The sequence below is a fragment of the Thamnophis elegans genome, chromosome 3 (assembly GCF_009769535.1).
Source record: "Thamnophis elegans isolate rThaEle1 chromosome 3, rThaEle1.pri, whole genome shotgun sequence".
In the NCBI taxonomy this organism is placed as follows: Eukaryota; Metazoa; Chordata; class Lepidosauria; order Squamata; family Colubridae; genus Thamnophis; species Thamnophis elegans.
In genome coordinates, this window is record NC_045543.1 from 84,663,593 (window position 1) to 84,719,186 (window position 55,594).

Genomic DNA, 55,594 nt, shown 5'->3' on the forward strand with positions numbered 1-55,594 from the left:
TTTTTTGGGGGGGAGCCTACACATATTAAATAAATCTGTTGCACGTGTATAAACTGTAGATGTACATAAAATAAGAACAACATGAATCATTTGGAAACCTTCCATGGAATAAGATAGTTGTTCTAGATATGGTTACATGATTCTCCAGCAATAGGGTCATACCAAGGATCAAAACAAAGCTATTCACTTTCTATTCCAAGCTGAATAGAAACTAAACTTTAATTAAGTACTGGACTCTTGCTCTGGAACTCTCTAAAATTTTGTCACGGTACCAGAATCATGTCGCCATATAGGCACAACAATCAATTCTTTATATGGGGTGGGGGGGACAAATCTGGGGAGCTTTAAAGGTATATAAGTTATTTGTGTTAGTTGGCTGAAGGCAAAATCAACTTTTAAAAGTTAGGTATGCAAGATATATGTAAAAAACAAAAGAAGAAACAAATCATGAAAAACCATTTTAATCTATACAGATTAAAGGCCAGTCTGGCAATATAAAATTGCCAACAGTGTGGACGTAACATTTGGGGGGGGGAGAACATTTTTAGTGTTTTGATCAAGTCTAAATGGAAAGATTAAAGCCATTGCCTTACTGGTCACAAGACTGGACAATGTGTGATTTTATTATTTAGCTGACTTTATGCTAGACATGAGGAGTAAATTTCCCATGCAAAACGTGTCTGAGAAAATGAGGTATTCAAAAAGATCCTTGTTGTTTCTTTTTAAAAAATGATCTTGATATTTTTATTTAAATGAAGATTTTCTTTTTTTAAAAAAAAGGGAGGAGAAAACAATGCCTTTCTTATTATAATAATCAGATTGGACATTTCTTTGACTTTGTGGCTTCATATTTTTCCAGAGCATAGAGCAAAAGCAAATAGAGGCGGCACTTTAGAGGGCCATTAGCTGCTTTTCTGGTGTTTCTGTACAAATGCAAGATATTCTTGAACATCTTCAGGAGAACCAACAACAAAAGGGACTCTCTGATGAATAGACTCTGGCTTTATATCCAGCACCGCCTCTTTGCCTGTGGTAGCTATTCCTCCAGCCTGTTCAATGATAAAAGCCATGGGGTTGCATTCGTACAAGAGCCGCAGCTAGAATATAAGAGGGAAAACCCATTATTCTCACTTTAATCTCTTTTGTTGAAACTATTTAAGAAGCAATTGAAGAATTTATATGTAATCACAACATTTTTGCCAATTATAAACACTCGTACATATACAGTATCATCTGACAGCTTTGAAATCCTTGCATTGCTGTTTTTTTTTAAAAAAAAACCACAACACTAATAAATGCAGGGTATCCAATAGGAACACAAATTGCATTTTCCCCAACAAAGAGCAAGCATGATCAGGAAGAACAATAGTTTTGTAACAGTCCTACATGCAGAAAGTAGAACCTTATTATTCCTCAGTAATAAATTCTACCTAAGGTTTTGAAGAGTCTTGCTACCCTCCAGGCAGGAAAATGCTGAGGTAGATGAACATAGAGTTTTAAGCCACACTTCATTTGAAGCTACAATGTGCTTTTGGTTTAGCATGACATGTCAATCATGCATTACTGCTTGGCATTACAGAAGAACATGGCCACATCTGGAATAGTTGAACTGTAATCTTTTCATCTATCCATTTCCAATCAATATAGAGAGCATTTTGGAAACTGAATTTCAAACAATCATAAGCCAAAATGTGATGTTTTTATAAGCATATATGACTCCAGCTATGTCTTGGTTTATTGAAAAGTAATTTATGATTTCCAACAAGATTCCAGTCAATGTGCTTTGACAACAAACTATATTTAATAAATCATGACTTAGCATATTATAATAAGTCAATTTAAAGTAAACACATACCTTTCCTTTGGGACTTTTCTGATTAGCTGGATATAAAAATATCCCGCCATACACCAAGGTACGATGAACATCAGCCACCATGGAGCCTACGTATCTGGCTCCATAAGGAGATGTACCTTCCTGTAAAACAGAAACACAGATTATATCAGAATGGAATTGTTTGTACTCATAACCTAGTGCAAATCTGAACCTAATCTGAGGCATAATTCAGAGGGTTAATAAAATAAACCCTAAATTCTAAAAATTCTAAATTCTAAAATTTCAGAAAAATAATAAAATACCTAGTCTACAATTTCCAACAATTATGTTTCCATGGAATTCTGGCCAAGAAGCTCCATGTCAATCAATTTTTTGGTTGGCAGAAATCCAAATGTGCCAGAATATCACACCCTAATCTCTCTGTTCCAGTGCAATATTATATCCCTGGCAAAACAAACTATAATATTAAATGTGTTCAAGCCTTGAAAAAACATTAAATTATTGCATGTATGGAGCTTGCAGATTTATTTAAAGTATCCTGTTTTCCTGAAAATAAGACCTCCCTGGATAGCCCAATTGGACTTTTGAGTGCATGTGCTAAAATAAGCCCTCCCCCAAAAATGAGCCCTCCCCAAAAATATTGCAACACAGCAGCAGCCATAAGGTGATCACGCTCGTCGCTTCTTGCACCTCAAAAATAATAAGACCTCACCGAAAATAAGGCCAAGTGCTTATTTGGAGGTCAAAAGAAAATAAGACCTGTCTTATTTCCAGGGAAACACTGTAGAATGTGACAGAGCATAAGAGAACAAATGGAGAAGTACCAGCCTATTGCCTTTCTGAATTTCCACTGCAACCCCCTGTTCTAATTTTGTTATATCCCAAGACACTTTCACTGCTCCAAGTGAACAACTCATAGATTTTCCTTTCAGATGACAAAAGAAACTGACTGATGATTTAGAATGATTCATTTTTCCTTTCTGGAAATAGCTAATGGTACTCCACTTGGACACTTGGGAAGATAGAATTCTACCATTTGATTGTCCAAGTGCTCTCAAACCAAAGTCACAGCTGATGGAGTTCTGAGTAAGCCTCTTGGTTTCATTCCACTCTGCTCATTTTTAAAGGGTAACTTCTCATCATGCAGACATTTCAGAGTGTTTACATTAATTGTCAGGCTTGGAAGTCATCTTTGTATAGGGCCTCACGCCTGCCACATATTCAGATATATTCTACTGTGGGAAACTGGGAGGGGGGATTTTATGGAGCATGGAAGATATGTAGCCAAAATAACATTCCTTCTCAGAAAGTCACAGCCGCCTGGTCTCTGCACCTGGACGGATATGGATGGGAGGAATCTTCCTTCGTGGCAATGACTGATTGGGCCATGTGATAGACTTGTGCATGTTGGGGCAAGGTTTTGAACTTTCAGCTGGGTGGGAAAACCTGGAAGCTTTAAGATTCAGGTTTTCCCAGGTGTGCCAAGATGACATCTCTAATAAAATGGAACTTTGAGGAAACTCAAGCCTCAGAGTCTTCTTTCATTAGGGGTGTTACTTGGAACCCTGACATTAATGTTCACTTATGTCTTGCGGTCGTGCAACTGTATTCAAGGAAGTTCCCACCACATCACTCAAAACAGATGATTCTACAATGAGCAGATAAACAGAGATATATTTCATTTCCTTTTCCATCTTCACATACATATCCAAACAAATTTTAAAGCTCATTCTATGCCCAAAGAAGCAACATAACAACAATCAATCTCGTATAACATAATACAGGGAGTCCTCAACTTACAACAATTTATTGACCATTCAAAGTTACAATGGCACTGAAAAAAAAGTGACGTATGATCATTTTTCACACAACCGTTTCAACATCCCTGTGGTCACATGATCAAAATGCAGCTGTTTAGCAACTGACTCATATTTATGACAATTGCAGTGTCCTGAGATCATATGATTACCTTTTGCAACTTTCTGACAAGCAAAGTCAATGAGGAAGCCAGATTCGCTTAACAACTGTGTCATTAAGTTAATAACTGGAGGGATTCACTTAACAACTGTGGCAAGAAAGGTCATAAAATGGGGAAAAACTCATTTAACAAATGTTTCATTTTGCAGCAGAAATTTTGGGCTCAATTGTGGTCATACGTCAAGGACTACATGTATTAGCAACACTCAATCTCATATAACACAATATCATTCAAGGCACCTGTTGAAAATGGCCCTAGTTGTTTGGGATGAGAACTAGGATCTACTGGGAAAAAAACTCAATTCCTTCTATAATATCAACAAAAATTCATTTTTATGGCTCACAGTTTCTTTCAGCAACTGAAATAAAAGGGATATCTATTTTTTTCCCCAAAGGTATGCTTTGAAAATCAATTTGTCAGCTTTCAAGTTATTTCTTGATTCAACTATATTTCTTTGAAACAACTTGATGGCTTTGATTTCGGAGCAGTGGCTTTAAGCTTAAGTGTCTTTTTCCTTGAAACAATTTCACACAGGAAGGATGCAGTAAGCAACCCCTGGGGCATTTTGCATGGGGTGGAACTTTCAAAAACTCCAACCATCTAATATCTAGAGCTGGCTCAGGAATTCTGGGATTTGAATTCCACAGGTTGTAAAGTTGTCATAATTGCCCGAGTCTGATCTAGGAGATTTCAGTTCACCCTTCCTAAGAACTTAATAGCAATGTGTTTCTGGTCATTTCCGTTGACAGTGATGTACAGTGAAGTCAAAAATTATAGAGTAAATAAGATTATAATCTCATTTCCTACAATCTTTTACAATAGTATTTACAACAGAGCAATGAGAAGTTCTACCTACATGCTTTTTATCCAATGCACAGTGAGTTTTCTGGAGAGATAACACTGTAATTCTTAATTCCCTACAGAGCAAGTGCAGTGGTTTTAGTGGTTTTTAACATATATAGAAGATTTCAAGCCTTAGAAACTCCTACTATGCCCATTGTTTTCTATCTTAGTTAGCTAATTGCATGATCAGAGAAGAAAAATACAGCATATTCTTACACAAAATCAGCCTTGTCTGATCTGATTCTCTCTGCATTCCACACCTCAAAAATTCTCATCAATGCCCATGCTGACTGAAATTTTAGGTGTAACAACGGGTGCAAAAGCTGAGAAAGAATGAACTAAGGAAGTCTGATGCCAGCCATAGCAGATCATGTAGTACCTATTCAATAAATCCAGTGAAACAAACCACAACTAACTGCAATATGCTGTATAATCATCACTATGATTAGGATCACAGCCACCTTTGCTGTGGCTATCTAGATTTACAGATTTACCTCTTCAATTTTGTAAAAATAAATAATAATAATAATAATTGTACAGTTGTGTAAAAGAAAGTAAGTAAACCAGATGACTCAGTCTAAATTGGATTCGCTGAGCAAAAGGCACAATAAGGTTAAATCCCCTTCTGTTTCTATTTCCCCATTTTCCTGGCTTCAGCCGAACATATGTGTTTGTGGAAATGTGAAATAATGCCATTTTGAACTACAGTAAGTTGATAAAGTCACATCTGCTGATTTGATGGAATTCCTGCAATGAACGGCACTAAATGGTGATTATGAAACAGGTATAAACAAAGGTAAAGTCACCCAAATCCAGATTCTATATAATATAGTGAAGTCATTTCCTGGTTTTTGTTTCTGATTCTTTTGTGATAACTTTGACAAACAGTATCATTGCAAAATTTGAGTTCATAGGTCAAGTTCTGAATCAGACATATATTCCTCAGCAACTAAAGCAAGGCTTTTTGTTTGGCTGAAAATTTCATCATGAGGTGAGTTGCTGGATTTTGAATAGGAAATATCAAAAGACAGGTTCATATGTAAATAAATCATTTTACATAACACCACATTTGTGTTCTTCCTGCAACGCAGGTTAGAAGGACCTCATGCCCCAGGGCACATGCATTCCTTAAACTCTTTTTTGTGTTTGTTGCCTTAGTATGCATTTCTAATTACCTAGCAGAACTATTTTCTGATATTTTGAAATGGGAAATAGGTACCTATTGTGTAAGTCATAAAAATGAGACTAAATTAATTTATGAAACACTTGGTCTATTAGGGGGAAAGGGCAGACATCTATCATTCCTGGTTGATAGATCCAGTTTGGATCTATTATAACTCTTCTCCCCAAATAGTAATTGTAGCCCCAACTGAGTTTTAGAGCTTGTGAGGTGTAAGAAGTTAGCATCACCCCTCCTAGAAAAATGAAATATTCTAGGAACTATTAAAAAGGCAGAATATTATATTTCCCTGGATGAGTAATGGAGAAACATTTTTTTACGCAGGAAACAGACACACTCTTAATAGCACCCACCCTCCCCAATAGCCCACAGCAATTGTCCGCACTTAAGAGATAAAGAGATAGCTAGGTCTATTCATAGGCAAATGCTCTCACCCAAGATCCAACAAAGGTAGGATTAGTCCTCTACCAATCTCACCACATGGCACCTGGAAACATTACATCACCCAGCAAGGCTCAACCAAACCTAGGACTCAGGACAGCCTACAGAGTTGCCCCTGCATGGCCCCATGGGAGTCTGACAACCAATCAGAATACAAACTCAAATTCAAAAGCTCAGACGGTATAAAACTCAGGCACTCTCAGCATCTCTGCCCGTTTTTTTCTTCTTCACCCACATCTTCAAGGCATGTGATCCTGTCCACCATTAAAACCATCTTTCCAAACAGCCTCCATGTTTCTGTAGGAAATATATTTTATTCAATTTTCACATTCCATTTGCAATCATTTATATACAGGGTATTTACTATAAGAAAAGAAAAAAAAAAAAAAAGGAAAAAGGGAATAAAACGAACAAGTAAAAAAGAAACACAACTCATCATTCACAACCCCACCTAACCCTTGCGTCCTCCATACACCCCATCTACCCCCTCCAACTTTCCTTTCTCCCTCTAACACTCCCCTCCTACTTCCCTTTCCCCTCAAGCCTTCCTTCTCCCCTTACTCCCCAGACACCCTCCTTACATTCCCCTTACTCCTTACATTCCCCTTACTCCTTCCTTACTCCTCCCTCTTCCTTCCCTCTACCTCCCTCCTTGGTGTATGCCTTTATTCGAGTGTTGTTTGATCTAATAAAAGTAAAGTAAACCAAGGAAAATAATAATAATAATAATAATAATAAGAAAAAAAAAAGAACCACCGTATATAAATACATTCTTGTTCTTATTAAAACTATATTAACACCCCCCACCCCACCCCCCACAATCCCCATCCCTAATCCTCCCGACTTCCCAGGGTCCACACCTGGCACTACCTTCTATCTAAGATATCTTGTATACATATGGATTAAAAAATAAAAGTAATATATAAAAAAAAAAAAAAAAGAAAAGCAGAGAAAGAAAAAAAAAAGGAAAAAAAGAAACCACTCTTTGTGTTGATCTCAGCCCCCCATCTTTATCTATGCTTAAATAGTATAAATCATTCTATCTATATTTTATTCTCATCTCTTACTTCTTTGCTATTTACCCCAACCTTCTGTAGACTCTCCCGTTCCCTTCCTAAACCTCATGATCCCTTCCAGTAAGATTTAAGCAGCGTAGTTTATGCCATATATTCAAATATAACTTTACAGACAAGTAATCAAACTTTCCCATCTAGTAAAATTTAAACAACGTAAATGATCTTTCTTTACCCCTTTTTCAAACAGTAATTCAAAATAATCTAACCCGATTTCCCCTTCTTAGTAAAGTTAAGCAGCGTAGATCAGATATTACTTTACACAGGAATCAATTTCTGTAATTCCAACCGACTTCCCCTTCTAATAGAATTTAAATAACTTAGTTCATTCCACATGTATTTTACCCTCATCCCCCACTTGTCTGATATTTACCACTATCAAATTTATACTACCATTTGTTTAAAATATAACTCAGAGCGATTTGTAGCATGAATCCTTCCACATATTCCAATAATACTTTCAGCAAAATTCAGTTAACCTTCTATTTTAAGGTAGTCGCTTCTAACAAAATTTAAACAACATAAATCATTCCACATTCTTTTTACAGTTATCTTAAGATAATCCCAAGCGGCTTCCTGTTCTAATAAGCTTTAAACAACGTAAATTTTGCCCTCATCCCTTGCTTGTCTAATATTTATCACAAATAACGTAGTACTACCATTTGTTTAAAATATAACTCAGAGCGATTTGTAGCATGAATCATTCCACATATTCCAATAATACTTTCAGCAAGATTCAGTTAACCTTCTATTTTAAGGTAGTCGCTTCTAACAAAGTTTAAACAACATAAATCATTCCACATTCTTTTTACAGTTATCTTAAGATAATCCCAAGCGGCTTCCTGTTCTAATAAGCTTTAAACAACGTAAATTTTGCCCTCATCCCTTGCTTGTCTGATATTTACCACAAATAACGTAGTTCATTCCACATGCATTTTACCCTCATCTCTTGCTTGTCTAATATTTACCACTATCAAATTTATACTAGCGTTTATTTGAAAAATAACTCAGAACTATTACAACCAACTTTCCCTTCAAATAAAAGTTAAATAGCATGGATCATATTCAAATAATGCTTTCAGCAAGAGTCAGTTAACCTTCTATTTTAAAATAGTCCCATCTAACAAAGTTTAAACAACATAAATCATTCCGCATTCTTTTAACCACTATCAGATTTATGCTAACGTTACTTTAGAATCTAGCTCAAAGTAGTTTCACCCAGCTTTCCCTTCTGATAAAAATTAGTCCACTTTTTCTACCGGAGAGAGGTCTCAAACCCCCATTCAGTCCTCAACTTTAGGAAGTCTTTTGAAGTATCTAAATTCTCAATCTGCGTTCTTCTGCTTCTCCGAGGGAGGAGGGGCTACCCCCTCCATCTTGCAGCCGCATGGCCAGCCGTTTGCTTTCTCCTTCCGCTTGTCTCTCCTCTCTTCCAAGCGCGTCAGGAAGTCCCGCCTTCAGAATCCTACAATAGAAATCTTGAGCCTCCGAAACAGAGTTAAGACGAAATCTTTGATTCTCAAATGTAACCGTGATGCCGGCAGGGGCCTCCCATCTGTATCGAATCTGTTGACTCCTAAGCTCTTTAGTTAAAAAGGCGTAGTCCCTTCTTGCTCTCAACATTTGGAAAGGTATATCTTTGAAGACAATCACGTCCTGGTCATCAACTCGGAGACTGTTATTATGAAACTTTTGCACAATCGCGTTTCTAGATTCTTTTGTAGAGAAATGTATAATTATGTCCCTCGGGAGCTGTCGCTGTTCCGCTATCAATGAGTTCTGGCGATAGATTTTCCGAATCTGCCAATCAAGGTTAAGTCCCGGGCTTCCCAGCGCATGGCTGAAGGCTTCAGCAAATGTCTGTTTCAAATTCTCTTGCTCCTTTTCACGGAATCCTCTGACTCTTATTGAAAATGCCTTCCTATCAAAATTTAGCGTCATAAGCTGTTCTTCGTTATTTCTAATTTTTTCTTGTAAAATTTGAATATTGGTAGTCAAATCAAAATTAGCCTTCTCCAGACTTTCCAATCTGTTCTCTATTTCAGCAGAGTAATCTGACAGGGCAGACACGGCTGCAAACGTATTCGCCTTCATTTGATTAACTTTAGATTTTAGATCCTCATAAAGTTGCAATACAAATTCCTTAAGTTCTTGCTTAAGGGCATTAAATATTTTAAAGAGATATTCCTGTGTTAAAACTTCTCCAGTAGAGGGCGTAGGAGACAAAGGCTGTGTTTCCAAAAAAGATTGTTTAAATTCTTTAGACACATTTGTAGCAAGACGTTTCTTTGATCTGGGTGCCATAATAGATAAACAAGTAAGCAGTGCTTCGCTCCCCTCTATTTCCAAAGAAAAAGAGTTTATTTTGTTAAGGAGCGGTCTGCAGGAAGATAAGCCCGGCTAAGTACATCCAGTAATCATCCACGGAGAGAAATCGCCATTTTAAAGTCTATTTAAACAAAGAAGTCTTTAAGGCAAATGGTGCTGGTATTTAAGATAGTAATAAAAGCATAAATCTCACAGGGGTGGTACCCTCCCGTATCAACTCTAGCTTGAAAAAAACTTTGTTTTGTCCTGGGGGGGGCTAGCCTGTCTGGGGCTGCCAAAAAAAAAAAAAAGGCAGCTGAGAAGGAACTGGCCGGAGATAAAGGCTCCGCTTCGGCTGGATCTAATCTCTTCCACAGCCAAAAAAAAAAAAAAAAAGGCTGTGGCTTACGAATAGACCCTAACCTACGGAGCTACCCTCCCTGCCCCTTTCTTAGCCAAAAAGGGGTGCTATCTATGATCTTATTTAGATATACAGACCAGATCTCTGAGGAGCTCGGTGGAGCCCTCCTCGGCAACAGGCCACGCCCACAGGAAGACCAGCCTCCATGTTTCTAATGTCTTTATCCCCACTTGGAACTGAACCCAGATGGACATTTCTTTTAACAGAGTGAAAGAGAGCAAGATTGCCTCTCTCCTCTCAGTTTTAAATTAATCCAAGTTATTGATTGCACCTGCTTTTGCTACAGTTTTCTGGATTCGATACAGCAGGGAGCTCTGCTCATTTATCTTAAAAGCAGAAACTTCTGATATCTTCCTCTATCACATGAAAAAGGAGGAGACCTACAAGCCCAAGTTGTTTAATGTGTGTGAGAAGATTGCACCTGCCTGACAATTAGAAGCAACTGTGAGTGCAAAAATTATGGGCGTTATACTGAGTGCCTGAAATGGTGCTTGGAAAATTTTGCTTGAAAGGTTACAAGAGGTGAGCAGGAACAGTCTGAAGGTGGAGTATGGCTTTTGGCCAAGTAGGGGATGTTATAAAGCAGATTTCTGTTTTTAGCCTATGATTAAGAAATGCTGGTCCTTGAGAAAGGGCATTAATATAAGATTATTTAGAGAGACTGTATGCCTGCATTATGAATGTTTGTGCAAGTATTGAATTGAAGGTAAAGTATACTCAAGAACAGGTAGTCCTCAGCTTATGACCGCAACTCAGCCCAATATTTCTGTTCCTAAGTGAGACATTTGTTGTCAATTTTGCCCCATTTTAGACTTTTCTTGCAGCAGTTGTTAAGTTAGGAACATGGTTGTTAAGTGAAACTGTTTGTCAGAAGATTGGAAAATGTGACCCCGGGACACTGCAACCCTCATAAATATGAGCCACTTGCTAACATCTGAATTTGATCACGTGACCATGAGGATGCTGCAACAGCTGTATGTATGAGATAGGGTCAAAAGTGACTTTTTTCAGTATCGTGGTAACTTTGAAAGGTCACTAAATGAATTGTTGTAAGTCTACGGCTGCCTGTATAAGTACGCCATAAAAGTATGAAGGCAAAGAAATACATTGCTTAGTAAAAATGAGCATAGAGCAAGACACAGTGAATGATGTCCCGTTGATTGTTTAATACTGTATACTTTTGGGGAAATGTTTAAGGAATGTTTGTGGAGTTGTTGGAAATGAATTGGGTAAGGAAGTGGATGGGTGCTGCATGTTCTTTGACCTGCAGATGGTTTTTGTGGTTAGTTGAGAATCCAAATAATTTTCAAGGAATATTAGATACACATTTGATATAGCAAGGAGTTATCTGGAAATAAATGTAGCAAAGACCAAAATGGAATTGACATGGGAAAAGCACAACTTTAACAACTACAATTATAAATAGTGGAAACTTAGATCCAGTGAATTTGTACTCCTTCATAAAATATTCATGAAAAAAATGGGAAAATCAAAGAAATGCAAAGGTTGGCAGTAATGTTTGTTAAAAAAATAAAAAAAAGTAAAAATGCCCTATATACCGAGGTGTTTCTACCATTTTGTTATATAGAACTAAGAAAATTATGGATAGTAGAACAAATAAGCTCCTGGAAAAAAGAGAAGCAAGTTTAAAAGAACAAAATGAAATGAAGCAATAAATGGCAATGATAGAAGCAAAAATAGATTACTGGCATAGAAATGTATAAAGATGCATGGTGAATAATGTTAGTGTAAATTAGTTTTAGGAGAATCAGTCTGGTATAGTAGTTAGAGCACTGGGCTGAGATTGGGACAGAGGTGGGTTCTTATCATTTCAGACCAGTTCAACCGAATAGGTAGTAACTTAGCCGGTCACGTGCCTGAACAAGTTCTATCGCAGCGCCATGGGCACCACCATCTTGTTTTTTGCTTCTGCACATGCGCAGAAGCAAGTTTGTTACTTCTGTGCATGCACGCATAGCGCGCATCAAACGTGCACACACACAAAAGCACGCACACACCCGAAGTGCATCTCTGAGCGAACCGGCAGTAATGGAAGCCAGAACCCACCCCTGGATTGGGAGATTATAACTACTCTCCTGCCTTAAGCACAAACCTTGGAACAGTCACTTTCTATCAGCCCTAGGAAAGAGGCAATGGCCAATCATTTCTTAAATTTTGCCAAGAAAGCTCCAGCAACTTGTCCTTGTAATTGCCAGGAATAAGACTGACTCAAAGGCATGAGGAAAAAAAACAACCAGTTTTATCAAAGCATTATTTTCTTCAAAATTCTCATCTGCTTAATTCCTTTGGTTCACTATTCCTTATTCCTAGCTCATTTTCTGTGCTTTATACTGTACAAAGTTTCTTACCCCCCAAAAGAATAGCAGATTGATATGAATCTATTTAGTATGTTATAGGTGTTCTCACAAAATGGCTGCCATGAAAACGCTCCATCATAGTTGAAACAATGAGCATAGCCAATCACCCATAACCTAGACCAGAGGTATCAAACACAAGGCCTGTGGGCCGAATACAGCCTGTGGGGTGCTTAGATCTGACCCGCATGGCTACCCTGGAAACAGGGAGGGACCAGCACGTGATGCATCTGCCAGCGAAAACGGAGTTCCATTTTCACTGGCAAAGTCTTGCAGGAGGCCATCACACCTGAAAATGGAGCTCATGCACCTGGCAGAGCACCCAGGTCATCACAGGCACTCCTGACACAAGTAATGTCATGCTGTCCATGCCCCCTCCAAGGTCAAACACAACCCTGATCCAGGCCTCAATCAAATCGAGTTTGAGCTAGACCATTCTAGTAAATTTATCCTTGTCAGCCCTAAGCTTCCAAGATATTTCGACCACCTCAACCATAACCTCATTTCATTTTTGAAGAGTGTCTGTGATATTATGTAAGTTCAGAAGCCAGCCTGGAAATAAACATATAAGATGACGCTTTCTTTGATTTTAGGCTGGCTTCCTTTTAAAAATGTTAACATACTTTGTAAAAAAAAATTAAATGGGTATGAGCTCAGTCTTTAGATGGTCTCAAAGAAATAAGTCCCATTGTCCTGAAAAAATGTATCCGTGTAAGACTGCAACTACACTATCAACAAACAGTTCAATGTATTGTGGCAATTTGAATCATGGAATTTACCCAGTGCCCCAATATTTTTCACTATTTTTTGCTATATATTTCACAAATTCTATACTGAATATACTTGGGAGGCTACCTTCTTATATTTTGTTCTTGAGCTAAAGCAATGTAAACGCCTACGTTTTTGCTAAATAGTATGAGTTGCTGGGGACTTACTTAAGATTTAGATTTTCCAGTGCTTTTGGACAACAAATTTTCTCCTTCAATGCATTAATTCAACTGTAATCAAAATTCTCTGTGGGAGCTATGGAACTAAACTATATTAAATACTACTAGTAATTAATGGCAGCCAAATGGTAAATTACCTCAGGAAATTTCTTCTTCTGTAAATATTCAGTCACAGCAGGATCAAAATACTTTGCATAACCTTCATTAAGACTATAGATTTTTCCTTTCTTCTTAATCTTCACATCTTTTTCCACCAAAATGAATTCACCAAGACCCTACAAACAGAAAAAATAAATAAAGGAGCTTAGTCATATACTATTAATTTGCATGCCATCTTAATGGTTTATTACTGTAAATATTTCCCATTCCTTCAAGGAATCAGGTAAAACTCAATTTAATCCACTTTTAAAGGAATAAAAAGAATTGAAGTTACTGATAACCAATTGTAAAAAAAAAATCTGCAGTTTTAAGTGTCTTTGTAAAGAGTCATAAGCATCTTAGATATTTTGTGAAAAGATTTCAGGTCTGCACCATCTACTTTGTTCTGTAGTAGAAGAGCCTATAGTCCATCAGCTGGAATCCAGGATTCAATATTAGATGGACATTAAACTAAGAATTATGGAAAAGGATATCCATAGGCACATTCATTTAAAAACCTAATGCTGGAGTTGTTCTCCTCCAAGCATTATTTTTCAATTAGATAATAATTAGAAGGCTTTTGAAATATTGATAGTTCTGGGATTTAGAAACCTTTACAAATCTTCTGCAGGGCTCGCAGAAGCTGACCAATAGATCTCCACCTATGTATGTATGTTTGTTTGTTTTATTTAGTTTGTCAAACATGTACAAGATAACATGTTGCCGGTAACATGTTGTTGTGGCTACTGATAACGGTAGGCACGCTGGTGCGTTTATACACGCCCCCTTTATGGACCTCTTAGGAATGGAATGAGGTCCACAGTAGACAGTTGAAGGTTGAAGCTGTGGGGGTTTGAGGATGTAACAACAGAGTCAGGTAGAGCATTCCAGGCGTTGACCACTCTGTTGCTGATGTCATATTTTCTGCAATTGAGTTTGGAGCAGTTTACCTTGAGTCTGTATCTATTGCTTGCCCGTGTATTATTGAAGTTGACGTTCCTGAGAACATTCAAATAATGATGTCCACATAGAGAGATCACCATTAGAAATGAAAGTGACTAAAGCAATACAGACTCAAGCTAAAGTACAGGTAGTCCTCAACTTACAACCACAATTGTAAGCCTAAAATTTACGTTGTTAAATAAGAAATTTGTTAAGTGAGTTTTGCTCTATTTTACAACTTTTCTTGCCACTGTTGTTAAGTGAATCTGGTTTTCCCATTGACTTTGTTTGTCAAAAGGTTGTAAAAAGTGATCACATGAGCCCCTCCCCCGACACCGCAACCATCATAAATGTGAGCCAGTTGTCAAGCATCTGAATGTAAATCACGTGACCATGGGAATGCTGCAATGGTAATAAGTGTAAAAAATGCTTATAAGTCACTTTTTTCAGTGCTGTTTGACTTTGAATGGTCATTAAGTGAACTGTTGTAAGTCAAGGACTACCTATGGTCAATAAAGCTTTTTAAAGTTAAGTTAAACTAATGTGCTTCCAGTTTAGCATGAGCAGGAAGCACTATAGTAGCAAGAATTCTGCGGGTTTTTCCTAGCAAAATTGTGAGCAATTTAGAGAATAATTCAGTTTTTAACACAATCTGGTTAACAGTTAAAATCTGGCCATGTTTTTAATGCATGGATAAAACAGGTTTCACATCCTAAATCTCCAGTTCTGTTTTCCCTTGCTTGTTGAAATATGTTTGATACCCTTTATCAGCTGCTATTTCGATCCAATGTTTTCCAAACTCTTTTAATGTCCGCTACAAAATAGTGTTGTTCATTTGTTTGATGAAACTTCTCTTGGTTTCACTGATTTAAATGCTAAAGTAGCTTGCAGTCACTCTACTGTTCTGACTTTGGAGGGGTCTTGTAAAAGTCACATTAGCTATTATGTAGTTTTGAAGACCAGATCTAGAAAAGCATTTCATGCCTCAACCAAATGATTTGTACATGCCAATTCATAAGCAATCATTTTGCCACCATAGCATTACAATGGTGTTATATAGCCAAATACCAGCCCAAGAAGCATTGATCTCATTTTGAATGCCCTCTATATTATAAACACTTTATCTCCCAAGCACCACCACAGTTCCTGGAAAGGGAGATGGTTTTCATATAGAATATGAAACAGCCACCAAAACAGAACTACGCTTAGTATTGGACTCATACAGGATCCAACATAAAGCAGTCCACTCCTTGGCCTGTTGAAAGGGCGACCAGTGTTGCGCTGCCATACAGAGCATAGCCTGCAGCCACAATGTTGCGTCCAGGTTGTAAGGCGTCCTTTTCAGAAGGCTCATCTTCAGTGGTCTAAAAGAAAACATTATTGCATTATAAGCAAATATGATGTGATATATGATATGATATTACAACATAACACAACATAAAACACACACACATTTATATATGTGTGTGTGTTTTATGTTATGTTGTGTTGTGTATACATACACACACAGAGGACATTCTCTTAATCATGGAACTACAGTGTGTCTGATATACTGAGAGGCTTTTCTATAAAAGAATATTAAATATAATTGAACTGCAGATACTGCCAAATTACAAATAAGAACTTTAACAATAAAAATGTACCAGCTGCAGGTCAAGTCATAAACTGAAATAACTTGTCTGTGTTAATAATCAATCTTCAACAGCAAGATTCATCAATTGAAACACTGAGTACTTCAACATTGTCCCTTTACTTGTTTCAAATGTCACTGTGAAACTCAACTCCTGTGTTAAGTCTATTTGCAAATGGCTAATAATTACTATTAGTTCATCATTCTTAGGTAGTAATAGCTAGCCATCAAGAAAATGGCATGTGAAACTAATCTTCAAAGGTGCACAGCCTGGGAATTAGAGTGTTATGCAGCCTACCAAAATGGGGATACACTGGAGTTATCCCTAGCATTTTAAGATTGGTATCATAATAAAGTGTAGATAATCATATGCACAGATAATTCATATTCCACATTCATTCTGGAAAATTTCAGGCATTCAAAACAACCTGAAGAATACAACTGTAAAAGATTAAAGAATAAGTGATCCTGGATGGTTATTTAATTATTATTCCAGAGAAATAGTTCAAAAGGCTTAACAAATCAGGACTCCATCCTAAAATGATCAGATAACATTTAGGTGTGATCCAGTGGTGGGTTTCCATTTTTTTTTATTACCAGTTCATTCGCACACATGTGCAACGCTTCAGATCGAACTGGCATAAATCCACCTCTGGGTGACCTGATCATTTATTAGAAATGTTGGGCTACATCTTTCCTCCAAAAGATTAGTATGTATTTCTGGGATTTAAGATTAAACCATATAATATGTAAAATATTACTGTATATAATATGGATGGATAAAGAAAGAGCAATCTGGATTTAATATAAACAGTTGGAGCACCCCCAAGTTTTCCATTCCAGAATCTGTTTCCCAAATTAGCATTGCTTATTTCAATACCAATCAATCATCTATAGCCGGGATGGCAAACCTATGGCATGCGTGCCACAGGTGGCATGTGGAGCCATGTCAGGGCATGTGAGGTGTTTCCCTGTCAGCTGGCCAGCTGAGTTCAGCCTTTTTTAAAGCCACAGGCTCCTGTAAAGCCCCAGAGGCTTTACAGGAGCCTGGGGAGGGCGAAAAGATCCTCCCCATCTCTCCACCCCCCCCCCCCCCGGAGGCCATCCGGAGGTTTCAGGAGCTTCGGGAACGGACTTCTGGTTTGCTCGTAGGGTTTGGGAACGGACTTCTGGTTTGCTTGTAGGGTTGGTTTAAGCCCTCCAGAGGCTTCAGGGACCTTCAGGAGGCTTCCTTGAAGCCTCCAGAGGACTAAAAATAACCCTATGAGCTCATGAAGCCTCCGGGGGGGGGGAGGTTGTTTTGGCTGTCCCCAGGCTCCTATAAAGCGTCTGAAGCCTGGGGAGGGTGAAAAAAGCATGCAAAAAAGGGGGAGTGCATGCACACTGGAAGGGTGTCGCACATTGCATTATGGGCATGGCATGCCCACGCATGACCCCCCCCCTGCACTCCCCCGCCTTATGGCACGCGAGCCAAAAAGGATTCACTATTGCTGATCTATAGCCAGGCAATATGTGTAGGAAATTAGCACCAACCCCTCCTCTAGGAAAATGAAATATTCTAGGAAATATTAAAATGGCAGAATATTAAATTTTCCCTAAAGGAGAAAGTCCTTTATAGATTACTGCCTTGTTGTGGCGGAGGGGTTTGCATAGCTCAATGAAGCTATGAGCTATGCCGTGCAGGGCCACCCAAGACAGATAGGTCATAGCAGAGGGTTCTGACAAAACATGATCCACTGGAGAAGGAGATGGCAACCCACTCCAGTATCTTTGCCATGCCAACGTTGTCCATGGGGTTGTGATGGGTTGGAAATGACTCCATAACTAATAACAACAACAAAGGAGAAACATGTTTCTAAAAGACATAAACTCAGAGCCTCAGCTCTCTGTTTCCCCAGCAGATATTTTGGTGCCAGCCTATCTACAAGACAAAGGCTGGACCAACATATCTACAAAACAAAAGACATGGCCCTCAGGACATGATAGGATTAGCCTTCACTCAAGATCCAAACTAGGAAAAAGCCATTAAGCCATAATAGGAATTGCCCAAAGCCCCTTCATTACATCATCACCCAGCAAGATCCAGCCAGGCCTGGGACTCAAGGCAACCTACAAAGTTACCTCTGCATGGCCTCATGGGAGTCTGACAACCAATCAGAGTACATTTCTTTCACAGGAACAGGAAACTCCAAGGCAGGGCCCAAGAGAGGGTATAAATCTCTCTCTCACTCTCATGTGCTCTTTTTTTGCCCAGGACCTCAAACCATGTGGTCCTGTCCATTATTAAACCATCTTTCCAAGCAGTCTCCATGTTTCCAGTGTCTTTATTCCCACTTGGAACTGAACCCAGATGGACATTTCTTCCAACATACACTATACTGTTATTTCATTTATTCTGACCCACTCAGCTCAATTGATTGATTGAATATCTGATGGCAGTAAGCAGACTGACCATCCATCCAAAAACTTCCACATACAAATCAAGTTCCAGGAAGGATTACAACAAAAATCACCACTGTTTGTCATTTAAAGCTCATAGTTCAACACACTCAAATCAATTATTAATAAACAGCAGCCCATACTGGTCACATCAGGATACACAATAAAGACAAAACAATATCAGAGCAAATTGGCTCTAGTGGTTAACGCATCAGACTAGTAGAGACCAGGAGTTCTAGCCAGCTAGGTGACTGAGCCAATCATTGAGCCAATGAGTCACTGAACTCAAACATTGCGTTCATTTATCCAATCATTGTCAGCCTTAGGAAACAGGCAAATAACAAACTACTTTTTAAATCTTGCCAAGAAAACTGTGGGGACATGTCCAGGCAATAATGACAAACCAATACTAACTCAGAGGTGTGCCCATACACACATACACACACAATCAAAACAATTCGACATCCTAAGACATTCCATTAAATGTCTCAAACAGATATTTGGAAAGGGAAACTTGACTAGTACAATTAAGTGGGAGGCTCCTGAAGTTATGTACATCAAAAGATTTGAGGCGATCTCAGAATGTCCCAAGCAAAAATGGATTTTTACTTGCACTACTTTTAATTGATGAGGTACGTATAATCTCTTTCTCATGTAACTTGAATTTATATGACTACTCTACAAAAGTGACGCCTTTTGCAGATACTATTAAAAGCATGAAAGCATGGAAGGCCCTGACTGTCATTTCCAGTGTGCTATTTTAGCTGATTCAAGGTCATAGTATATTTAAGGTCAACTGAGTTCAATGTAACTCAATGATGAAAATATATGATGTCTGGTTCACCTCTTTAAGAATGTGAAAATCTAATGCCTGGTACATTAGATTTTATAGAGTTGGTTGAACATATATTTGGATCTGACCTAGAGTTGTTCCCTAGGCTTGTTGCTTCACTAAATATTTCTTCAACCTGGTATTGACACCCAAATTCAATAACTTTGATAACTATCAACCTGAGGAGAAATTCCATAAAATGAATGCTATTTTTGGAAATCTATAAATGACATTGATAAAATGAGATGTTGCAAGATATTTGTTCTGCGTTTTTGGGTAGTACTATTAACTATTCCACTTTTCTTTTTAACGGCTTACCTTCTTGTAAATTGCAAATATTGTTCCTATTGAGGCTAAACAATCTATGTTGGAAGAGCCATCTAGTGGATCAAAGCACACCACATATTTACCCTGAAAAAAAGAAACAAAAGCAGCCTTAAAACAGATATTAGCAGGTACAATATTCATTCACGGTTTAGCAAAAGCTAATTTAGAAAGTTAGCTGTCCTAAAGATACATTTTTATATCAGAGGGATGATGAAAAGTAGACTATTATATGGTACAATACCAACTGCCTAAAACTGGGTATTGTACTATATAATACTCTACGTTTATATACTACAACTTTTACTGTATTCGCCCCCCACTCCCAAACAAATGGAAATGTTATGATATGGAAGTTCTTCTCTGGCTCAGCAGTGTGATTCACTTACCTTCCCTACCGGTTCGCAAATGTGAGTGCATGTACTGCTTCTGCGCATGTGCACCGCCTTCTGCCAGTGGTGGGTTGCCAACTTTGTTACTACTGGGTGTGCTCCCACAAAACTTCTGTGCAGAAGCATCAAGGCAGGTGGGCAGAGCCTCCCGCCACCACTACTACTGGTTTGGCCAATCCAGGCCAAACCGGAAGCAACCCACCTCTGCCTTCTGCGCATGCGCAGTGCTCGCACATTACATCGGGGTGGGTGGGCAGAAACTCCCGCGGCTGCTGCTACCGATTCACCGGAACTGGAGAGGATGGGCTGAATACCACCTCTGGTCTGGCTGCTTTTGGTAAATTGCAAGTCTGCTAAAGCTATCTTTTTTACCTGCAGTTCTTTAACTGTTATAAAATATTATTTCAAGAAGCTTGGCAGCTTCCTGATCCATTTTTTTCAGACAAACTGGGAACAGTAATAGGGTATCAATGAAATCAGGTACCTGGCTTTCCTCAGTGAGATTATGTAAGTACTGGTAATGCAAAGCCACCCTTGAATACAAGGTAATGAATTTACTTCTCTCCATGATTCATTTTGGAAATTAAGTCAGGTCTCTTTTAAGGCTGAACTAATGTCTCTGGGAAAAGATTCTATGTTTTCATTTATATTTATTGAGAACTTTCATATAAGATAAGTGAAAAGACAAACAAAAAGAAACAACCTCTCCAAAACCAGAAAAGTACAAGAAAAGGAAACTAAAATTAAGAAACACAAATTACCTCTGGCCTAATTTTGAACACAATTACATTCTTATTCACCTCCACATTTAATCCACACCTTTTTAAATCCTTAACTCATAAATCAATTCATTTTTCTCCTTTCGACAAAAAGTCTGAGATTTCATATTTTCAAATCTCCTGCTCCTCCTCCAAGCAAATTGTGCACAAAATATGTGCAAAAGTAAATTAAACTGTCAGGTGGTTAGCCTATCCTGCAAGGGAGGTGGTTTCAACCAGTCCTCATTCAATTGATCAAACCTTATTTTATTTCTCAACATCTTTCCAAGTAAAATAATAGTTCACTGCATACTCGTTGGTAAAATATGGTGTTCATTTAATTGTAGGGTGGCCCAGTGCAAATATCCTATCATAGTACAGTAAGTCCCAGAATAAGGCTCAGGCATTTCCTGACAGGAACTTAAATCCAGCAATCTTTGTTATTCTGTCCTCACAATGCCATTTTCCCTAGTTAGCAATAGAGGCAGCCTCCAGTTATTCTTAGCTGGTCTGTTTTTAAAAGGAGTGTTTTTCCTCTTTGGTGCTGTCACCAAGAAGAATATTCTCCAAGCACCTGAGGACAAGACAAGAAGAAGCTGTGTGGAAGATCATTAAAGAGAGAGAACAATCAGTGGAATGGCTTGCCTCCGGAAGTTGTGGGTGTTTTAGCACTGGAGGTTTTCCAGAAGAGATTGGACAGCCATGTGCCTGAAATAGTATAGGATCTCCTGCTTGACCAGGTGGCTGGGCTAGAAGACCTCCAAGGTTCCTTCCAACCCTATTATGATCTATGTTCTTACTTGACATTGTTTTTGTCACGGATTCAATCTGGAGTGCTTCTCTGACCATCCAGTTGCTGACATGGTCAGGTGACTCCAAGAGGTTGGGATCAGCTCAGATCATATTGACAATTTAGCTTTGTGTTAGCATCCCTGCTCCCCCTGATGTTTGGAAGCTGTCCTCCATTCTATTTCAACGAGAAAGTTTTTCTTCCCGACTAAATTCTCCCTCAGATTAAGCAGTTCAGTCTTAATTCAATGTTGGAACCTTGGGGGCAGTATGATTTGTTGCATGTGGAAGCAACATTCAGTTCTGGAATGGTGGATTGTCTCTGCCCTCAGGCATTTTCAACTATAGAGTTTGCAGTTTCCTTTGGAACCCCTTGGAAAAATCTTTCTTCTCCTTCTGCAACTCAATTGCGCCCTCTGCTGCTAAATAACGGACCATTCTCTTCCCACTTAATTAGACCGCATACTGACCCTCTTTTCTTTTGGAGTGATTATTGCTTCTTTATTCTCTTCAGAGACCAGGACGCAAGTGCTGTAGGAGGATTGGAGCATGTTTATAACCAGAGAATTGGATAACACATCCAGTTTTTTCTGCTCGTCCCCAGTCACATTCACGCTCCCTGCAATTCCATACCTATGGAGGGAGAAAAGCCCACGAGGTTATTACTAATATGAATAAAAGAGTTAAGTCATGGAAAAGCAAATAGATGTCCTTCATATTTTTGGACTGAACCCCTCACAGTCTTTTACCATTGACCATGTTGAAGGACTGTTTGGAAGGCCTTTTGGAAACACTGAGGGCCTGGGTGTGCTCCCGGACATTTGCAGAGGTTAATTGGAGACCTTATTCCGTTTATTGAATCTTTTTACCCCAGCAATCATGAAATAATGAATATATAAGAGGAATGTGCTTTAAAGTGTTGCAAACTGCTTCGTTAATACATGAGTCTACCTTTATATCCTCCATGGTTTTTTTTTAATATAATCTTATTGACATCTTCAGTGTCCATCATTGTAATGCTGTGATAGGGTCTGTTTCCCGGCCCTATGGAACGATCTACCCCCTGAGATCCGGACCTTCCCTACTCTCTCGGCCTTCCAAAAGTCTGTTAAGACCTGGCTGTTCCGGCAGGCCTGGGGCTGCTGATCTCTGATTGAGCTCCAGCCCCATTAACATCGAGTGTATGTTGTGTCCTTTTTTAATCCTCTGTTTTGTATTTTAACTTTTTTAGTATTTGTTTTTAAACTGTTTTTATGTAAGCCGCCCGGAGTCCTTCGGGATTGGGCGGCACACATATCTATTAAAACTTCAAACTTCCATGGTCATCTCTGCTAGAAGTCAGCTATTCAAGGCACTAAATGGACCCAAGATGAAATGGGCGAGAACTTTGATCAGCTCTGGAAGCTCCTTTCTATTTCAGCCAACCTTCTTCTCTACCACATCATTCTGCCAGCTGGCTTATTTTTTTCCACACAAGTTTATCAATCTTCTGGAAGACTGGCAGACCTGAATTCGGAAATAGTGTAGTGGGAAGGATGGAGCCTCTGTGCACTGACAACTTGTCACCTGGGCAACTTGAAATGTGATTAAGGTGTCTAATCTAGGCACCATTTATTCTTGTCAGGTATCTCAACCCACCATACGTTAAAGGGGGGGAAATGAAGCCAGGGCACTCCATCAATTGCTGCCCTTAAATTGTCACAGGAAATTGTAGCGACACTACAAGGCTCAGTAATAAGACAGAATAAAGTTTCACAGTCCTAATAGCAGAATTTAGTGAGTTATTTAACCAATGCTTAGACTGCTCCAATCATACATCTCCAGATGATTCACAGGAATCTCAAGATGCAATTCTCTCTCTTTCGCTCTTTCATTCTCTCCACTTAATTCCATCCCTTTGCGAGCAATGAAAGGATAAATGGCTGTTCCTTTCAAACAGGAAATGACAGAGGGATGGAAAGGCTTAAGATCTTCAGAACCAAATACAGCCCTTCCCAATGACCAATCCTACTCCTTTTATATTTTTTGCACAGCATTTCTGCCATTTGAAATCATCCTTCAAGGCGAAAGCCGCATTTGTAATCTTGAAATAAAAAATTCAAGAAAATATTAATATATTAATTAATTCTACAAATGGTAAGAGGTATAAGACTGCACTATTACTGGAAAGATACAGGTTGAAGCAATGAAAATGTATAAGCTAAATTTAGTTCACTAGTAGTATGTATAAAATGAAGTGACAATAGCTATAGTTAAATAATGATTAATAATGCTAACAATACATATAGATATATTAGTTTGATAATATGAAATTTTATATAAACAACACATGGAGAATATGAGAAGAGGTTTAAAAGCCTTATCTAGAATATGTTATAAAGATGTATTGCGATTGGATGATTTTAGGATGTTTTAATAGAATGTTATCATATAACCCTATTCTAGATTTTGAATATTATATATAAAAGGATGTAAAACAATTATAGTCAAATTAAGGTTGAGATATAATAATCGTGATATATGATATATGAAAATAGGTGAATTTAAAATATGTGATTTGATATGAAAAGCAGGTGATGACTATGGAAGAGATGCATGGAAATACTGTAACCAACTGACACACTTTCTACAATTTGTAATGGAAGATGTTTTTTTTAATGTTTGTCTTTGTTCAAAAATAAAGAAAAATTGTATTATTAAAAAAAATCAAGAAAATCTGTTGCCTTGAGACATTGTGCTAGGAAATAGAAGATTACACCTTGGCAACTTATTCCCTGATTAACTCATTCATGTCCATATGAAATTATAAAAATAGGCCATCGGGTTTCGGGAAGACAATCAAGACTTGGCCCTGACATCAAACCTGTTAATGAAGACAATGCAATTTGTCACTTGGACAATTCTGAATGCAACTCCTATTACATTACAAACAAGTTAGCTGGCCTGTTCTATGCTGATATACTTATGGATCACTCAGTCACAGAAATAGCATAGAGGCAAATCAGATTATTCTTGGGTTAATAGTACTACTTTGTTTTAAATGCATGCATATTACATGCTTGTATACTATCTGTCTACAGTTGAGATCCTGTTGTTAAATTTTGCTATATTCTGAAAACTTTTGTTCTCTCCTTGAAGTTATTATGTTAATGGAGTATAGATATCAGATTTGGTTGGTACCTTCTTTCTGATCAAATTCTGTTTATATCAAACCAAAATCAATAATGATTTTAGAGAGGTTTCTATAACTCAGCATACACATTAGCTATTATAGGTGCTTTTCTTTCATTGCAGCCACGTGGAACTCTTATCTCAATAATTTTGTTCAATGTATTATAAGAAATAGGCCTCCTTCCCCAGATCTCATCCAAGACATTCTAATATAGATCCACTTCTCCCTTTTTCTATGCTACTTACATATGAGCAAGACCTGCCTTTCGGACTGCTGATGAGATAGCCTTGATGGCAGTGAGTGTTGAGTTCAAAAGCTGGGTCAGTTCTCCCGTTGCCCCTTTCACCCGCCGTCCTTTCTCCATGACATATCGGTTCAGGGTTATCATATCTGTTTCAAAGGGGCTTTGATCCGACATGTTGGCTGGAAAGCAGGACCAGTTTTCTTAGGTAAAATGTAGTAGTTCTTCTCTTCACCTCCTGATCCCTGCTGTTTGCCGGTAGTTTTATTTTAAGGAGAAGCAGCTGGTGGCACACCAAGAATGGATTAGTAAAGATTCCTGATCCCATGTGACTTGAATGCTTTAAATAGACCTGCAGCACAATTCCTATGGATCTTCAAAGTAGCAAGAGTGCAACTTCTACTCAGCTGAACAAATTACCCTTTTGGAGTAAATGCACAATTAACTATAGGTATCTAACTGTGATTGAGTCACTGCTGAATATGACATGAAGAAAGAATTAATGAATGGCTCTAAATCCCGTCAATTGTAGGTCAAATAATCTCATAGAAGTCAACGATGTGAGCAAAGCAGTCCATGCAGCAAAGTCTTAAGACATTTACTGCTAAACTTGGCAATTGCATCCATCTTTGATGGAATGTGGGTTGTTCAGGGAAGTAGAGGAAGGCAATGTTGAGCCTCTACAGAAAAGATGTCTGAGTCCTGAGAAAGTAGAAAGCATGAGGAAGAAACTCAAAACAAGTTCATCTTGACTGGATTAGATATAAGTTGAAGTAGGGAGAGGCTTTAATGGACTTTGAAGAGTTTGTTACCATGCCCTGAGCCTAAGCGCCTTCAAGAACATTCCAGGGCTTCTGGTGACTCCTACTTTGTGACCTTGCATACCTTGAAGGGATGACTGTCCCTGACCTATATTATCTGCTTTACTAGAGGTTGGCAACTTCTTTGGTCTGAGCGCCACACTTTTAAATATAGAAGAAAGAAAGGGATACTGTAGTTATCCTGCCCAATTCCAGGCAGAAGCTTGAGTATGGCCAGGATGACATTTTGAGCAGCTGCCCCTTGTTCATCAAATATCAAATGGGGAACTTTCTCAGAGTTTGGCTCAAAGGAGCTTCAGATTTAGCTCCAAGAAACACTGTGAAGATATGGTCCTGCCAAAAACAGCTAAAGAGCTTTATCAAGCCATGGTGTTAAATAGAGAACATGTCGTCCTCCAGATGTTGTACCACTTTCACTGTAGACACCATTTTAGACAGTTTCGCTAATGCTGAAGGATGATGATGGGGGTTGTAGTCCAGGGAGTTAAGCCAAATATTCAAAGCCCAATTTAGCATGGTCTCAAATAGCATTGTAATTATGAAGGGGAATCCAATTCCTGGGATGGTTCCAATTTGGGGTTATTTTGGAATGCCTAACTTCTACTCTAACACAGGACTTTCTCTTTTCTAAATCTACCCAATTTTTGTTTATCAACATACCTATAACAGGGCTGGCCTTGCTTAGTCAGACAAGAGGTGTTAGATTCCACAAAAGCACCGCAAATTGTTATTTAGTTTCTTACTATTGTATTTCTAATGGCAGGTATAGAGCGCCATTTTGATTCTACCACCTCTTGTTCTCAAATCACTTGGTTTACTTTGAGAAACATCTGATCTGAGGGGGGTGGGCAGGGGCAGATCATCTGCTGTTCTGTCCCAGATCAAAATGTCACAGGCCAGTTTTGGCCTGGAAATCTTCAAATCTTGCATATTGTATGATGAATCTGAATTTTAAAACAGGATTGTTTAGCAGGTCAAATGGCAGATAAAGATGTTTACTTTCTTCCTATTTTCCTGCATAGAATTTTGCACTTTATTTTCTTTATATATATGTGTGTGTGTGTGTGTGTGTGTGTGTGTGTGTGTGTGTGTATGGGTATTTGCAAAGATTTGTCAAGAAATCCAATATGCTGGAGCCGAGGTGGCGCAGTGGTTAGAGTGCAGTACTGCAGGCCACTTCAGCTGACTGCTATCTGCAGTTCGGCGGTTCAAATCTCACCGGCTCAAGGTTGACTCAGCCTTCCATCCTTCCGAGGTGGGTGAAATGAGGACCCAGACTGTGGGGGCAATATGCTAACTCTGTAAACCGCTTAGAGAGAGCTGAAAGCCCTATGAGGCGGTATATAAGTCTGCTATTGCTATTGCTATTGGTCAGGGCTATATTGTCAAAATCTCATCCTGCATCACACATACACCTATTGTAAATAAAAAAAGTGGATGGGCTTCACCGTCATAACTACCATCTTTATTTTTTCTATCCTATCCCTGTGGTCCCCTAAAGATATAGCTATGACTCCTACTTACTCTTCTTCATGGTTATGATTTGAGGTTTACAAATTAATGTGGATCCAAGATTTATATCTTCAAGAAATTCATTACACAACAACCTCCTAGAATGTAATATAGCTACAGGACAAATATAGCTTATTTTGCTCCACCAAGAATGATGGAAATGCATTAATAAATTTTTGGGGTTTCTCAAGTTGAAGTAGATAAGAGATAACATTTACTCTTCCTAAAGAGAACTGCCTGGCTAGAGACCTGAAGCACAAGGAGAGGCTGCAAGATTTGGGCCACAAATATCCAGATGGCAACAATGGGATCTCAGCTGTAGCCACTGCTTCCTTATAGTCAAGGGTAAGATGGACTCATAGGTTTCTTTAAATTTTTATTGTGAGCAAGGTTGAATTTGATGCTGCTTGAATGTTTCTCACAGTAGTATGTCATTGAGGTTTTATCAATGTGAAAAAGCTCCGGAGCCATGGTACAAAAAAGATGCATGGTTTCATCTAGAGCAGGGATGTCCAAACTTGGGAACTTTAAGATTTGTGGACTTCAATTCCCAGAATTCCCCAGCCAGCCATGCTGACTGGGGAATTCTAGGAATTGAAGTCCACAAGTCTTAAAGTTCCCAAGTTTGGACACCCCTATCTAGAGCAACCAGATCTTGGCCGCAAAAATTGATGACTACTAGATGGAAGTACCAAGTGTCTCTCTGCTCAATGCTTAGCCATAAGACATAGGCTAGGCCAGATGCATCATTGGTCCACTGTCCAGAAGAGTATGTTTACCATCCATCTATGATATATCAAGATTTCATCCAAATGCAAGAATTGTAGATTTCCCCTCCAGTTATTGTTACCATGTATGTTGAAATTTGTTCATGCTTAACCCTTCACTCAAAAATGCTGCTGCATGAAATGCTGCTAGCAAGAAGAGGAGATTGCAATGAATGTATTTGCACTAATCAGTATTCATGGTTAAACTTGAAATCTGAGTCCAGCGAATGACTGGACTCACATATCATAGAAGAGCCGTGGTAGCATAGTGATTAGAATGCAGCATTGCAGGCTGACTCTGCTCACTGCCAGAAGTTCGATCCTAACAAGCTGAAGTTTGACTAGCCTTCTATCCTTCCAAGGACCCAGACTGTTGGGGGAATATGCTGTATACTGCTGTAAGTGCTGTAGCAATAGCAATAGCACTTAGACTTATATACTGCTTCACAATGTTTTACAGCCCTCTCTAAGCGATTTACAGAGTCAGCATATTGCCCACAACAATCTGGGTCCTCATTTTACTGACCTTGGAAGGATAGAAGGCCGAGTCAACCTTGAGCCAGTGAGATTCGAACTGCCAAACTGCTGGCAATTGGCAGTCAGCATAATTAGCCTGCAATACTGCATTCTAACCACTGCACCACCACAATTCTATAAAGCACTATGAAGCGGCAGATAAATCTAAGTGCTAAGTAGTATATCTTTCTATTTGGTGAATAGATTTAATTGAATAAATCACAATTAGCATATTTTAGTATATTTACATAAGAGACCAATCCACAATCAAATTTGGTCTCAGATTTGCTGAAAAATTGTCCTTCATAATGTAACATATATTTGATAACTCTCTGTTAGAAGTCGCCCCTCTGTGTGCAATCATCTGGATTTCAGTCAGGCTGATGGTATTAAAGAAGAAAGTAATTCTCTGAGCATCATAATTAATGTTTTACAATGACAGGAGTATGAAATATGAGTGAGCTATTTCCATTACCTAATGTCCAAAGCAGTCTATATAAAACGATGCTTTTTTCCAACTGCATTTAAATGTTAGTAGTTTAAGTTACCAAACCATCTGTAACTTAAGCCGTTGTCCTTTCACCAAATGCCAAAGTTATTTAGCTGCTTGCTGGAACTCTTACCACATGGTAAATACTGTACTGTTCTAAAGAGGTATTTGTCAAACTTATCAAGTTAAAGATGTCTGGACTTTAACTTCCCAAATTCAACATAATGTTGTATATATAATGAACCAGGAGGTATAGAAAATTTACTGAATATCATAATCATATGTTCTCAAAATGATTTACAGTACAGATTTCTGACTGGCCCTGTTGATATTTCATTAATTGGGGATGCATGATTCAAGATTGTAGTTATACAAGGGGATTGAGCAAATAAAATTTTTAATATCATTTGGAAAAATCTCATTGTATTAATTTTTGGGGCATTCCAAAGCTGCAGCACACCACACATGGGCTTGGTCCAGTGGCAAGAAGTTTCTCTTGGGATCTTGGCAGTCTCCTGTTCCTTATTTAGCCGAATGTTTCTTGACCAAGGCTAAGTATTCCTCCACATCCTCTGAAGAGCCCAGCACAATTGGCACACGCTCGTGAATGTTTTCAGGCATAATGTCCAAGATCGCCTCCTTGCCTGTGGTTGCCATCCCTCCAGCTTTTTCGATGATGAAAGCCATGGGGTTGCACTCATACAGCAATCTCAGCTGCAGTTGAAGATATGAAAAATAAGGGCAGAGGTCCATTGTCAGCATTCCGTTTACACAGCAAACAAGCATTTTACAGTTCTATGGGGATATCCTGCTGTTTGTGTACTTATTACACAACTCACCTATCTGTATTTACTAAGAATCAAACTCCACTCTAAATAGTGTATTTTGGACTACAAATTAAAAGTTTGGACTAGATTTTCATATTTGTGCATGTGTATGAGTATACACACATTCTCACACTGTAATTTTTTTAAAGCCATTATAGTTCAGTGATTAATTTAAGTTCAGGGTAGAAATCCAGCAGTTTGGTTAGTCTAATCTACGCTGTCTTCTCTTTTTATGTGATTGGATATCATTCCAATCAGCATGATTAAAATCCTTTCACTGTTTGATGATTGCTGACTGAGTTCACACATGGCAGGAGTCCCAAACGCTGATCAAATTATGGCTTCGTATAATGTGGGATGCTATGTCAACTAACCCATCTGGAAGGCAGCGGGAAAAACTGGTCTACTACATCCAGTAATGAAAGAACTATGTCATTTTAATATGAATATCTCCAACATGTTAACAGTTCAGAAAAAGCTGGTTCAATCCCATTGTGTGCCAGCTTCCTAACTGCAGTTTTTGTGTTTATAGTGTTTCTCAACTTTGGCAATTTTAAGACATGCGGATTTCAACTCCTAGTAAAACAGCATTGGATGGAGTATAGTACACTATCATCTTTGATAGAGTCATTGTCTCACAGCCCACCTCTGCTCATAGTGAGAAGGGAGAGATAGTTTCACAAATGAAGGTGAATATACGAGTCTCAGGATAATGTTGTAGGATCCAATCTGGGTCAGTAGGATCCAATCTAGGTCAGTCACTAGGACCAGGAGTTTTGTCTTCCAAGCTTTCAGACTTGAGGTTGAGGTGAAGATGAGCTGGAGCCCATCTTCAGGGAACTTCACTCTAACTTCTCTAATGCCACACAGATGTTCCCTAAGATGGGCTCCAGCATGAGTCTGAAAGCTCAGAATGCAACACCTCTGATCCCAGATTGACCAACCCAGATTGGATCCTGCAGAGATATTTTCCATGTATCTACTTGAATTGCTTATTTAAAAAGACATAACTAAAAGTGTGTACAAAAGGGGGAACCCCGTGATTTAATGGGGATGAACGTTTTGTTGACACAGGGTGCATGAATGAATAACCATCTCTTATCTATAATCCAAAGCAAACAAAATTTCAGAATTCTCAGAGATTAAAGTTCTCTGTTGAGTAAATATGGACTCGTCCCCAGTTCAACTAGAGTTGGGAAAGAACTGGCTAAGAGATTCTTGATTACGTCTCAATTTCCAAAGACTGATATTATGCTCAAATGGCATTTGAAAGTCTCAATAAGAAGAAATGGGTTCTGTTTTTTTAACAAAATAAAAAAAATGTAGCAACTGTTTAGCAAAGAGGAACATATTTTACTTCCTTAAAAGAATTCCAGCTAACAAAGCAGGGATGCCACAAACACAGTTTAATTATTTTTTATCTTAGTCATGTCGAACTTAGGTGACCTTTCCCTGATACTTTCGAAATCTGTGCCATTTTTTTAATGTGACCGTGTCCAGCATCTTAAAGTTTGATCCATCCCATTCTGTGCCAGCTTTCTAACTGCAGTGTTTGTTTTTATAGAGCAATGTTTCTTAACTTTAAGAGACCACTTTAAGACGTGTGGACTTCAATTCCCAGCAAAGCTCTCTGGGGAATTCTGGAAATTGGGAGTCCACACATCTTAAAGTCACCAAGGTTGAGAAACACTGATGTAGAAGAATTTTCTAAAATGTCAGTCTCCCCAGGAATCCAAATCATTTCCATCTATTCAAGAGTTTTAGAACGACAACTGCGATATGCACCACATGTGCAAATGAGCATGTGTCATGAAAAGAGAAATCAGAATGTGGGAGCGTCACATCTACTACCACTCTCTCTCCTCATATTTTGATATCCTTTCCTGGCATATTCAAGCACCTCCCTTCACTCTTTAGCTGTCTCCAGTCATCTCCCACTTTCTCCCATTTTCTGACCAGGTGAACATGGCAGATGCAAATTCTAGTGTAGGCATGTATGATAACTTCCCACAGCTATCAGTATGAAGCCTTGAACAGAGGTCAGCATACTCAGGACTCCCTGTGTATTTTCCAAGGAAATAAAGGGATTGGGGGAAAAAACCCAATGATCCTTGTGTGGTCAGTTATGCTATTGCTGCCTTTTTTAATTATTATTTCAATACTGCAAAATATCACCAAGATTGCAAGTTTGCAAGTTTAATAACATTTATATGCCGCCAAATCCCATAGGACTCCGGGCGGCTTACAGTACAGAAATAAATCAAAAAAATAAAATACAGGGAAAGAAAAGATAGATTTAAAAACAGCACACCATGCACTCCATTCTAAATGGGGCTGGACCGTATTTTGGGGTCAACAGCCCCAGGCCTGCCGGAACAGCCAGGTTTTAATGGCTTTCCGGAAGGCCGAGAGAGTGGGAAGGGTCCGGATCTCTATGGGTAGATCATTCCACAGGGCCGGGGCAGCTACAGAGAAAGCTCTCCCCCGAGTAGTCGCTAACCGGCATTGCCCGGTCAATGGTACCCGAAGGAGGCCCAGCCTGTGAGATCTTATGGGTCGTTGGGAGGTATGTGGCAGGAGGCAGTCCCGCAGATATCCAGGTCCCAAGCCATGTAGGGCTTTAAAGGTAACGACCAGCACCTTGAAGCGCGTTCGGAGACCGATAGGAAGCCAGTGCAGCTCGCGGAGGATAGGTGTAACATGGGTGTACCTAGGTACACCCGATATTGCTCGCAGATCATTCCCAGTATGTTACAGAGGGTCTTGTACATGCCACATTCAATCTTTTTTTTTTTACAATGTGATATGTCTGCAGCCTAGTATACATCTGCACTCAACTCAGATACTTAAAAAGCCTATTTGTTCTTATATGTGATCTATATATATATTTGGAATGAAAGGCCAAATTAGAAGTATCCTCTCTGGTGTCTTGTTAATGAATTTAAAAAGTCATAGGGTAATGGGAGATAGGAATAAGATCATCTTGAATTATTTAGAAAAAATAATATACGGAAGGATACTAAAATCTAAAGAAAAAAAATCACAGGACATCTTATTCATTACATCAAATATTAACATTAAATTCCTAGAACAGGTAGTTCTCAATCTATCTCAACAGAGCCCAAAATTTCCATTGTTAAGCAAGACATTTGTTAAGTGAATTTTGCCCCATTTTATGCCAAGCATCTGAATTTTGATTGCATGACCATGAGGATGCTGCAATGGTCGTAAGTGTGAAAAATGGTCATAAATATTTTTTTCAGTCCTGTTGAAATGGTCACTAAATGAACTGTTGTAAATGAGGACTACCTATACTAAGAAATTCCTCAGTGGACTACAGCCTTGATTTCCCAAAAATCATATCTAAAAGTATTAAACATTCTGAGCAAAGGAAAGTAAAATTTACCTGGTGATAGAGGAATTAACTGCATACCATACTCCATACAATTCACAGAAAGGGGTTAAATACAGTTTAACACCTTATTTTGCAACCGTAAGTATAAGCATCCTGCGTATGGGCTACCTGCTTAATCATACTTTTATTTTGTCATAGCTCACTTTCTAGGAAGCCCTGCATTTTGGTAAAGAATAAAGTCCATCACCAAAGATGGTGCCAGAGAGCTCCATTTTACACTCTGAAAAAGCCAAGTTTCAAAATGTACCAGGCAAAGCTTAGTGAAAGTGAGAAAACAGATCACTCATATTGGTTCTGGTTCCATAATTATAGAACCAGAACCAGGGGTGGGTTCTGGCAGCCGCTACTGCCAGTTCACTCAGGGACGCATCAGCGCATGTGCGCACACAACGAAAATTGCTCTGTGCATGCGCAGAAGCAAAAAACAAGATGGCGGTGCCTAAAGCACTGCCGGGAGAACAAGTTCAGGGAGTGGCAGGCTTGGGTCGCTGCCAGTTCCAGCAACCCAAGTTGCCAAAATACTACCGGTTTGTTCAAACCGGTCCAAGCCAGTAGGAACCCACCACTGACCAGAACCAATATACACTATATTGCCAAAAGTATTCGCTCACCCATCTACATAATCAGACTCAGTTGTGAACGAATACTTTTGGCAATATAAAGTAGTTTCTTCTATGATTTATCAATGTTCTTGCACAAGGAGGGGCACCTGGGTTTATTTCTTAAAATGGGTTCTGCTCTAAACTATCAGGAAAATACAATGTATTATAATATACAAATAGGTACATATACAAATGTACTAAAATGTAATATTACCTTTCCTTTAGGGCTCTTTGAATTGGCTGGGTATAAAAAGATTCCTCCATACACCAAAGTACGATGCACATCAGCCACCATAGAACCTATATACCTGCTGCCATAGGGAGAGCTCCCGTCCTAGAAAGTAAAATGAAATGGTAGATTAGAATAAGCTTTAGTTTGCAGATAACCCCATTCAATGTGTCTACCACGCATCCAAACACAGCTTCCTTATGCCTCTGCTCCTCTGGATCTAATGCATAGGTTCCCTATTGCAGGAGGATCCTTAAATCTAATACCTAATTACGAAAAACATGGGTGGTGTGAACTGCTGAATTCATTCAATTTGAGTTTTTCAATAGCATCATAAAGATGAATCAATCCGATTTTGAAAATCAATCCAGGTCTGAAAAACAGACTGTTCTTCTTCATCCTGTGAACGCACAATCTGTAAAGTGATTAAGAAGGAATCATTTTATTTGACAGTTCAAATCGTATCTGGAAAAGAAGTTGATTTGATTTGGAGATTAGATCAAGGTGCCTTTGAAATGGTTATTTGAATTGCAGAACCTAAATATATCCACTTAAAAGATTGCCTGTATAAGTTTGACTCTTACAAATATGAAAACCTACTTGGGGAAATTTCTTCTTCTCAAGATATTCCTTGACTGCAGGATCAAAGTATGCTGCATATCCCTCATTTAGACTGTAGATATTTCCCTTTTTCTTTATTTTTACATCCTTATTGACCAAAATGAATTCACCAATTGCCTAGCAAATAAAACAGAAAGCATGTAATATTTCATCTTGAATTGAATATATAATTTTTAAAAATTATTTTGTAAAGTATTACAAGGTAAAGTATTGCTGGATAACTTATTTCAAGCGCCTATGTATTAGAACCAGTCAAAAGCTATATCTTTCCAATTTTTTCAGAAATTTACTTTAATAAAACTATATATACATATCTAAAAACAAACTACTAATTTTGCACACACACACGCACATGCACACACACATGCGCACGCACACGCGTGCACACACACACGTAATTATTGGTAACTAGAATAATTCTACAAAATACTTTTCTGCATCATACAATAATAAATCATAAAAAGTTTGAAAATTGTTCATTCCCAAGTGATGGCTATAATTTCATGATTATTTATGAAAAAAAAAATATATACATTAGAAGTCAAAAGAAATAAAATGAAAATGCAGGTTAGGTTCAGCTACTAGAATGATCCACAATGGATTATGAAAAATTCTAGAAATGTAAAGTATCTAACTCCAGTGTCTTAAATATGAACCAGTGAGATCAAATTCAACACAGCCATCCATTTTTACATTCTTTTACATTCTAGAAAACAATTCTAATGTAAATTGCATGACATGAACTAGGCAGGGACATGCAAAAAAGATCCTTTATGAAAATCCTCTAGGATGTACACGGTGTCTCACAAACACACACACACACACAAGCATGCCACTTACTCTTTAAGACATCAAGGTGTATCTGAAAGCGTACAAGAATATGTGTTAACATACTTTTGAGATAATAAAAGGCAGGCCTATTTGGAAGGAGCTTCACCCTATATATGAATGGTTGAAATGCTAGGATTGTTTAAAAAAAAAACCCATGCACTCTGCTCATGGACACAGAGGGAATATATACCTATCTTTTAGAAGGTTAGTGAATTTCTGTAACTCTTGTAACCATTTTTTTTAAAAACTACACTATCATTTCATTGTTAACAGCATTTACTTTACTTTCTTTCATGTACTTTGCCTTCTAACTCTAAATCAGTTCCAATGCTGTGTTAAGGCACTGTCTGGCCAGTTCAACTTCCCTGCCACTCTTACTTCTGCCCTGGTTTTCATTCACAATTGTCACTTTTGTTTGATAAACAGCCTAACATGTTTCTGTTGATCTTCATCATTTAATTTTAAAATGCTGCCTGTGCACATTTCAAAGCTCCCACTGCTTTCCTGCTTCCTTTCCTAAATGTTAAATTCTACATTACATTTAACAAGACATGTGCAATTTCATTTGCTCTTTTCTTATTTCAGAGCAGCAATGAAGATATGGTCCAAATTGGGATGCTAGTATTGATTAGGATGATAGCAGCATGGATATAATCCTCGCTATGATCCAAACCTAGATGAAGGTTTCCCCCATGTCAAATGCAGACATAAAGCCCCTTGAAATAGTAAAAAGGAACTGGGATCCCTGCATGCCAGATATGAAAAATATCATCTGAAGAACCAAAAAGAACCCTCAAAACTATTTTGTTGGAAATAGTTTTCCAGTAAAAAGCAATGGCTACATGTTTCAGGCATAATATGCAAACTCCAGTGTAGTATTTATCTTATTGATGGTTGTTTCATTTCTCAAATTAAAAACTGAGGCTGAAAAGGCAGAATTGCAAGACTGCAAGCAAACAATAATCGATCTTAGGATTCCCAGGGTGCCCCTTACCGGATCAAGCATAAAGCAATTGACACCAGATTCCAGGGCCAAGACAAGCATGGTAGCACTTCCATAGAGGGCATAACCAGCTGCTACTAGATTACGACCAGGCTGCAGAGCATCCTTTTCACAAGGAGCACCAGGAGAAACCTTGAATAACAAGTAAAAGAAGTTTAGTACCTGGAAATTTCAACAATTTTATGCAACTGATCAGAAGTGTTTCATTGCTAAACGGTGATTCTTTCAGTTCACTGGTAGCAGGACAGCAAATAATCTGAAATATGATGTGATATTAATAAAAACTACAACTTTGCCAACAAATATCTTGATCACTGATAAATATGATTCCTTCAGTTTTAGCACCATTATCAGATGGTTCCCAATATTAAAAAAAATAGCTTCAAACTCTGACTTAATCCTTATGCTGTTGATACTTCCTTCTGGCCATAATACTACAGTATGTAAAAAGGTAGAGTCCTTGCAGATTTGACTCCAGTAGTCATTGCCAATTATAGGGGGCAGTGCTCATCTCTGTTTCAAGTCCATTGAACCAGCACTGTCTGAAGACATTTCCATAGTCATATGGCTAGCATCAAATCACAAAGTACTGTTACCTTCCCACTGAAGTGGTACCTATTTATCTACTCACATTTGCATGTTTTCGAACAGCTAGGTTGGCAGAACGGGAGCTTATCCGTTGCATGATTCTCAGATCTTGAGTCTGGGCTACCAGCTTCCCATCCAACAAGCCCAGTGTCTTACATCATTGAGCCACTGTACCACCCCTCATAATACTATGGTTTCTTCCTTATAACTTCCAGATGTTACTGAATCACATCTTCCAGCATTTTAATGGCCACATTGTTGGAGCTGCTAGAAATTACAGTTTAAGGATATCTGACAATTATTATTCCTAAATAAAAATAATAGTTTTGAGATCCAAGGATATCAAATAATTACTTTCTTCTTTACACCCAAAGCTGGATGGAATCAATTTTTCCAATAACATCATACTCCGCTCACTCACTATAGAGTGTGTACAATTCTTCAGTGTGAGAATTAGTGTTCTCCCTATCTTAATTCCACCCCACCCCACAATCTCTTAATTCCTGTATTTGGACAAAGAAATTTTGCTATTTATTTTAAATACAAGGTAAAAGAGAATATAAAAGAAGAAGAAAATAAACATTCCATCCCCATATGGGAAAAATCCCCAATAAGTCTTCCCACCTTGCACTCCACAAGTAGATAGAAGGAAAAAAGTAGCTAGCTATTAGCTGTGTTTTCAACCCAAAGTTCTTATTATGAACCCGTTTTTTCTACTTTCAATATTTTTAATCCTTGTGTATAATCTGCAAGTTAATGAATAATTAAAACAAATAGCAGAGTGTTGCATCTAAAGACTATCAATGTACACTATATATTTAAATACATGCTCATCTAGAATTTCAAGTTCCTTCAATCAGGCCACTTGCCTATCAAATGGTATGCACTCTTAACATACTTATTGTTTCACTATGCAAATCAGATGCCTACAGGAATTAACCAAACCTACAGGTCTAGCTACTTGGAAGTTTACACTGTGACTTTGCTCCCAACGTGCAAGATCACTTCCCCCATCTGAAAAGGCTGCCTATACCATTATATCCTACAGGCCTGACTCATGAAAACAAATAGCTGCAAATCACAATGACTAAAGAAAAACTGTATCCGCTCAAACACAGGTGGAGTTTATTTACTACACAGCAGCATAATTGACATAGTTCGATTTTCAATTAACATATTTTGTAACACAAGCACTGTGGTTTACACATCATGGCAAAACAACCCAGCTATGGTCTTCCTATCAGATACGGATTTTTTTAAATATAGTAGCAATGGCGAAACCTGTTTTCACTTGAAATGGTGAAGTGCTAGAATCAGTAAACACAGGCTCTTAACTTTGGATTGGAGGTGAAAAGTTATTACACATTCTTCTGGAATATCCAGCTACACAGGACTCCCCCTCACTGTTTCTAAACATCTTTGGATTCATGTTGTTGCTGTTTCCCAGGGTTGGCCCTAATTCATGTTCATTGCATTGATGACGCTATCTAACCTTCTCATCCTCTACTGTCCCCTTCTTCTTTTGCCTTCAATCTTTCCTAACATAAGGGTCTTTTCCAATGAATCCTCTCTCCTTATTAGATGGCCAAAGTCTTTGAGCTTTAGCTCTCTGGATTTCTGAGTCTCTTTGAGAGTGGGCGGCATACAAACTAAACAAACAAACAAACAAACAAACAAATAAATATTGAGCTAAGTGATAATATGGTTTGTTTGGTTTTGACTAAATACAATGGGTGAATCCAATCAACTGTTGTTTAATTAATAAAACGTGGTTAAACAAAGTGTAAACTCTGTCATAATATTTATGGCCCCAGTTAAAACTTACCATTGTTACTTGTGGATTTGAGAAGCTTTAACAGGAACATAATCAGAAATGTGGTCACAAAATAGACTAATATAAATGTGTCTTCCTTCTCTTTGATATTTAGCAACTATTCAATATATCCTACCTTTTTATAGATAGCAAAAATAGTTCCAATAGAAACAAGGCAATCAATATTAGAAGAGCCATCAAGTGGATCAATGCAGACGACATATTTACCCTGTAAGAAAAGAATATTCATATAACTTTTCAAAGAACAAAAATGCATTCTTAGTTTATTGTTAAATATTTTGATAAAATAGTACCTTTGGGAAGAAAGTAGGCAACTTTTCCCATTTTCCTATCTAAAATGAAAGGTTTGAACTATTAATTGATCTCAGGTTGATGGACTCCAAACTATAAATGAGGAAGAAACATCATAATCCTGAAATGATCAGGCCATACATTTCTTAAAAGGGAAATTGTTGTTTGATTTGGGTTTGTGTTTAATTAAATGTATTGGATTTGCTATAGCAAGCCACCTCAGAAGATTCTGAATAAGCTTAACAAGATCTTCAAAAAGAAGCTTATTTCAGCCACAAAATTTGAAGAATGTTCTGTAAGATGTCATATCACAATCTACAGGGCGGGGCATAACCTTTTCCTAGGGGGTCACAGCAACACTTGTAATAACAACACAAATAATTCATACACCATTCGAAAGCCCATCAAAAACTGAGTTTATTGACACGATTTAATAGTCAGTATGACCACCATTAGCCCTTCGAACAGCATTCAAACGAGGTGGATAAGAACACAACAAATCTTCAAACAGTTCCGTTCGATTTTCCAGATTTTTCAACACAGTTTCCAAATTCATTCTCAAAGTTTCAACCGAATATCGATTTTGACCTTGCTCCTGAATCATCAGAGCTTCCACTTCATCCTTAATTATGGCCCCAATGTTCTCTGCCGGATTGAGATCTGGCGAATTTCCCGGCCAGACGTCATTGCCCCAAAATTCGACATTGTTTTCCTTTAACAATTGCTGAGTCGCATTTGCACGCATGCAAGGAGCTTTGTCATGAAGAAAGACAGCCTCACCAACCACCAAGACATTGTCTGGATCACTGAGAAATGGAATGACATTCTCCAATAAAATTTTCTCACGGAAATAACTGCCATCCCAGGATTCCCCTTTATCCTTCAAAACCCAATGCAGTTTCTTGGCTGTGAAAATGACGAAAATCCCGATGCAAGTCGGATTGCGAACGATTTGTCGATATCGTTCATGTTTGGCGATGTCGTCGACGTCTTTAGCCCAAATTCGATCGTTCTGGAAATTCGGTTTTCGAATGGCATAAACGAAGAATTCGTCAGATGGCGCCAAATGAAGAAAATCTTCCTCGGTCCATTCAGACAACCAATCGCACAACCAAAGCCGATCTTGAACGTGTGTTTTGAGTTTTCAATGGTTTGCAAATGACGTGGAATGGCTTCAAACCTTCTCGTTCTCGATATCGGCCGATTGTCCTTTGATCAACTCGTTTTCCACGAATTTGAAGGATTTCTTGGGCCACTTTTCGGTTTCCTTTTCGTTGTTTGCGACTGCCAGTTGCAATGATGGCTTTGCTTTCTTGGGACAGTTGCAGAGGACGCCCTTCTCCAAATTTTGTGAAACATTCTTGGGCTGTTTTGTTCCAATTATCAGTAACCCAATCCGGATGACGTTTCAATTTGTTTGCAATCCATTTTCGATTGATAAACGTCGCTCCAGCATCGCGAGCCTCTCGAAAGGCAATGCATTTTATTCTGTCAATGATCCTTTGTTCTTCCGAATCGAATTTTCCAGCCATTCTTAAAGCAAATTTAACATTTAATAGCTCATTCAATTCAGTTTTTTATGGGCTTTAAAATGAGGTGTCGCGGAAGTTGTAAACTGCTGTCGATCTTGCTGTGACCCCCTAGGAAAAGGTTATGCCCCGCCCTGTACATCTCAGGTCTTGCATTACCTCCAATGCTGCAGACAAAACTAGCTGATGAATGTTTTAGACATGCAGGATTAGGAAGAACAATTAAAAATACAGCTCTCCAATCAAGTAGAAGTCACAATCCAGAAAAAACTACTAGACCAACATTTAGAAAAAGATCAGACTGAGAAAGCCTTGTATAAAACTGTCTTAAAAAGGGTTCAAAAAAGGCAGGATGGAGATTGTATGGAGGGACTCTTTTCCCAATGCATCATTGTGGCAAGATCATGAGGTGTTTTTTTTATTATTATTTTTCAGTGAACCTTCCTCTCTCGGTTAAATTCAGATGACTGTCCTTTGCTTGCCACCTGAGACAGTTGAATGGCAAAGCAGCATAGGGAAAAATATCTAACTTAGTTTAACTGAGCTCTGTTGCTCTAAATCTGTGAAGGTACTGAATGTACAGCAGTGCATGCACAGCAGTGCATAAGCACTGGGAGTTGAAAGGGATTTTTAATATAACCCCCATAATACATCAATTCTTCCAAACAAATCTTTTGTAAAATTCACTTCCAGACTTGATACAATTAAAAGGTTCAAGTAAAGGTCCACCTGTGATTTTAGGAGCTTCCAGTGTCTCAAACCTCATGCTCTCAACCCTGCAGAAAAGTAGCAAATTTCAATGACATTTTTTTTTTCTAATCCTGAAACACACACATCAAAAAAAAAAAACAACCCCAAATTGATAAAAATGTTGATTGCCATAATGAGACCCGTAATGGCTGAAAATAATAACAGGAAAAAAAGTGCAACTACGGCTTCCCATGTCTGGATTAAAATAAAACCTTGAGACATTTTCAAGTGATTGATCATACAGGATGCTGCTCTTTGATCAATTATTTTTACCCTTGGATTAGCATTATGAAGGAACCATAAGGCTGCTCTGTAAAATTTAACCTAGTGTCCTCCAGATACTGACCATTAGGTTTGAGTATTAGACTATTTGTAGTCAATATGTGACTTAAGCTTAGTGAAGGGCTGGTTTAGGCAATGGCCTATTGACTCTAATTTTTTTGTCTTCAGAGGGTTGTTCTTTGGCCTTTGAAGTCAGCAGGTTGGGTTAAACTTTATCCATTTAAAAAACTAGTTGTTGCTCAATGCTGCCTTGAAAGCAAGCACTGGGGAATTTATGAGAGATACTGACCTGTCTGTCTTCTTCCACTATAACTGCTTCTTTGTTTTCTTCTGACACAATGACACAAGCGGAGAACGATGATTTGAGCATGTTGATCACCATGTCATTGGAAAGAACGTCTAACTTCTTGACTTGGTCCCCTGTCACATTGGTAGAACCAGCAATTCCATAACTGAAAGACAGAAAAAAAGATCATCAGAAAATGTGTGTGTGTGTGTGTGTGTGTGTGTGTGTGTGTGTGAAATGAAACCCTCAGGCAGTTTAGAATTAATTATGATTCTAATATCTTACATAGATCTTCACAAACTTTAGTCCCTCTTCCCCTTCCCCTGAATTAGGGTTACGTTCGACATGGGCAGGTAATACATATATACATATGACATTCATCCTAGTTTATCTTGAACAGAAATTGCATAATAAATGCCTTCTAGATATATCAAGGCAACTGATAGCTTATGATACCCCCCAAAAAATAATAATGCCCAGCATTGCACAGGTGAGCATTCTAAAAGTTGTGATCATCTGGTGCCACATTATCTACAACTTTCCCTAACCACCAATATTGCTTATTTACATCTTTTATATCAGAAACTGGTGAAAATTGCAAGAGCCATAAGCCACATGTTTCACTATAATTAGCTGGGAATAGCTATAAAATGTAAAATCGATTCCTTTTTTGCCCATAAAAGAATCCCATGGTGTAACTGAGAATTCAGGCAATTAATTGTATCCCTCAAAATGTGGAGGGCACAAGGGCAGTAAAGGCTAAGATGGACATATATTTGGTAGTCTCCAGCCCAACATCGTTGAACAAGTAGTTTTGGCTGTCATTCACCTTTTTTTTTAAAGTGTACCCAAGTTTTGCTTTCTGATGAAAATCAATGGGACAGAGTAATTATTATTAGCTGCCAAATAATTGAAGTCTTTCAAACATTGGCTGAATCTGTTGGTTGGTTGTTTGGTTCTTTCAGAACATCATAGTACTACATTTAATGGGAAACCTAGCTGTATGGCTGCAGCAAGCACAATGATGCTGTATGATACAGGTAGTCCTCGATTTATGACCACAATTGAGCCCAAATTTTCAACTGATAAACTGTTGAATGAACTTTGCTCATTTTACAACATTTCTTGCCAGAGTAAAGTGAATCGTTGCAGTTGTTAAGGTAGTATGCGGCTGCTAAGTGAATCTGGCTTCCCCATTGATTTTATTTGTCAGAAGGTCGCAAAAGGTGATCACAAGACCCTGGGACATTGCAATTGTCATAAACATATGCCAGTTGCCAAGTGTATGAATTTTGATTACCTAACCATGAGGATGTTGCAATGGTTGTGTGAAAAACAGTCATAAACAGGGGTAGGTTCCTGCCAGTTCTAACCTCTTCTATAGAAGAGGTTCCACAAATCTACAGTGCCATTTAGAACCGGTTCCAGCTCCCTCCTTCCGCCTGTCTGCACATCATCAAGATGAAGAGCGAGAAGAGGAATTCTGGGAGTTGAAGTCCACAAGTCTTAAAGCTGTCAAGTTTGAACACCCCTGGGTTTTTTTCCCTAAAGAGTTAGGGGTGCAAGGGTTTTGTAACTTGACAGCTTTAAGACTTGCTTGCTTCAAATGCCAGAGTTTCTGAGCCAACATTTTGGTTGCTAAGCAAGAGCGTTGTTAAGTGAGTTTCACCACAATTTACAAGTTGGCCACGCCCTCCTGGTCACATGACTACCAAGCCGCTCCCACTTTGTCACATGGCCAGCAAGCCACTCCCACCTGGTCACATGCCCGGCCAGCCACTCCCACAAAGCAGGCCACACCTACAGAAGAGGTTCTAAAAAAATATAAAAACCCACCACTGGTCATATATCACTTTTTTCAGTGCCATTACAACAATGAACATTCACTAAATGAATGGTTGTAAGTTGAGAACTACTTATATACCTGCAACTCTTGCTCCAAAGCAGCATTGCTGTACAAATGAGCTAACAAGTCCTTGTTAGTTTTTCTTTTATAGAAAATTCTGCCTTAGCTTGATATGTGAATTCAGCTGCTTTTTATAAACACTTGAGTTATCGAACCTAAGATTTAGAATATTTAAAATTCACACAGGAATTCATAACCAAATAAGATCATGCTGTCCACTGTCCAGATACACATGCAGATATGGGAGTGTTCTCCAAGAGTTCAGAGTAACAAAATCTAACAAGATGTTATCTGAATCAGATATTAACTTTACCCAAATTCAAGAGGATCTCCCAATAGCCAATTATTCTCTGATGGCTCAACTTTGCTTATTTGCCGATTGCACTAAAAGAAGAGCAAACATAAGCAAAGTCCATTAAGAAATACAAGGTATGTCGACATAGATGCGTACACCAAGCAGGCAACATCTGTCTTTTCAGTTTGCCACTTCCTGTGGGAAGAGGCCTTAAATGGCTGCACTTTCATCATAACTTGCTCCCAAGGCAATGAATACAATTGCAGGGCATTTACACACACTTCAAAGTTACTGTTCTTGAGCTACCTTTTGCCCCCAAAGAAAGTTGGGTGGTTGGGATTCTACCTTCCACCTTCTACTGATCAAAATCTTCCGAGTGATTTTTTTTCTAATGTTCTGGTGTAATATTACACAATTTCTATCAAACTGAACTTATTTTTGTAATTACCAAATGATGTTAGACTAAAAGGAGGGAAGAACAAGACCAAAACTGCAATTGTACATCTATTTACCTGGTAAGCAACCCTAATTTAAATGAATAGGACTTACTGCGGTGAAGTACCTGAATAAATGATACCAGTTAAATATATAAGAAACTGATTTTCTAATGTCATATATATCTAACATTGAATACAGATTCATTAACAGGAAGTCACTTTTAACAGTTTGATTTTTGTACCCAAAAGGCTTAGGCACAGTTATAAAATAAGTAGGGAATCCTTTTTTCTTCCAGTCTCTTCAATGAAAATGCAGACTGAGTAGTTAGGTGAGAAAGGGCTGCCTGTAGTTGGCTGAGATCTTGTACTACAATGCTTGTCATTCCCAGCACATCTTCAAATTATAGGACGGGCAAAATAGATTAGCTGATATTCCAGGAAACTTAATAAGTATAAAAATTAGATTGATGAATTACAGAGTTTTGGCAAAATAAAAGAAGAAAGGTTGGAGTCCAATGCTAAAAAGTAAACTACAGCAAATCAGAGGACAACATAGACATCAGAAAGGCCCAGCTGAAGAATGGGTTCCAAACTCTGAAGAGTCATTCGGAAAAGTTGCACTAGTTTTCATTTTGATGGATCCTGGTTAGCTACAGAATACAGGAGTGGAACTTCAAGAAGGGAAGTTCCGACATTGGACTCTAGAATAGATTCTAGAGCCATGATGGCGAACCTATGGCACATGTGCCAGACATGGCACGCAGAGCCCTCTCTGTGGGTACACGTGCCATCGCCAGCTGCTCTTCTGGTTTCCAGTCTGAAAATGCCCCAAAACCGGCCTGAAAATGGCTTGAAAAACAGCCTGAAAATGGCTCAAAAATGCCCCCAAAACAGGCATGTGTGCACCGGTCAGCTGATCTTCAGGTTTTTAATGCTCCGGCACACGCGACATGCGCACATGTGCATGATGGCAACCCAAACACCAGCTGGCGGGCAGGCACAGGTATGCACACCAGCCAGCTGGTCTTTGGGTTTTGGATGCTCCAGCATGCGCGCACACACACACCCATGCATGGCATGCACGCATGTTCCAGTTTGGGCACTTGGTGCCAAAAAGGTTTGCCATCACTATTCTAGAGTCATATTTTGGGGTACCATACCTATATTCTCCATCCCTTGGTCAACCAAAACTTGATGGCAAATGAGAGGGGACAAGTAATAATATGCAGACACTCCTCCCTGAAAAGCATGCAGGAAGACAGGGGCATCCTAGGAAGGAAAACAAGCTGAACACTTGTTCTCTCTTGGCAGTGGATATGGAGGACAAGATTAGGAGGATATAGCTGAATGTTGTGGCCATGAAATCCATCAAGTTTAATCCAGAGACAGAAGCAGGTTGAGCAATTAAAGACAAGATTCACTCTGAAACCGTGAAAGAAGATAGCTGCTCCCTGAAAAATGCATATATCGTACTAACTAAGGCATAGTTATTTAATAATTTGTTGAATAAATCATGACTGCCTACTTACATATGTAACAGCAAGCTCCAATTTACAAATCATAGCTGCTGAATTCGCACATCAAGCTGAGCAGAATCTAATCATCCACAGTATTGCATGCCACAAAGTGTGTAGGAAGGACCAGGCCAATGATGTGCTTGCATATTCCATTTCTCAAAAGCTGTCTCCTTTTGGGCCCTCTGCAAGAGAACTTTCTAGTTTAGTTACTTTTCCCCTTCAGGGTGGCTTCCTATGGAAGAGTAATGGGGCTTGATGGGGCTAATTCTTGGTTGTCCAAGAGAAGAATGTAGGTGGACCTTGAAAGGGACCACCAACACAACTTTCCCACTACTAACCAGAGCATACAAAACATTTGCTAGACCAATTCTCGAATGCAGCTCATCTGTCTGGAACCCACACTGCATATCGGACATTAATACGATTGAGTGAGTCCATAGATATTTCACAAGCAGAGTCCTCCATTCCACTACTTGCAACAGAATACCTTATGCCACCTGACTTGAAATTTTGGGCTTAGACAACTTAGAACTATGCCACCTTCGGTCTGACCTAAACATAGTACATAAAATTATCTACTGCAATGTTCTACCTGTCAATTACTACTTCAGTTTCAACCACAACAACACATGAGCACACAATAGATGCAAACTTAAGGTAAAGTATCACTCCAGATTTGATTGCAGAAAATACGACTTCAGCAACAGAGTGGTGAATGCCTGGAATGTGTTACCTGACTCTGTGGCTTCTTCCCCAAACCCCCAGAACTTTAACCTTAGACTGTCTATTGTTGATCTCACCCCATTCCTAAGAAATCTGTAAGGGGCGTACATAAGTGCACCAACATGCCTACTGTCCCTGTCCTAACAACCCCATTTATTCGTATCCATTTCATGTATTCTTGTATGTAACTATATTATCTTATACATGTTTGACAAAACAAATAAATAAAATAAATAAAATAAAAATAAGAAGAGAAAGACCAGAAAGGATGGGACACACAGAGCAAAGGAAAGTGAACACGAGGCAATTCCAGCAGCTCTTTTGGGGGCTCCTCGCACTCCATCTCAAGAGTGTGCAAAATGAAATTGAGCAACAGAGAAAGAAAAGGGAACAACTCGGGTGCCCTGCCATTTTTCCAGGCAGAGAAATAAAGTAGATCATCTTCCTTCTGAGTAATCTAGCAGACTCCAGGCTCCTTCTGACACCTGGCAGAGTCAGCTAGTCAAAACACCTGTCCTGTCCTGAATGGGGAGAAGACGATCCCTGCTGCATTTCATGAGACACCTACAACCACCACGGGACCTTTTCGAAGCTCCCCATTTTCGAGTCTCTCCAGCAATGCTGAAGGACCACCCTGTCACCCTCATTTAAGCAGCACCCTAGTCTCAAGAGAAACCCCGGAGAAGATGCGGGGGGGGAGGGTTTCCATCGCTGTTGGGTTTGCCAGCCAGAGACCTCGGGCAAACTTACAGGTTGGCAATGCCCGCCTTGCGCACGGCGGTGGAGATGGCTTTGACGGCCGTGCAGAGCGAGTTGAGTAGTTGGGTGAGCTCTCCGGTGCCCCGCGCTTTCCTGCCTCCCTCCATCACGAACCGGGTCACAGTGGTCACATTGGTGTCGAAGGTGGACCGGTCTGTCATGATGGCAAACGGCTGTGGTGTTGGAGCTTGGACGGGGGAGGAGGAGGAGGAAGAAGAAGAGGAGGAAGCGGTGGCCGAGCCGAATCCTTTTGAGAGGGGACGGGCGCGATTGGCAACGGCGGAGGCCGTGCCGTCGCTTCCCAGGTCCACCTCCTTTACTACGCCCGCCCAACTCCGCAAAGGGGGAGAAGGAGAGGAGGGCCGTCTCCTCCCCCCAGCCGCCCAATCCTGAGGAGGGGGTGGGGAAGCCCCATTCCGAGTTGGGAGAGCAACGGGGTTTCGTGGCTTTCGCGGAATAATCCCTGGGTTGATTTTGATCTTCGGGACTAGGACTAGGAAAGACGCGGGGAAACCGGCCAAGCGAAACAGGACCGATAAGAAAGTGAGGGAAGGGAAGAGCCAGGGGGCGCGCCACCGATTACGAAGTTTGAATTTAAGACACGGCTGTTGCGCTAAAGCCAACCACACACATCGCTTTATGGCGTAATATCGCGTGCGAATCAGCCCCTCGCCTCCTTTCTGCCCTTTAGAGAAGAGGTATCCAACCTTGGCAACTTTAAGACTGTGGACTTCATCTCCCAGAATTCCCCAACCAGCCATGTTGATTCATTTGCTGGCTGGGGAAATTCTAGGAGTTGAAGTCCACAAAAGTCTTTAAAAGTTACTAAGGTTGGACAGCCCTGCCTTGCAGGTTTCCGAATACAATAGCAATTTAGATCTAACTTGATCGGGGACTCGTTGCTTTAAAAAAAATCTTAAGAAAAGATATTAACCAATGAGAAATAGGCAATGTGAAGAAACTCCGCCTTGAATATATTCTTCAGACATAAATATCCGTTCCCCTTTCTGTTTGTATAGTAGTGTGCATCTTTGTATCTACTACCCCAAGTGGGGAAAACTGCATACAACATACTTGCTTCTTCAATGAACCTATTTTTCTGAGTTCACAAACTACATTAAATTCAAAAAGAGCCGCGAACAGTAACCAAGATTAGTATTACAAAGTTTGACATGTTGTGCAGCCTCCTGGATCAGATTAAAGCCAATCACCTCCTCTGTGTAGCTACTGTATCAGACCTGAGCTACAAAAGTCAGACAAGAACAAGAAAAAGATACAGAATATTGATACTGCTACCTAGTGCCCTTTTTTGTTTTAGTTTTACAGTTGTGATCTTATGGTTTTATTTTTATGGCAGTACTTTACTGTATTACTTAACTGGGATACCTGCATCAATCAAAATTTGGCAGTAAATATGAAAAAAACAGTTCATTTAAAAAACCTAATATCTATGTAGAGATCATAATAATGTATAGCATTTTTTAAAAGGATGCTCGATAGGCCAAGGAAATGGAACTCAGTAAGCCTATTCTTTTAAAAGATTGGACCAGCAGTGTGAAGGAGATGAAGCAGTGGGCTCTGAGTAGCAATGACACCAAGTAATACATAATGGGCATTATCAGGCTCTTGTGTATCTGGAGAACATGGCCATTGCAGGATTGTCCCATAAGTGGCCACATGAAAGGCCCTATTTGATGTTGCTCTGGAAGAGAAAACTTTGGGTGATGCTCAATGTATTATCCTCCCAGTTACATGGCTGCATCTCTCACTGAGCTGCTTGGTCTCATTGCAGAAGTGGTTATAGACAGGGTGAAATCAACTTACCTTTGCTATCGGTTCGTAAATGTGAGCATGCACGTATGTGCAGAGCATCAAAAATGGTGCCTCCCACTACCACCACTACCAATTTGCCCAAACTGGGTAGAACCAGCTGAATTGCACCACTGGTTATAGATTATCCCAGGGTCTTCCAGTACTTGGAAATGTTAACTTATTCTCTCTTAGCAGCATCAAGTTTCTGAGTGTGCAGCTAATGAGTAGACTAGATTGGTTACTTAACAGCGAGACACTGGTGAAATGGGCACAGCAGTGCTTCTATTTTCTGTGTTGCATGAGAAAATAACATCTTCCTCCCCTTTTCCTTATCACTTTCTATAGATGGCCGATCAAGAGCATCCTGTCATATTGCATGACAGCCTGGTTTGGAAGAATTACTGCTTCAGACAGGAACACGGTGCAGAGAGTGGTGAGGATGGCAGAAAAGATCATTGCGAGTTCTCTTCCTTCTATACAGGACATAGCATATAAGCGATGCTTGAACACAGTTCGCAGGATTGTCTGGGATGCTACACATCCTCTTCATGACCCGTTTTCCTTGTTACCTTCTGGGAGGAGGCTTCGTGGTACCTGAAGCAAAACATCTAGATTCAGCTACAGTTTTGTTCCATAAAGTATCAACCTTGTGAACTCTCAAGTTTCCTCTTTCTGCTATGTATTCAAAATGGGCAGTGATTAATATTTATATGTATGGGTGTATGTATGTATGTATGTATAGTATGTGTGTGTGTGTGTGTGTGTGTGTCATGTCAATAGGTGTGGTGGTGTGTATGTATATGGGTAGTATATACTTTCTTTGAGAGCAGACAACAGAATTTCATTTTTGACCATAATGGTTTATCTTTAGCTCAGAGCAGATGAAACATGATCTGACATTTCTATCAGTCCTTTATCATGAAAAGATCAATTCCTCATGAAGATTGTTTCCCAACATCAAGGTCTTTTCCAATGAGTCCTCTCTTCTCATTAGGTGGTCAATATATTTGAGCTTCAGCTTCAGTAATCTGTCCTTCCAAAGAACAGTCAAGGCCAATTTCCTTTTTAGTCATTTACAAAATGCTTTCAACAGTATTGAAAGCATTATAGAAAATGGCAACCATATTTATGTTCATGTAAGCTTGGCTTTTTTCTTGAAATAAATCTTGGTCAATAATTCAAAATGTGTTAATTCATTACATACATTTGTACTGAACTAGTAGTTTTGTGCTGGTCAAAAATGAGTGATTTGAAATAAGGTTTCTGGAATAAATCCAGCTGAGATAATAGTTTAATATATTCAAGATCTTAAAACTAAAGCAGAGTGGAATAAAGACATTAGAAATAATTGTAAAACATCCTGGACCCTTAGCATTTTCACCTCAGACTAAAACTGAATTGCTTCCTCCCTCCCTTCCGTCCTTCCTATAATTTAGGAATGCTTGATCTCTCCAATTTGTTTACAAATGTCATGAAATATCTCTCTCTGCAGTTCAGCCACATGATCGTCTCTTTAACTCTAAACAGCAGTCTTAAATACAATTTCAGTACTGAAAAGTCAGAGTGAATTAGAACTTTTCGATAAGTGTGATACTTCTTCAATGTATCCCAGTTCTATGGGTTATACGCAATCTAAGGAAATTAACTGATTTCTCAACAAATGTGGGGGTATACACTTAATACTTGTTTTCTTGAACTTTGTTGTTATCACTTTTGTATAAATTATAAATTCCAAATAAAGATTAGCAATGCAATATTTTGCAATTCACAGATGGGCAGGAAAGGAATGGGAAAAAGCAAATAATGTTGTAGCCATTGCTCCCTTTAATTTATCATTTATTTACTAATAAAATAAGCAAAGTTTCCATCATTGCAATATGCTATGCTGTAAATATATGTGCAAGGAAAATCTTTGCACATTTTAAAAACAGTAATATCCTGTAACTCAGCATTTCATGGGAGCAAAATACTATTACCATGAGAGTCTTACTCAAGGCCTACAATATATTTTGTGCAACAAGCCCAAGCACACGCAACAAACACAAAGGCAATTATATAATGACATAATAGGTTTTTCATATATATGGTGGAATGAACAACCTGTGCAATCAGTATTATCTTTATTAGGAATCATCAAACATAGATGCCAGATGTTACACTATTATTAAATAGATGCACAGGATGAGTAATATGTATTAGCAATGTGGGAGAAATTATGCTATCCCTACAGCAGAGGGCAGTATCTAGCAACATTAGCTCATCAAAAAAGCTAAGAAGTTTTAATCTGGGAGATCATCAGAAAATCCCAGCACTTTCAGTTCCAATGGAAAGTTGAAAAATCATCACAGAAGGTAATAGCTAACCACTTCCATACTTTCGCCATACAGATGTGCATACACACACACATAAATGAATGAATGGATGGCATAAAATATATGGTAGAATGAATGACCTATGCAATCAGTATTATCCTTATTAGGAATCATCAGACAAAGATAGCCAGATATTACATTGCGGGCTACAAACTCTCTCCTGAGACTTGAACTCATGGACTTTGTACTTTTGATAACAAAATACATTGCATTTGTTTTTGGAGCTATCCAGGTTCTGGCATTCAAGAGCTGTGGGAAGAGATTTATAGAATTTATCAGAACGATATATACAGCCCACTTTCCTAGATATTATCAGAGCAGATACATTGAATTCATGTTGTACTCCTATGTGTGGACAGAAGTGATGTCATTCTCCCTTAAAGTTCTGGCAACTTCAATCCCCACTATCACTTCTTCTCTGTTAATACTATAAGAATTAGCTGCAGCATAGCTGTCCCTCTAGTTCCTTCCTCTACCTTTGGGATGACAAAGTTGTCAGCTAGGTTGGTCTGGAATCTATTTGATCTCCCATGTTGCAGAGTTTGTCTCTGTTTTAGGGCCTTCCATTTTGTTATTCTGTTATTCTATAATTTTTAACTAATAATTTAATAATCTATAGCCTTAGATACTTTGCTTCCTCCTCCATTTATGGATCAAATTAATTTGGAATCTGATCGAAAATTCCACATGTACTTTTCATCCTTCTCTGAAATAAAAATGCAGCAATAATTAAATAATTAAAAATAGGCTAGCATTTTATGATATTCCCAATCAGTTGTCTCACTTTGACTAATGATAAGACCAGCTCTTGTGTTTAGGGATTATAGATAAAGGTTCCTTTCGCACATATGTGCTAGTCATTCCTGACTCTAGGTGGCGGTGCTCATCTCTGTTTCAAAGCTGAAGAGCCAGGGCTCTCCAAAGATATCTCTGTGGTCATGTGATCAGCATGACTAAATGCTGAAGGCGCATGGAACACTGTTATCTTCCCACCAAGGTGGTCCCTATTTTTCTATTTGCATTTTTTACATGCTTTAGAACTGCTAGGTTGGCAGAAGCTAGGACAAGTAATGGGAGCTCACTCCGTTACGCAGCACTAGGGATTCGAACCACTGAACTGCCAACCTTTCTGATTGACAAGCTCAACATCTTAACCACTGAGCCACCATGTTCCTATTTAGGGATTATAACAATACTATAATGATTTGCTAGGCTATTAGGCCATAGGTAACATGGCAGGGTTTTTTGGGAGGGCAGGTTGTGCTATAATAATGTTATTTTGGTGTCTTTTGAAATATATGTTAACTTTTAAAATCAGAAATAGCATATAATCTTCTTCAGAGCTTGTCACATTATTAAATAGGCCATATATTTATGTTCAGGAACAATTAAAAAAAAGTTACTGTGAAAACTGCTTACTTTATTGTAAACTTCAAGGAGAAAGAAAATAAAACTTTTCCAATCAAGTCTTAAAATACAAAATGTATTGAACATATATAATATAAATCTGACTATTATAAGGATATAACAACTCTGGCATATACCTCAGTCTCTGATATGATGTTTCCTTTAACAAACCCTTTCAAGTTCCTTAAGGCCTAAATGTCTACTTGGTATGCACCTGGAAGCTATCTAAACAATCTGGGAATCAAAATATTTACATCAAATACTAAGCAACCAGTTACTCATTCATTTCCCCTTCTCATAACTTGAAAAGAAATCTTGGTTTGTGTTCATATGATTGATGGGAACATGTAAATGTTCAGTTTATATACTCATAACACTAGAGATTTCTGTGTGGTACTAATTTATAGATCCTTGTGTTTAGGTTAACACAGAAAGTGGAAGTATTTTATTCTTCCTTATTTATGGAGAGGGTTATGAATGTCAGTATTGTTTGAGGGAAAGCAAAGGCAGTGACTGATGTGTGAATCAAGTCTTAAAATTTGCTAGAAAAGTTGTAGCAGAATAGGATTAATAGGAGAGATTACCAGGTGATTTTTTTTGAATTACAAATATAAGATTGAGCAAATATTATGACATTCAGCTGTAATTGTGAAATTGTAGGAATTGTGCAAAACTTGTATTTGTCAATTCTTTTAAAAATATTATAATAGTTACATTCCAAAGAACCATATTAGTCTCACATAATCAGTGAAGGATTGTGCTTGTATCTAACTAACACTACCCAAATATTTCAAGATGCTGTAGAAATTGAGTGGACATTAAAAATCAGGTGAATGAGTGATAAGCCAAGAGATATGCTGCTTGAACAGCAAGACCTAAAGTCTAAGGTCATAGGAAATGTCTGGCTGGAAAATTCTGGGAGGTGAAATTCACATGTCTTAAAGTTGCCAGGGTTGTAAAGCCCTGGTTTAAATAATGTGTTTGGTTGTCGATAAAGAAACTCTTTGGATCCTGGAAGATTTAAAATACCTTTTAGAGCCCATGTTCTATATATCAAATAAATTTATTCAATGCTCTGTGGCTTTGTAGAAAGGAGATCATCGTAGAAATACTTGAAGACCGTTACGTATTGCTCCTTGGTTTTCTTTTCCTAAGTGGCAGCCAGTTATTAATATCAGCCAATAAAATAAAGTAGTGTTGAAAACCTTTGACACAAGCCAGAGAATGGGGGGGGGGGGGGTAGGGAAAAACAGAAATTCGTATAGTATATTCCATGACAGACAGACTCTAATATGCCTGGTTGATCACATTCATATTTAATTTTTCAGCAGAAGTTGAAAAATAAAATGTAAGAGAAAACATAATTAGGTAAAACATGTTGTCTCTGATGCTGATTCAGTTTTTCTACCATTATGATAGCAAAAGGTCAGGATATGAAATGCCAAGAACATCCCTAGCTGATCTGTGTTAATCCTGGGAATGCATCAACAGTCATAAAATTTTAAACAGTTACGGTAAATCTCTTTGCAAATATTGCCTTCATTTTTACAGTAAAGCCTCTGATGAAATAGAGAAGGCTTGCTTGTTATTTGGGGGCAGTTAACCCTTAATATAGGACGTTATATTTTATCTTCCTGAGCTGGTTTGCGGTTTTATGACAGCTTGTTCGTAAGAGAAAGCAGCATGGGAAGAGTTAAGATGAGATCACAAGCCATTAGCCAAATTTAGTTCCCATCACTGTAGGATGAGTAATTGAATTGTTGTCTGGTCAAAACATTTATCTGCAGCTCTTTGCTTGCAGCTGTCTAAAATGCCAGTTTGACATTGTTCAGAGTGGTCTTTTTAAGAGTCTAGCTCCATTCAGGCCGGGGTTGATCAAAAATTATAACCGTATAGCAAGCAGGAAACATAGTTTTCCTAAGTAATGAACCCAAATAAATGGAAGTTGAAAGATACTGATTCATCATCGCTGTGTCTTTGTTTCCCTTACAAATAGCAGGCAGAGACTGTTCCTTTAGGCTATGTCTCTCATTCTCATCTATGGGAAAAGACTATCAAGAAGGGGGCAAGGCCCTTCAGATGTCATGTTTTGCTTAGACAGGACCCAAGGCAACTC

At 38.7% G+C, this 55,594-nt stretch overlaps 2 protein-coding genes across 2 annotated transcripts; both read right to left on the reverse strand.

Annotated features, from left to right (window-relative positions):
- Window positions 1-260: 260 nt before the first annotated feature.
- On the reverse strand, window positions 261-27,067 carry FBP2 (fructose-bisphosphatase 2). Its single transcript, XM_032214505.1, has 7 exons — window positions 25,061-27,067; window positions 22,114-22,276; window positions 19,699-19,791; window positions 15,703-15,843; window positions 13,537-13,674; window positions 1,856-1,975; window positions 261-1,097 (listed from the first exon to the last, which is right to left on the reverse strand). Exons 1-7 carry the CDS (start codon window positions 25,231-25,233, stop codon window positions 903-905), a joined length of 1,023 nt encoding a protein of 340 aa, XP_032070396.1. The 5' UTR covers window positions 25,234-27,067; the 3' UTR covers window positions 261-902.
- A 2,475-nt stretch (window positions 27,068-29,542) lies between these two features.
- FBP1 (fructose-bisphosphatase 1) lies at window positions 29,543-48,199 on the reverse strand. Its single transcript, XM_032214316.1, has 7 exons — window positions 47,879-48,199; window positions 42,254-42,416; window positions 39,228-39,320; window positions 36,682-36,822; window positions 34,836-34,973; window positions 34,221-34,340; window positions 29,543-29,876 (listed from the first exon to the last, which is right to left on the reverse strand). Exons 1-7 carry the CDS (start codon window positions 48,046-48,048, stop codon window positions 29,685-29,687), a joined length of 1,017 nt encoding a protein of 338 aa, XP_032070207.1. The 5' UTR covers window positions 48,049-48,199; the 3' UTR covers window positions 29,543-29,684.
- Between the last annotated feature and the right edge of the window lie 7,395 nt (window positions 48,200-55,594).

Excerpts from the sequence above, each read along its gene's own strand:
- FBP2 (XM_032214505.1), bottom strand. The coding sequence starts at position 25,233 with ATGTCGGATCAAAGCCCCTTTGAAACAGATATGATAACCCTGAACCGA. Across the intron at positions 19,792-22,113 it reads TCACTCCAAAAGAAAAGAGG|GGTAAATATGTGGTGTGCTT; the intron begins GTCAGTATGCGG and ends TCTTTTTTTCAG. Across the intron at positions 1,098-1,855 it reads AGAAAAGTCCCAAAGGAAAG|CTGCGGCTCTTGTACGAATG; the intron begins GTATGTGTTTAC and ends CTTATATTCTAG.
- FBP1 (XM_032214316.1), bottom strand. The coding sequence starts at position 48,048 with ATGACAGACCGGTCCACCTTCGACACCAATGTGACCACTGTGACCCGG. Across the intron at positions 36,823-39,227 it reads TTTTTGCTATCTATAAAAAG|GTTTCTCCTGGTGCTCCTTG; the intron begins GTAGGATATATT and ends TTGTTATTCAAG. Across the intron at positions 34,974-36,681 it reads ATTGCTTTATGCTTGATCCG|GCAATTGGTGAATTCATTTT; the intron begins GTAAGGGGCACC and ends TTTATTTGCTAG.